Source organism: Aotus nancymaae, unplaced genomic scaffold, assembly GCF_030222135.1.
Source record: "Aotus nancymaae isolate 86718 unplaced genomic scaffold, 86718_ANA_hifiasm-v0.15.2.pri h1tg000041l, whole genome shotgun sequence".
Taxonomy (NCBI): Eukaryota; Metazoa; Chordata; class Mammalia; order Primates; family Aotidae; genus Aotus; species Aotus nancymaae.
The window spans coordinates 8447663-8508610 of NW_026988455.1; the positions used below are offsets into that span (position 1 = coordinate 8447663).

A 60948-nucleotide genomic window follows, 5' to 3' on the forward strand; every position below is an offset into this window, starting at 1 on the left:
TGAGAGATTTCTAGGCTCTGCTCACCCTTGTCCAGGTTTTGGAAAGTGTTTTCCCTCTCACATATTCAGATGGTTGGAGGGTTTTTCTGTTTGATGGTTTTTATTTTTGTTTTCGGCCTATTTTTTAACCAGGCTACTATTCGATGGCTTTTATTACTTATTTGTTTGTGAGATGGAGTCTCCCTCTGTCGCCCAGGCTGAAGCGCAGTGGCACAATCTTGGCTCACTGCAACTTCCACCTCCCAGGTTCAAGCGATTCTCATGCCTCAGCCTCCCAAGTAGCTGGGATTACAGGCATATGCCACCACGCCCAGCTAATTTTGTCCTTTTAGTAGAGACAGGGTTTCACCATGTTGGCCAGGCCGGTGTCAAACTCCCGACCTCAGGTGATCCACCCACCTTGGCCTCCCAAAGTGCTGGGATTACAGGCATGAGCCACCGCGCCCGGCCAGGTTTTTCTGTTTGTTTTCAGCCTATTTCATAACCAGGCTACTGGAGCAATCTGGGTGGACTGGCTCTTCCTCCAGCCCAGGCTGGCCTCTCTGATCCCCATGAACTTCTCCAGAGTTGGAGGAACCCGGGTCTTTGTGGGACCCTGGGACCCAGAATCACAGTGAGCCATTTCACTCTGACTGGGGAACTAGAAAACCAGGTAACTAAGCCTTCTGCTTTGGTGAAGCCTTTTTTTTTCCGAGACAGAGTCTCACTCTGTTGCCCAGGCTGGAGTGCAGTGGCGCCATGATCTGGGCTCACTGCAACCTACGCCTCCCAGGTTCAAGTGATTCTCCTGCCTCAGCCTCCCTAGTATCTGGGATTACAGTCACACACCACCACGCCTGGCTAATTTTTCCATTTTTAGTAGAGACAGGGTTTTGCCCTGTTGGCCAAGCTACCATCACGCCCAGCCAACTCCTCTCTTACGTTATGTCAGCAGGCTTGAATGGCAATCATGGGAGACAGCAAATGTATATATTGTAAACTCTGAAGAAGTGTATGATTACAACTACTATCAGAACTATGAAGCTCTAAGTGGTTTGATAAAAAGGCTAGAAAGCCGGGCATGGTGGCTCATGCCTGTAATCCTAGCACTTTGGGAGGCTGAGGTGGGCAGATCATTTGAGGTCAGGAGCTCAAGACCAGCCCAAGACGGCAAAACCCTGACGCTACTAAAAATACAAAAATCAGTTGGGCGTAGTGGCACACACCTATAATCTTAGCTACTCAGGAGGCTGAGGTGGAGGTTCCAGTAAGCCGAGGTCATGCCACTGCAATCCAGCCTGCGGGACAGAATGAGACTCTGTCTGGGGAAAAAAAAGAAAAAAGAAAAAGTTAGAGTAAAAACAAAAACAGAAAAAAAAAAAAAAGCTAGAGTAGATCCAGTGCCAAAAGCCACTAGCTCCGGGATCTTGTGTGTGTTCTACTAGACTTCTGGGCCCCACCCCTTCCTTTTGCCTCTCCCAGGCAAAACATGGAGTTAAAAATCTTTCAATGGGCCAGGCGCAGTGGCTCATACCTGTAATCTCAGCACTTTGGGAGGCCAAAATGGGTGGATCACCTGAGGTCAGAAGTTCAAGACTGGACAACATGGTGAAACCCCATCTCTATTAAAAATACAAAACATTAGCTGGGTATGGTGGCAGGTGCCTGTAATCCCAACTACTCAGGAAGCTGAGGCAGGAGAATCGCTTTAAACTGGGAGGCAGAGGTTGCAGTGAGCCAAGATGGCACCACTGTACTCCAGCCCAAGTAACAGAGCCAGACTCAGTCTAAAAAAAAAAAAAAAAATCTTTCAGTGGGGTCGGGTGCAGTATCTCACGCCTGTAATCCCAGAACTTGGGAGGCTGAGGTGGGCGGATCACAAGGTCAGAAGTTCAAGACCAGCCTGGCCAACATGGTGAAACCCCGTATCTACTAAAAATACAAAAATTAGCCGGGCATGGTGGCGCGTACCTGTAGTCCCAGCTATTCAGGAGGCAGGAGAATTGCTTGAACCCGGGAGGTAGAGGTTGCAGTGAGCCAAGATTGTGCCACTGCACTCCAGCCTGGGTGACAGAGTGAGACTCTGACTCAAAAAAAAATTTTTTTTCAATGACTATTAATACAATGAACAACCAGTCAAGGAGTACATCAATTGGAATCAACTCAATTTCACTGCTTATTAAGAATGAGTGAAATAGCATCTTTTTAATATAACCACTGGCCAGGCGTGGTGGCTCAGGCCTGTAATCCCAGCACTTTGGGAAGCTGAGGCGAGGGTAATCACTTGAGTCCAGGGTTCGAGACCAACCCTAATCACTGGGTTAAAGGCCACATGGAGAAATCTCGTGTCCGCTAAAAATACAAAAATTAGCCAGGCGTGGTGGTGGGTGCCTATAATTCCAGCTAGTTGGGAGGCTGAGGCAGGGAAAATTGCTTGAACCCGAGAGGTGGAGGTTGTAGTGAGCTAAGATTGCACCACTGCACTCCAGCCTGGGCAGCAGAGTGAGACTCCGTCTCAAAAATAAATAAATAAAAATAACCATAGAAAACATTTAGGGAGTACCTACTATGTGTTAGGCACGTTATTATGTCATAACACAACCAATGTTACTGTGTCATCATTAAAACTCATAACCTGGTGAGGGAAGGAAACATAGTCACAAAGAAACACACACTCTGAGGAAAGGCCTGGGCTTTTCTGGGATGAGACAGCCATTCCTGTATCTTAGGCTCCTCCTACTCAACGGCTGCATTTTCTCTGCTACAGACAGAAATGCAGATCCACTGTCTTCATTCTTGCATAAGCTGAGAGCCAGATGTGTCCTGCAGGTCCAGCAACCCTGATCACTGGGTTGAAGACCAGACTACACAAGGCTAAGCTGAAGCTAGATGGGTCACTAAGGGCTTCTCTTTGTCCCTTAACCAGGGAGTAAGACCCAGTGTCCCAGGGAAGATCGGGTCATATTTAGACCAAGACAGAAGATGAGAGTATGTACGGCATGCCAAGAAGAGGTGTGCAGCCAGCAGGCCTGAGCCATAACCACGGCTCCAGCACTGCAGGGAGAGGCTTCCAAGCCTGTGGGGTGAGGCGTCTGCTGCCTGCCTAACCTGTGCGGTGCTGGACTGACTGGAAGGCAGGAGACACCAGTGAGGCATGCATTGGCCACTGTCTCCAAAACAACAAAGGGCTGTCTTTAGGGCAAACCACTCACCTCTGTGCTTCACCGTCTCCATCTGTGAATGGGAGGGCTGGGTCGACTCAATGCCAACATCCGATCCTGGTTTCCTGGAGTCATCTGAAGGGCCCCTCAGAAGAACAGATTTAAGGAGGTGGCTGGAAGGTCATGAAGACAATAGCCAAGGGCACCTGACCTCCCTCCAAACTCCTGCAGAGGTTCCTATTCCCTCATCCCAACCAGAGACCAGGGAGCTGGGGGGTGATGATCAAGGAGGTGGGGAAAGGGGAATGGAATGGACCCGGAACACATGCCCCTTTCCAAGTCGCCCTGGAAAGTTGCCAAGACAGTGATCCTGTCCAGCCTTGCTCTCCTTGCTCCTGGAGCCCCTCCTCTGCCTGAGAGCAGGCATTGGGGCAGGGCCTGCCCTCCTATGGGGTCACCTGAGTGGAGGCTGGCGCAGAGGATGTGAGGTAGGGCAGGCTCTCAGCTGACTGGGGTGGCTCTGCTCCCTCCTCCTCATACCTTAGCAGGAGTCTTTATCCTCCCATTTTCCACCTTTCCCTTCCACGGTCCCCTTCTGGCACTCTCCCTACTTCCCTCCTCTGAGGGACTTAGCTTGGTTTCTCAGGGATATTTGCCTTCTGACAAAGAACTCAAGATCCAAAGGCTTTATTCCACATCTCAGGAAATGGAGTTCTGCAGGGCACATGCGGGCAGGACAGGGTGTGGTAGAACAGTGGGCATGAGGGAGGCCTGGATCCCTCCCGCCCCTGCCCCAGACCTCTGGACCCCATGCGGCCTGGACTTACCTTGTACTGCAGGCCACACAGCCTGGAACCTGGGAACCTGCCTGGGAAAGCTCCAAAATAAGTCACATCCATCCCTTAAAATCGCTGGGCATCATGGCTCATGCCTGTAATACCAGCACTTTGGGAGGCTGAGGCAGGTGGATCACTTGAGCCCAAAAGTTTGAGACCAGTCTGGCCAACATGGTGAAACCCCTGGGTCTCTACAAAAAAATACCTAAATTAGCCAGGCATGGTGGTGTGTGCCTGTGGTCCCAGCTCCTACTCTGGAGGCTGAGGTGGGAGGATTAATTGAGCCCAGGAGGCAGAGGTTGCAGTGAACCATGATCACACCACTGCACTCCAGCATAACAGAGAGACCCTGTCTCCAAAAAAAGACAAAAGAAAAGAAAAAATGGTGGCTAGGCAGCAGCACCCAAGGATGGTCCAGCCAGGGTGACAAGCACCATCTCTTTCGCTCTGGCCAGGGCATGGGGGGAGCAGGGGCTTCCCAGTGGCTCACGAGCATCTGTTCAGTACTAGCCACACTAGTGTACTTGCGGGGAGGGGGTTACATGGAAAGACAGCCTCTTCTGCCAACGGGGAGATTTCATCGTTGCTGGGAAGGGACCCCCAAACCAAAAAGAACCCTGGTGGGGGCCAGGCACCGTGGCTCACACCTGTAATCCCAGCACTTCAGGAGGCCAAGGCAGGCAAATCACCTGAGGACAGGAGTTCGAGACCAGCCTGATCAACGTGGAGAACCCCCATCTCTATTAAAAATACAAAATTAGCCAGGTGTGGTGGCACACGCCTATAATCCCAGCTACTCGGGAGGCTCAGGCAGAATCGCTTGAACCTGGGAGGCGGAGTTTACAGTGAGCCGAGATCCTGACGTTGCACTCCAGCCTGGGCAACAGAGTGAAACCCCATCTCAAAAAAACAAAAATTAGCTGGGTGTGGTGGCACATGCCTGTAGTTCCAGCTACTCGAGAGACTGAGGCAGGAGAATGGCTTGAACCCAGGAGGCAGAGGTTGCAGTGAGCCAAGATCATGCCACTGCACTCCAGCCTGGGCGACAGAGAGACACCCCATCATCTCAGGGTACAGGGGCTGGGGGAAGAACCCTGGTGGTTCCAGATGCCTAACTCCCTTTCAGAAGGGAAAGAACACTTTCACCTGCAATCGGCGATCAGGACTCAACACCTCTGGTAAGAATGATCTGCTTTCTGGAAAGAGCGCAGGACAGGGAATCAGGAAACAGCTGCTTCTGACCCCAGCCAGGAAGCCCTGAACTACTGGAGGCTCCTCAACCCAAGTTCAGTCCAAATGTGACTGTCAGAAGGCCTTTCTGCAGAGGCCGCACCCCCAGAAATGCCCCCAGTTCTGCTGAGAGCGCCCTCTAGAATGGCTGCAGGCCTCTCCTTCCCCGGCTCCTCCTCTTAGAACCAGGCCTGGGCCCTGCTCACTAAAGCGTGAAGGAGGCCCCCCAGGGAAGCCACAGGCGCAGGGGCCTTTAAATTATGGAGCAGCTGTCTTAGCCCCTCTCAGAAAGGCCCAGGCGCCCTCGCTAAATAATTCACCACCTCAGGAAGACCCAGTGGTTCCTGACACAGACGAAGTAGGTCAGACCTCGGCTTGGCCCTGGGTGGGGGCCGCAGGGCTCAGAGCAGCTTCCCCAGTGGCACAGGCAGGGGCTGAAGGCTGGGCAGTCTTGCCAGCTGGTCCAATACTGTATTGAAGCAAAGAGCACAGCTCGGGAGACGAGTAACCCCCGACTCCTCCAGGCGGGAACACAGCCTCCCTCTGAGGTCCAGGTAACTTACCTACAGTTACTTGCAGGGCCTGCTCCTGGCCAGGCTCCTCCTCCTCCTCCTCCCTCACAGAAGCTGGGCCACACATGTCGCCAGCTGACACATTCACTAGCAGTGCCATCTCAGACCCAAGCCGACCAGTGCAGGACTGGGATTCAGGAGAGGGTGAAGGTGGGGAGTGGTCACCCGAGGGGCAAGTGAGGAAGTGACCAGAGCCAGCCACAGCCACTTTAGTTTGACTCAGAGCAAGGCTGGGGCAACATCTACTGGGAGGGGGTTTCTGGGTCCCCTAATGCCCCCCTTTTCCAGCCACGGCTTTGGGTCTCAGATGGGGTGGGGTGCAGAGTAGCTCTCCTAGGAGTGGATTAAAAAAACAAACCGTTAAACCCTGAGTTCAGCGCACCAGCCCTCCAGTAAGAGCCGGAAAGGATTTCAAGCCACAACTTCATAGACAAGAAACCTGAGACCCCAAGTCACAAAAGGGAAGCCTCAGGGCCACGGCAGGCATCCTAGCACCTGGCCCAGGCCAGCCTGGGCTCTTGGCACTGCACAGCCTCCCTGACCCTCACAGCCATTTGCTCCTCCTGCTCAATCAGAGGAATCAGAGTTGCAGCCTGTAGACTACAGGGCAGATGAGGTTAACCCCTTCTGGGCAAAATTCCAGGTCCCAGTCTTCCCTCCAGCACAGCCTCGCAAAGGACAGACACCACCTGGCAGAGCCCAACAGCCCAAACCTCGGTCCTCTTGTACTACAGCGAGGCTGGAAAAGACCAAAGGCTGTGAAGGGTCAAGCTGAATGGGTCACAGCGCCCCTAGAAAAGGAAGGTCCCACTGGGGCCTTGCTCTGGGTGCAGGGAGTTTCTCCCTACCCTGATAGCCTGGAAGAAAGTGAAGCCCCAGCTGCCGGGCCCTTGGGCAAGTCACGTCCCCTAGGACTTTGCTTCTCAAGCTTATGAAAGAGGGAGGCAGAGGCAGGAGAGGCTAAGCGAGCTCCAGGGTCCTCCCCACCTTTACAGTCACAAGCCAGCTGCCAGCGGGCCAGGCCCACCTCACTTCCTTCCCCCGACTCCACATCCTCCGGCACTGCCTCCCCAATGGCAGACTGCATCCTATGGAAGGGGGAAGCAAAGGCCAGAGAGCAGTCATCTTGATTTTGTTTTATTTTGCATTTCATATATTATCCAGTTTCACATTCTCACAGGATCAGCAATGACAACAGCCACCTCGGCTCCCGACTCTGAAATGGCCAGACGGTCACAGCTGTGGCTGACAGTAAAGCACTGATATGCTCAAAACAAAAAACATTGCACAATGTTTCCTTCATTTCATTTTCTTAAACAAATGCCTGACACAAAGGCTTACTGCTAAAGAATGGAAACCCTTTTCCTCTTCATGCCTCAAACTAAACATTAAACTTATCTGACAGGGCGAACGAGGTCTCTTTAATAACTAATGGTACACACATGAAAAATCCTTTATGATGCATAAATATTTTGTTACACAGGGTACAAAAATACTTTCCACGGTCTGGTTGGTTTCGAGGTTTGGAAGAAACGCGGAGCAGCGGTGGGCGGCGTGCACTGTGGAGCGGTGAACAGGATGGGCAGAGGGGGCTGGTCCAAGACAGCAACAGAGGAGCCCAGTGTGAAATGAAAAAGCAAACCCCACCTATCTGTTGGGTGGAGGTGGGAGCTGAGCCTGGAAGCGCATGGGGCCACAGGGCTCGGGGCCTCCCTGAAGCGGGGTGGGTGCACGGGCAGGGTGAGGAGGGGCCAGGCAGGATGAACCACTGGGGGCCAGGACCTGTCGCTATGGTGACAGTGTGAGAACAAACTGTACACTCACATATACACAAGTGTAAGTGTCTTCATTCATGCCAGAAAACATGCAAAAAACACCTCGCTTCCTCGAGGGGGAGCTACAGAAGCAAGTTTGGGCGGGAGGTCAGGCCTTGCCGGGTCCCCGTGAGGCCTCTGAGCTGGATCTGGATGCCCCAGCGAGAAGGTCCCTAAATCCTCCTGGGAGGCATTGGAGAAAGGCTTGAGGGTGCAGAACAGGGCTGAGGAAGAGGAGGGAGGGGAACAGGAAGCAGTCCACTGAGTCAGGCTTAGGATTCACAGTCTCTGGAGGGCAGCAGCAGCTCTGTACAGGCCGCCCGGGGGCGGTGGGAGCTCAGGGCGCCTGTCCCGGCACCACCATAGATTCCCAGAACCAACTCCCCGGTGACCAGACCTGGAGGGAGGGAGAGAGGCAGCCATGAGCAGAGGCGCGGCACTGGAGCCAAAGCCAGGCCTTCCTTTGGTGAGGGGCTGTACAAGTGGATGGCCTGCAGTCACAGGCAGAAGGAAGCACCAGCCTGACGCACCCGTGACCAAGCTCTGGGCTCGGCTAAGCTCTCAAGACCTGGGCAGAGGGAGGAACTACAGCCCTGCAGGGAGCCGGAGTTGAGGAGGACACTTGTCCTGGGCCTCTGGGGCCAACACTTACTGAAGAACTAACAGAACTGACGGTACTTCCATCCTTGCTGGGTGGTGTCAGAGGAAGGGTACCAGCGCACCTGCAAGAGAAGCCAGTGTCAGGAAGCCAGCTGTGCACACCTTCACTCAACAGGAAACCTGGGAACCACGGCCGTCGGTGTCCTCGCTGGAGTCCTGGTTCTGTCACTGACTGTCTGGCAGACGCCAGGCCAGTTACTCACCTTTAAGCACCAGTTTCTCCATTGGGAAAGTGAGAGAGCACCGCCTGACGTGCCTCCTCTGCAGGACACCGGTTCCAGCAAGGTCACGCAGGCGTCTCATACCCCACTAAGCCCAATTCAAATGGGCCACGCTATGCTGGCAGGAGTCCTGGCAGCCGGGGGCAGTGGTGCCAGCAACCCACACTTCCCCTTTACTGACAGACCACGGAATTCCTAACGTTAGGAGGAGAATGAGCCTCATACATTTTTTGTTTGACTTCTTTGAGTCTCAATGTCCTCACCCAGCTATAGGACAGAAATTAAAAAGTCATGGTGGTTGTGAGGATCAGGTAAGACAGGATGTAAAGATACAGTAAGGCCGGATGTGGTGGCTCACGCCTATAATCACAGCACTTTGGGAGGCCAAGGTGGGAAGTTCACAAGGTTAGGAGTTCAAGACCAGTCTGACCAACACGGTGAAATTCCAACTCTACTAAAAATACAAAAAAAATGAGCCAGGTGTAGTGGTGTGCGCCTATAATCTCAACTACTCAAGAGGCTGAGGTAGGAGAATCGCTTGAACCCAGGAGGCAGAGGTTGCAGTGAGCTGAGATCGTGCCACTACACTCCATCCTAGGTGACATAGGGAGACTCCATCTCAAAAAAAAAGAAAGATACAGTAAGGGCCGGGTGCAGTGGCACACACCTGTAATCCCAACACTTCGGGAAGCTGAAGTGGGAGGATCACATGAGGCCCAGGAGTTCAAGACAAACCTGGGCAACATTAGTGAGACCCTGTCTCTATTAAACTAAACAAAACCCAAAGTCCATGTAGACCCCAAGGGGTAGGGCTCTCCAATGTTGGTCCTGATTCTTCAGAGAAGCCATGGATGAGACCCAGCAGAGGCTCCTTTGTTTTGACCTTCCCAGCCCTGCTGTGCCTGCCCTCCATCACAAGCTCCTTAAGTCTAGAAGTCTGTAACCTCAGGCAGGTGGCAGCTATCTAAGATCATCCTCACTAGTGCCTGGAAGCTGCCTAAACCCTGGCACTTGCCAGAAGGCCCCACAGAGCAGTCACCCCAAAGCTGGGTTCCCAGAAACTGGTCAAGAAAATGACACACTCCCTCCTCCCCATGGGCTGATCATCTGGAAGGGAAGTATGCTGACTGCCAAGACCGCAGGGAAGGCCGCCTGCCTCAGCCTGACCCAGGATCGCTGGGGAAAGGGTGGGGGCAGGACAACACAGGACCTTGAGTTGGGGTCTGGGAATGAGCACCCTGGGAGGGGAGCTGGAGTCCCCCCTAGGAAGGGAGGGGGCAGCACACAAGCATGTGGGAGGAAAGGAGTAGAAGCTGGGCCTGCAGACAGCTCCCCTGAGGTTGGAGCAGGCAGACCCAGTTACCCACTTGGCTGCTGGGAACTCGTGCTTCCCGGGTGAGCCATGCCAGGCCATCTCGGGGCTGATAGAAGCTTCCCAAGAACTGGTTCGTGTTCCCCACAAATTCTAGGTCCTGTTTTGTACAGGGCAAAATTCCAGACACCACCTCCTCCCAGGAGCTCAGCAGGAAGCTAGAAGCTTGGCTGGACACTAGAACTTATTCCACAAGAGACGGACACATGAGGAAACCAGCAATGCTGCTACCGAGAAGCCGGTGGTCGGTACCAGCCCCGGGAGCCCCTTAGTGGGCCCAGACCACTGCCCTTCATGTGGCCTCCAGCTGGCATCAGCCCAGGGAGTCCCTTAGTGGGCCCAGACCACGGCCCTTCATGTGGCCTCCAGCTGGCACCAGCCCAGGGAGTCCCTTAGTGGGCCCAGACCACTGCCCTTCATGTGGCCTCCAGCTGGCACCAGCCCAGGGAGTCCCTTAGTGGGCCCAGACCACTGCCCTTCATGTGGCCTCCAGCTGGCACCAGCCCAGGGAGTCCCTTAGTGGGCCCAGACCACTGCCCTTCATGTGGCCTCCAGCTGGCACCAGCCCCGGGAGCCCCTTAGTGGGCTCAGACCACTGCCCTTCATGTGGCCTCCAGCTGGCACCAGCCCCGGGAGCCCCTTAGTGGGCCTAGACCACTGCCCTTCATGTGGCCTCCAGCTGGCACCAGCCCCAGGAGCCCCTTAGTGGGCCCAGACCACTGCCCTTCATGTGGCCTCCAGCTGGCACCAGCCCAGGGAGTCCTTTAGTGGGCCCAGACCACTGCCCTTCATGTGGCCTCCAGCTGGCACCAGCCCAGGGAGCCCCTTAGTGGGCCCAGACCACTGCCCTTCATGTGGCCTTCAGCTGGCACCAGCCCCAGGAGCCCTTTAGTGGGCCCAGACCACTGCCCTTCATGTGGCCTCCAGCTGGCACCAGCCCCGGGAGCCCCTTAGTGGGCCCAGACCACTGCCCTTCATGTGGCCTCCAGCTGGCACCAGCCCAGGGAGCCCCTTAGTGGGCCCAGACCACTGCCCTTCATGTGGCCTCCAGCTGGCACCAGCCCAGGGAGCCCCTTAGTAGGCCCAGACCACTGCCCTTCATGTGGCCTCTAGCTGGCACCAGCCCCAGGAGCCCCTTAGTGGGCCCAGACCACTGCCCTTCATGTGGCCTCCAGCTGGCGCAGCCACACAGGAAGAAATGCCTGACGGGCTGGGTGTCCCGCAGGGCCAGACAAGCGGACGACAGAGCGGGAGGAGCTCAGGAGGACTGCAACCCACCCTCTTTCACCACTGGGAATCTGAGGCCTTGAATGACTGCGTAAGGCCGCCTCCAAAGAATCTGCTGGATCCTGCCTTACACTCTAGCTACAAGGTGCTGGGACTCCTGCTTCCAAAGCTGCAACTCTTCCTCCAGCCTGAGATGAGTCACATGACTCCTTAGGGAGAAAGTAGAGGAAAGCTCCCATTTATGGGCTTGGGACAGCCGTGCCACTGAAGCAGACAGAACACACTAGAGTGGCTGCTTTTCCATTTCCTTCGGTTGTCCAGCATAGGCCAGCGGCCTGGGTTCCCTAGAAGCCACATGGTCCCTTCCTAGATCTTTTCTGTCTGCTCCAGCTCAGAAGAGGAGACTCCCGGCAGGGGCCGGGCCAGCAAGACAAGGCACCCACAGTGTCCTTTCAGGGCCTCCAGCTGTGCACAGGAGGAGCCGGGGCTCCTGAGGGTCCACCCAACAGGCTTCAGTGACCAGGCTCCCAGAGGGCTGCTTCAAAACGAAGAACAGAGGACACAAACGTAGCCCTCTCTCAGACCGTGGGACTGACTAGCTGAGAAGATACACCAGAAAGCAAGCAACAGGATGAACCTACACGAGAATAAATATGAGGCCAGGCGCGATGGCTCACGCCTTAATCCCAGCACTCTGGGAGGCAGAGGTGGGGGGATCTCTTGAGCCCAGAAATTTGAGACCAATAAGGCCAACATGACGAAACCCCATCTCTACAAGAAAGACAGAAAGTAGCCGGGCATGGTAGCACACACCTGTAATCCCAGCAATTTGGGAGGCTGAGGCAGGAGGATCACGCTTGAGTCCAGGAGACAGAGATTACAAAGAGCCAAGATGACACCACTGCACTCTACCTGGGCAATGGAGGGAGACCTTGTCTAAAAAAAAAAAAAAAAACTAAAAAAGATATATAAGCAACCAAAAATATGGAAGCCTCACTCATCTGAAATTAAAACAATATTTAGCCCAGATTGGTAAGTCTACACTTTGACCTTGTCATAGTTCTAGGAATTTATCATAAAGAAAACAAAACGGAAGACGTGCCCAGAGAAGTATGCACAAGGACATCCATTGTTGTATAGCCATCAGTAGCAAACACTGTGTAAACAAACCAACTTACCATCTACAGGGAGCTGGACACATTCGTACAATGGTGTACTGGCCAGGCATCCAAAATGTAGAGCTACACTTACTAATATATACATGTATTTTAAAGTCTTAATATTTAAGGGTTTTTCTTTTTTTTTTTTTTTTTTTGAGATGGAGTCTCACTCTGTCACCCAGGCTGGAGTGCAGTGGCACTGTGTCAGCTCACCGCAACCTCTGCCTATCAGGTTCAAGCAATTCCCCTGCCTCAGCCTCCTGAGTAGCTGGGATGATAGGTGCCTGCCACCACACCTGGCTAATTTTTCTACTTTTTAGTAGAGATGGGGTTTCACCATGTTGGCCAGGCTGGTCTTGAACTCCTGACCTCAGGTGATCTGCCCACCTTGGCCTCCCAAAGTACTGGTATTACAGACGTGAGCCACTGCGCCAGGCCCTCTAATATTTAAGGTTTGAAAATATTAAATATGTATTATAATTTTTCTAAGATTCATACATATGGATTTACTTACACACCTGCTCCAAACTACCTACCAAAGTGAAGAATTAAAAGTACAAGTTTTTTGGGGATTGGATGATAAGCCAAAGGGAACTGCGTGTTTTATACCATAAATGCAGATATGCTAATATAATAAAAGCAACTGCTCATGAAGCACTTTCTGTGCGCCAGATGCTGTTCTAGGTAGATTTCACATACTAAATTCATTTAATCCTCACAAAAACCATATGAAGTAGATGCTATTATCATCTCCATTATACAGATAAGAAAATAGAGGCAAGGGAGTTTATGTAACCTTAAGGTCACTCACTGGTAAATGGCTGAACCAGTTTAAGGGGGAGAAAAGAGTCATGGAAGACCCCCATGTCCTCAGGTTGGAATGGAAAATGAAATCCAGTCTGGGAGGTCCCTGGGATACAATAGGACACCGAGAAGCCCTGCTTTCAGGCCACCGTTTTTCTATGCTAAACTCCACTGGGCTTGCCATCCACAACTGCTTTTGTGCCTCACCCTCTTTTTTTTTTTTTTTTTTTTGGAGTCAGAGTTTCGCTCTTGTTACCCAGGCTGGAGTGCAATGGCGCAATCTCGGCTCACCGCAACCTCCGCCTCCTGGGTTCAGACAATTCTCCTGCCTCAGCCTCCTGAGTAGCTAGGATTACAGGCACGCACCACCATGCCCAGCTAATTTTTTGTATCTTTAGTAGAGACGGGGTTTCACCATGTTGACCAGGATGGTCTCGATCTCTTGACCTCGTGATCCACCCACCTCGGCCTCCCAAAGTGCTGGGACTACAGGCGTGAGCCACCGCGCCCGGTCTGTGCCTCACCCTCTTAAAGGGGAAGATTCTATCAAGAGGGTTAGAAGGCCAGGCAAGGTGGCTTCATGCCAAGACAGTGCAGGACTGAACAACCTCCAGCCCCCTCCTGCAGGTCTGGTCTCTGCAGCCACACAGCTGTGGAGGCCTGGGCTCAGGCTGGGCTACCAGCAAAAGGCATGCAGCTGCAGTAGAGAATGGAGGGGGTACTCGCTTTCATCCGCTTGTCTTAAGCTGCTACCTCCTCTTGAAGTCACCTCCTTGCTCTCGGGCACAGAAAAACTCAGTCCTTCTATTGGTCCTTTAGGTTCAGAACAATCCATTTAAGATCAACAGTATCCATACTCCCTTTATTTAGACACTTTTAACCTCCATCTCTGGGGCAGCACTGTCACAGGTCAAGGAATGGGGCTGTTGGGAGGAAAAAATAAAATGTTTTCTTTTTGAGGCAGAGTTTCACTCTTATTGCCCAAGCTGGAGTGGAATGGCCTGATCTCGGCTCACCACAACCTCTGCCTCCCAGGTTCAAGCAATTCTCCTGCCTCAGCCTCCCGAGTAGCTGCGACTACAAGCGTGTGTCACCACACTCAGCTAATTTTTTTGTATTTTTAGTACAGACAGGGTTTCACCATGTTGGCCAGGATGGACTCAATCTCCTGACCTCGTGATCTGCCCACCTCAGCCGCTGAAAGTGTCGGGATTACAGGCATGAGCCACTGCACCCAGCCCGTTTTTACTATTGAGGAAATGGCTGCCCAGAGAGTTTGGGTAGCAAGCACAGAACTAATATCTCCCTGGTCTAATCTCTTCCCATTAGCCTGCCTCTTCCAAAACGCCACCAGCCTTTGGGGTGAGTGGCCTCTATCCCAGTCCCTGTCCAAGGAAGGCCAGAAAGCAGGAACTCAGGAACAAATATGCCTCCAGCCTCAGAGAAGACCTAAGGGGACCCACACAATAGTGATATTAAGTAACAATCACGATCACCTGCACTTCCACAGCACTTCCTCATCACGCTAACACACCTATCAAGTAGGCACTATTATCACCACTTTACAGAAACACAGAGACGGTGGGTAACACATCCAACATCCTACAGCTATTGAGAATCAGGATTTGGGCCAGAGTTGGACAGCCGAAGAGAGTGGATGGGGTGGGAGATAACTGGGAGGGAAGCCAACAGGAGGAAGGAGGCCCTGTGGCGTGGAGCTCAGGGCCGGAGAGCAGTGCTACCCCCAGAAGGCTGGGCAGAGGTGCCCTTTCTGATTCATTTGACGAACTCATTGTCCCTGGCTCCCAACCTCTGTCACAGCCTAGCAACTCAGAGGATGGGGCAGAACCTCTCCACCTGATCGCTCTATCCCTCTCATTTTACAGATGGGGACACGGAGGACCAGAGGTGAGGATCATGTAGCTAATTGGTGCCAAAGCTGGGATCAAAAGTGAGGAACCCTGTGATTCCTTCCAGTGCCTCCCAGGGCCTTGCAGTTAAGCCTGCCCGCTTGACCTGAAGCATCAAGTAACTGCCCAGGTCAGAGTAGACAGGATGGGCTTCCCTGCTGCCCACTCTATTCTGGCCACAGAACCCAGTTTGCAGTAAATACCCAACAATTCCCTCCAGGAGAAGGTCTTTACCACCTTCCTTATCCTCTGATCAATTTTCCAGCTATTTGTGGTGCTTGGCTGGAGAAGAGTACCAAGGTTACCTGTGATTCTGCCCTCAATACAACTGAACGGCATGAGGCCGAGGAAAGCATGAAGGGTACTCACGCTTTCCTTCCTCTTCCCCTCCTGCTCCCCAGCCAGGTCCCAGCAGCCTTGATTCTCTTCCTCAGAGCAGCACAGCACGCCCTGACCGGGCCGCTCTTCCTGGCATCAGCACTCATCACCTGGCTGGTCAGAGGCTGAGGTGGGCTTGAGATTGCCCTCCAGCCCCTTCCTATGGTTACCTGGCCCCATTCTGTCACTGCCACTGTGAGGCACCATCCCCGCTCCCTGACACACACACAGTGGGATGAGACTTCCCCTGCAGTGTGCTACAGTGACCTGCACTTGTGGCAGAGTCAGGCCAGAGGAAGTGCCTGCATGGCCAGGGGAGGGCCTAACCCCCTGCCTGCCCCTTGGGCACCCAGATCAGCACCCCACACAGAGCCCTCCCCACCCAGCTCTAACAGCCCTGACTCTCCCCAGAAGCATTTGCTCCCTGCTTCCTGCCCAGCACAGGTTCACAGTGGACGGTGTCCAGCCTTCATGGAAACAAGAGCCAATGCTCAGTGAGCTCTCTGGGTGCTCCAGGCTCTGTCCTGGCACTCACTAGTCACTTTATCTTGATGTCTAACTTTCACAATCCCCTGATGCAGATTATATGATCATTCTCATTTTCCAGATAATTAAAAGAAAAATCAAGGCACGGAATCTTTAAGAGCTTGATGAAAGGGACAGGAAGGGGCAGAGGCCAAGTGGTCTGGCTGCGGCGACCATACCCAGGTTAGGACTGGAGTCAAGGTCCCATCACCATGGGAGAACACAGTCAGTACCTGGGCAGGAGTGCTCGGGGCTGGAGAACTGGAGCTGGGCTGCCTGGCATCCTCCACGGGAATTTGTCGGTTATCTTCTCCCTCCCTGTCAGATCCTAAAGCCACGGGCAGGGACGCATAGGTCCCTGGGGTCTGGGCTTTCAAACCATCAAGGAAGACAAGAGTTCTGCTGCAGCTCTGAGACAGCAGCGGCCGAGTGGCCAGGCGGTGCAAAGTCTGGCCAGCTTAGAGTCCTCGTTCTGCACCCTCCCCAACCCTAAGGGGCTTACCTGAGCATGGAGGGCAGCGGCGGCGGCAGTGGCAGCTGGGTAGGTGAACGCAGCATGGGAGATGGCTGGGGTCAGCTCTGTGGTGTACAAAGGGTAGGGGGCCCAGGCCTCTGGGGATGCAGGGATCAGAGCAGCCCCCATCAGGTCATCTACAACAGGAGACAACGGCCTCCATCATCAGAACACTCGCCTCCCCTTCCAAACAGAGAAGGGAACCCAGCACTACGGCTGAGCCATATGCCCCACAGTGAGGCCAGGCCACCCCCAACCATCGAGGACCCCGAGACCAGGCAATGAAGCCACATTAAATTGGCCTGTCATGGTGCACATCCCGCCTGCTTCAACAAGTTGTCAGGCAGGCCTCAGTCCGTCTCAAATGAGAAATCAGAGAAGGCTTCAGGGAAGTTAGAAGCCCTGGCAGCTCTAGAAGCTCTAGGAAGGCTGTGGGGGAGGGAGGAAAACCAGGTGTCTCAAAAGATGGTGGCCACAGACATTTTAAAAAGCCTCCTGGAAAAGGGGCTTCCCTCTGTAAGAGCCTGCACGTCTGCCCTGAATGCACCTCCATGAGGCCCTGCCAGCTCGGAGTGCCACTCACAGGGGTCCCGTGCAATGAAGTGTGCTCCTAGGGCGGGGTGCATGTTGCTGGGATTTGGAGTCGCCATTAGCTTGCTCTTGGCCATCTTGGTGTTGGCTTTGGCAAACTCTAGCCTCAGGGTCTGTGGGTTCTCAGGATCGAAGCGAATACCCTACATGGGTAGAGAAGAGAAGAGAAGAGAAAGGCTTACTCTGGAGGACCCAGAGTGTTAATGGCAGTTAAGGGCCCTATAAACAAGCTCGCCTGGAAGACTTGCCCACACAGTGGCTGAGGCAGAGGAAAGGCTGCTCAGGCCTTGAGTAATGGCGTTTGGCACAGACAGTGCTGCCAAGGACTCTGCCCAGGGATGGCTGGGAGATAAGCTACATCTGCACACCCACTGCCTAAGAGGTCTGAGGGTCAGAGAAGACCCGTCCTCCACCTACTCACGTTCAACGCATTCTTGGCTGCTTCTGCTCCTGCCCGGCTGTCAAAGATCACAAAACCAACAGGCTAGTAGGAAAAAGAGAGAGCACCCTTACATCTCTCCCAGCATTCCACCTCTCCCTCCAAAACAGAATGAAACAAAGAGTATTACCTATGTGGAAACAGTATTTGCTTTGCTATGAGAAGAGAATACAGAAGGAAAAAAGCCCCCCAAACTCCAGCCCATGTTCACTGGAACAGCAGCTTGATGTGCGCCAAAAGTCCAGTCTCCCTCCCCAGGAACACCCTGTGGGAAGTGACACCAGCAGAGCTTAATTCCACTGAATTAAACATCGCCCTTTTAGTAAAAGTATTTTTTTTTAATGCATGCAGATAACTAAAAGTAAGTCTCAGTGTTTTCCACAGCAAGAAAGTGGACTGCAATGTACCAAGGGCGTGGAAAGCTCCGGGTCAATTAAGGAGCAACAGGTTGAAAACGGCTCCAACTTCATTTTCCAAGGGTCAATCTAAACCCCAAATAGCCCCTGAAGGCTGGCGGGCCTTGGCCTCCTTGTATCAAAAGCTGAAGCTCAGCTACCTGCTCTACTGTCCTCAGCCAGCAGGGCAGGCAGTGGCTTCCAGATTCCTAAGAAACAGACAGGGAGGACCAGTAGCTGGCCGCTAAAGAGGCGTTGGGACAGCAGGGAGCAAGTCTCTACTGCTGGATGCCTCTAGATTAGGGAAGGGTTAACAGGCCTCCGTTCCAAGCTCAGCAGTCAGTCTGGGCTGGGAGGAAGAAAACCCCAGGAGAGAAATTACCTGTCTTGCAGTGAGCTTGATCAGGGACCCTTCATACCCCTGCGGAGAGAGGTGGCTGTTACTGGGGAAGGTCAGAAGTGTGTGTTGTGCTAACCCAGCACTGCCACCTCATCAGCCCGCTTTCCCCAGGCATCCCCTGAATCATTCTCACATCCTTCTCCCCGTCAACATCCACCCACCCTGACCTCCACCACTGCCAAGTGTCATCCGCCGCCCTGCGTTCTGAATCACATGGTCTAGCACATGGGGTGGGCAGCATGTGGCAGCGCTCATCACTTCAGGCAGAAATTCCCATTTGCTCCACTAACTCGTAACCTGAGAGCATAGACCTTACCTTTTAAGTCTTCTCATCTCCAAACTGAAGAGGCTACACTGAATCTCAAATATTCTTTATACGATCACGTGTTTAAAGATTCTCACTGTCTCCATTTAACTGGCGAGGAAACGGATTCTCAGAAGGCAGCACGTGAATTCATAGAACCAGGAAAGAGGGCTGCAGCTGCCCCCACAGCCTCTACCACACCTTCCCGCATGATCCTGCTGCCTGGCCCCTGCCCAAGATTCACTCCCGCTGCTTCTACAGGGTCCCAGGCTCTACCCAGTGGGTGGCCAGGTCCTGACTCACCTTGAACGGCCGGAAGAGTAAGTACAGTTCTCTGGGTTTAATGTCCACAGGGAGGCCGCTAACAAACAGTGTCCGGACCTGGGGACAGAGACCAGTGATCAGGGCCAGGCTGCCCAAGACAAACAGGGATGATGACAGCTCTTCCTTCAGGCAGGCAACTGGGATTCTTCTAAAGCTTAGGGAAGAACTCAGTCTTTGCTGGGCCTCCTTAAACACCAAGGCAAATTAACAGTTTCACAGCACTGAATTTCTCAAAGCCCTTTCCCTTCTCTAGGTTCATCCCAGGGGCATCATGCAGCATCTGCCAGATGCCTCTGCACACAGACTGAGTCTGCTGATGAACAGAGGCAGAAAGAAAGCCCTGTTCAATAAGGGTACAAACCCAGCCCAGCATGACTTTTTTTTTCTTTTCGAGACAGAGTCTCACTCTGTTACCTAGGCTGGAGTGCAGTGGCGTGATATCAGCTCACTGCAACCTCTGCCTCCCAGGTCCAAGAGACTCTCCTGGCTCAGCCTCCCAAGTAGCTGGGATTACAGAGGTATGTCACCACGCCCAGCTAATCAGCATGCCTTTTCAAACCAAAGCCTCCTCTAAGAATTTGAAGAAAGCTACAGTGCCTAACCCCCTAAAAATGTACATATAAAAATTTATCTTTTTTTTTATCCATTGTATTACTGACCCGTCAGACAAAAAAGTATCTATTTTTTTAGATGATACCCATGGCCTCCTGGTAGACAGGCTCCAGTCTGGTCTGGGGAGAAGCAAAGATGTAAAGGAAACAGAGTCCTATGCCCACTATGCACTGCAGTGATTTCAAGAGAGGGCCTGGAACTTTCTCATCCATCTCCTGCTCCTACATGAGATGTGGCTCTTCAATGGCAAGGAACACCTTATACTCCTGCCTCCCTCCCTGCTCCTAGCATGGTGATGGTAGTAAATGTTGACCGAACAGGGGAATGGGTAAGGAGTCAGAACTATTATGCTGAGTTTCAAAGAACAAGCAAGATCTTGCCAGCTTCAGGCTGTGAGTTGGGATTTTTTTTTTTTTTTTTGAGATGGAGTCTTGCTCTGTCACCCGGGCTTGAGTGTAGTGGTGCAATCTCAGCTCACTGCAACCTCTGCCTCCCCAGTTCAAGTGATTCTCCCACCTCAGCCTCCCAAGTAGCTGGGATTAAAGGCATGCGCCACCATGCCCAGCTAATTTTTTGTGTTTTTAGTAGAGACAGGGTTTCACCACATAGGCCAGGCTGGTCTTGAACTCCTGATCTCAAGTGGGATCTGCCCACCTCTGCCTCCCAAAGTGCTGGGATTAAAGGTGTGAGCCACCGTGCTGGGCTGATGCTGTGAGTTTCAAGCCTTGCCCCCAACATGGTTACAAGCCAGGTCTAAATACCAGGTGTCCATTCTGTGACTGCAGTCACTGCTACTATTTAAATGCTGCTGGCACCTGAGGCTAAATTAGCAAGTCCTGATCGGCCAAAAATGGTGATGGGGGAAGGGATATTTTCCATAGCTTAGACCCATTAAAACACTTTTTGAAACTGTGGTTTCCTTAATAATGAACAATACGGCCAGGCGCAGTGGCTTCACGTTTTGGGAAGCGGAGGCCGGCGGATCGCCTGAGATCAGGAGTTCAAGATCAGCCTGGCCAGCATGGTGAAACCCCATCTCTACTAAAAATACAAAAATCAGCCAAGCGTTGTGGCAGGCGCCTGTAATCACAGCTACTCAGGAAGTTGAGGCTGGATAATCGCTTGAACCCATGAGGTGGAGGTTGCAGTGAGCCGAGATTGCACCATTGCACTCCAGCCTGGGCAACAGAGCAAGACTCTATCTCAAAAAAAGAAAAAAAATGTGAACAAGCAGAGTGTCCCTACACACTTGACTCCTGCTCTGGGTCACATCTCCTCCTGCTAAGCCAAGCACAGGTCTTCTGAACTGACCACTGCAGATTTTAGAAGTTCACACGCCTCACCCCATCACACGGCTACTCTTGAAAGCATTTAGTTGCCCTACAGTGGGCTGCATCCCCTTCTTGAGAGGTACCAAAGAACCAAAGAACTTGCTCCATGCTCTCACGATGGCCCGCTGAGCCCAGTCAACAGCCTTTCTGAGACAATGGCTTTGATCAGTGGCTTGTATTAGGAAGCTAGAGCAGTGTTAGGCAAAACTGCACTCAACACACCCAGAGAATTCAACAGGGCCAAGAATGTAAAGGAAACCAGCCAGGATAGCTGCCGGTTACTGGTGTCACCACTCCCATCCACACAAGAATGACTCCCAGCCATGGTGAGAACAAACTTCTCCCCTCACCTGAGCTTTTGCCAAGCACAGCCAGCAGAATCTCGGGCCACTTGGGACACATCTTCCCCCTTGGGACATGCCTTTCCCTCAGCAGAGGTGCGGTTATGCCAGCCTCTGTGCCCGGGCTGGGGGTGATGGCACCTCACACCTCACTGCCCTGGCAGCCCATGCTCTGCGTACACACCACTCCAATCCTGCCTTGTTGTTGGCAGCATCTGGGGATCCAGATAGCCAAGGCTCCAGGATGGGCCAAACCGAGCTCCGGGACCAGAACCCAGCAAGCCTCTCTGCTCTTTGATGTAAGGGTCTCGAACTGTGCATATAAATCCCCAAGCGGAATTGACTTGCCCAAGGTCACACAGCTTCTTCTTTAAAGACAGCAGCCCTGGAACTCAAAACCCAGGCCTCAGCCAGGCACGGTGGCTCACGGCTGTAATCCCAGCACTTTGGGAGGCCAAGGTGGGCAGATCATGAGGTAAGGAGTTCAAGACCAGCCTGGCCGACTCGGTGAAACCCTGTCTCTACTAAAAATACAAAAATTAACCAGGTGTGGTGGCCCATGCCTGCAGTCCCAGCTATTCAGGAGGCTGAGGTAGGAGAATCCCTTGAACCCACGTGGCAGAGGCTGCAGTGAGTCAAGGTCACACCATTGCATTCCAGCCTCGGCAACGGAGTGAGACTCCATCTTAAAAAAAGGCTGAGCACAGTGACTCACACCTGAAATCCCAGCACTTTGGCAGGCTGAGGCAGGTGGATCACCTGAAGTCGGGAGTTCAAGAGCAGCCTGGCCAACATGGAAAAACCCCTGTCTCTGCTAAAAATATAAAATTAGCCGGGCATATTAGTGCATGCCTATAATCCCAACTACTCAGGATGCTGAGGCAGGAGAATTGCTGGGAGGTGGAGGCAGGAGAATTGCTGGGAGGTGGAGGTTGTGGTAAGCAGAGATTATGCCATTGCATGCCAGCCTGGGCCACGAGAGCGAAATTCCATCTCCAAAAAAAAAAAAGATGCTGCACTGAGTTATTATAACGCCACTACACTCCAGCTTGGGAGACAGAGCAAGACTCCATTTCCAAAAAAAAAAAAAAGTGGGTGGGGGGCACAGCAGCTCACGCCTGTAATCCCAACACTTTGAGAAAGGCCAAGGTGGGCAGATCACCTGAAGTCAGGAGTTAAAGACCAGCCTGAACAACATGGAGAAACCCTATCTCTATCGAAAATACAAAATTAGCGGCGCATGGTGGTGCATGCCTGTAATCCCAGCTATTCAGAAGGCTGAGGCAGGAGAATTGCTTGAACCCGGGAGGTGGAGGTTGTGGTGAGCCGAGATCACACTATTGCACTCCAGCCTGGCGACAGAGGGAGACTCCGTCTCAAAAAAACAAAACAGGCTGGACGCGGTGGCTCATGGGCCGGGCGTGGTGGCTCACGCCTATAATTCCAGCACTTTGGGAGGCCAAGGCGGGTGGATCCTGAGGTCAAGAGATCAAGACCATCCTGGTCAACATGGTGAAATCCCGTCTCTACTAAAAATACAAAAAAATTAGCTGGGCATGGGGGCGCATGCCCGTAGTCCCAGCTACTTGGGAGGCTGAGGCAGGAGAATTGCTTGAACCCAGAAGGCAGAGGTTGTGGTGAGCTGAGATTGCGCCATTGCACTCCAGCCTGGGTAACAAGAGCGAAACTCCGTCTCAAAAACAAAAATACTACCCAGGTCTCCCTACTACACACTCACCCTGGCAAAGGTGACGCATACCTCTGGGTGCTGCAAAAGGACAACAGGACCTGAGCACCCACCCCTCTGGGTAGCTCAGGGTCTCTCCCCAACACCTCACCCCCAGAGGATAAGCCAAAGAGGACAGCCGCCAGTGCCCTGGATGGAGGGACCTGGATCAGTACCACTCCCCTCTCTCCTCCCCATCCTCCCCAGGAAGGCAGGACATGGTTTGGGTCAAAGACCCAGACCAGAGGAGCCCCACAGAAACCTCTGCTTCAGTTCTCCCCACGGGCCACACATTTCACCCGGGCTAATTTTAAACCCTCCCTCAAACGGCTCCTTTCTGGCCAGTTCTCCCCAGAGGTCTCTTAAACAGAAAGTTCTCAGCATAGAGTTTCCTGCTTGGGGTGGAGAGAGTGTAGGGGCTGTTTCCTCATCCCAGCTGGACTCATTTCCAGGATTCCCTCTGGGCTCCATGACCCTTTTCCCCAGGGTTCCATCTTTCAGGTTCTAAAGAATCCAAAAGGCTACCCCACAGCTCCCATCCTGTCCCTGGCCACCTCTCAGGTGGTCAAGGGAATCACGGATGAGCTGGTGGGTCCCTGTCTGCCTGAGCACAGAAGCTCTGTGGGGAGCAGTCTGGGAGGCTAAATAACAGAGAGTCTGATCCCCAAACACCTGCCTCGGTTCCTACTCGATTCCAGCCACCCCAACAGATGACATCCCCAAGCCCATCTTACAGACAGGGAAACTGAGACCCAGAAAAAACTTGGTAATTTGTCAACGGCATGCAGCTCAGTTCACAGAGGAGCAGGGCTCCTGAGACCAGGCCCCCCCCCCGACTCTGCTGTCTGTGATGGCAGAGGGGGCTGCATGGGGCAGCCTCATAAGCCTCATGGGTGAGTAAGTGCTGGCATCCGTCCAATCAGTAGTCAGTCCCTTCCTATGACACTTGTTTAGGATGACAGCCACACCAGAGTGAGCAGGGTAGAAAAAGGGGAAACTGGTAAACCAGGAGCAGGGGAAGCATGGGCTCTGCAGGCCAACCAGCCACACGTTAAGGACAAGAGGTTCCCAAGCCACCTAACACCTGCTTCCATCAGGCCCACCTAGCCCATCCCCTCCAGGGCCCCGACAACCATCCACAAAGCTGCCTGCACTGCCCCTGCGGCTAACCCCTTCCTTACCCCTTAACTAAAGGCATCCAGCCTTCAGGTCTTTCTGGCTTCCTCACTCTCTTTTCCTTCCTCTAAAGTCTCACAGTGGCCATTAGGACCCCTCACCTTATAGTTCCCAGCAGTCTGAGCTTATGCCTCACCTTGATTACAGAAAGCCCTAGAGACAGGAGCCAAGCCTCAAAACGTTTCCATCTCCCAAAAGTGCCGAATCAGGCCTCAGCACTGGAGACCTACCTCATCTCTCCACACCTCAGCCCCTGCAAAGAAGAAACTCACAGCCGGAGACCAGATGTGGTCCAACATGGCAGAATGGCAGAGGGGGCCAGGCGTGGTGGCTCACACCTGTAATCCCAGCATTTTGGGAGGCTGAGGCAAGTGGGTCACTTGAGGTCAGGAGTTTGAGACCAGCTTCTGGCCAAAATGGTGAAACCCCATCTCTACTAAAAATACAAAGTTAGCTGGGTGTGGTGGCACATTCCTGTAGTCCCAGCTACTTAGGAGGCTGAGGCAAAAGGATCGTTTGAACCTGGGAGGCGGAGGTTGCAGTGACCCAAGATCGCACCATTGCACAAAAAAAGGCAAAGAAAACAGGCCTTAGTTATACTGGAGTTTGCTTCCTAGCTTCATGTTTGGCCTGAGGAAGCCACTTCAGCTTTCTGAATCTCAGTTTCTTATTTTTATTTATTTTTCATTTCTTTCTTTTTTTTTTTTTAGATGCAATCTCACTCTGTCACCCAAGCTGGAGTGCAGTAGTGCAATCTGAGCTCACTGCAACCTCTGCCCTCTGGGTTCAAGTGATTCTCCTGCCTCAGCCTCCCAAGAAGCTGGGATTACAGGTGCACACCACCATGCCCAGATAATTTTTTTTTTTTTTTTTAGTAGAGACAGGGTTTCACCACGTTGGCCAAGCTGGTCTCGAACTCCTAACCTCAAGTGATATGCCTGCCTTGGGATCACATGTACTAGGATTATAGGCGTGAACCACCATGTCCAGCCTCTTTTTTTTTTTTTTTTTTTTTTTTTTTGGGAAATGGAGTTTCGCTGTCTCCCAGTGGCACTGTCATAGCTCATTGCAGTATCAAACTCCTAGACTCAAGAGATCTTCCTGTCTCAGCCTCCAGAGTATCTGGGTCTATAGGTATGCACCACCATGCCTGGCTAACTTTTCCATTTTTGTACAGATGAGGTCTCACTATGTTGCCTGGGTTGGTTTTGAATTCCAGGGCTCAGGCAAATCCTTCTGCCCTGGCCTCCCCCAAAGTGCTGGGATTACAGGTGTGAGCCACCATGCCTGGTCTCGGTTTCTGCACAACACAGACACCATCTACCTCCAAGACCGAAAGCTCACCTTACCTTCCCCTTATGAGAGCAATAAAATGCTCACTTCATTCTGGGCTCCTGCATTTACCTGCACAAGGGCCTCACTCATCAGGCCACTTACTAAGGTTGTCTACTGAAGCTGGATTGGGTCCAGGTCAGACTGAAGCTGGGAATGTGGGTGAGATGTCTTAAGGTGGTCACCAGATTCTTTAGTTTTTTTTCTTCCCCAGGGAAGGTAACGTCCAAAACAGAAGACACCATAGAGATCAGCTAGTTCAATCCCTTCATTTTATAGATGGGGAAACTGAAGCCAAGAACAGGGTGACAAAGCAAGGTGACGGCACCGCCAGGATCCTTCAGGAATGGCAGGGACAGAGACATGCAGTTACCTCTCCAAGGTCCACACAATTAGTCTTGTGTCTCAGGCCAGTATTGAGGACCACTCTGGTACCTACCTCAGGGAAAGAGGGCCTGACATTCTGGAAAGAGCCTGGATGCTCCAACCTGGGCAACATAGCAAGGCCCTGTCTCTAAAGTACATTAGCCAGGCATAGTGGAGGGCACAATGAAGTCTGAGCAACTCAGGAGGCTGAGGTGAGAGCATCACCCGAGCCCAGGAATTCGAGTCTGCAGCGAGCCATGATCATACCATTTGCATTCCAGCCTGGGCAACAGAGCAAGACCCTGCCGCTAAAAAAGTTTTAAAAATTAACAAAAAAAAGGTTAGATGCAGACAAGGATTCAGGCACCAACAGCTAGCTGATGACAAGAAGGAAAGATCAACCAAAGAACCCATGTCCTGCCTGGGTTTATTACAAGAACTCCACACACATACAAAATGTTTTAAAGCATCTGAAGAGTGCATGGGGTGGTTCTGACAATCTCAGGCTGCTGGAAGGCACCAAACTCATTCACTTGGGCTCTCTCCTTTCATACTCTCATTCCTTCTGCAGAAGCATCCAGCAACGCAAGGGATCATCTCCTTCCTGTCCCAAAATGTGAAGAGCAACCACAGCTCTTCCAAAAAGGTCACCCTCATAGCAAGAGAAGCTGGGAGCAATGTCAGGTCCTCATCACAGCTGGAAGGTACACCTGCAGTCAGGTGGAGCCAGTACCAGGGAGACCTGGAGAACAGATGGAGGATGATCCTGAGAACTCAGTCAAAGATGATACTTGTTGAGGAACAACTCTTCTGGTGGAACGTGCTATAAGCACTAACACAGGCAAGGAAGGTGGCTAGGGTTGTGTACCCATACAGAACACCACAGACATGGCTATGTGGCCTTCGTGACCAACAGGAGCAGACCCTGTGGGAGGTCCCAGCCAGCACCAGCCCTACCTAGGGGAACTGACCAACTTTTGGCACAACTGTGTCTCTGCCCAGCAAAGCTGTGGGGGCACCCAGAGGTGCTCTTACCTGAGGCAAGCCTTGCTGCTTGTCTTCCCTCTAGAGTCACAGGGAAAGAGTGGGTGGGAGAGGGGTCCATGGACCAAGCCTGACTCTTTTTGGGAGAGAGGACTGTGTATTCTTGAGCTCTTTCCCTGCAGCCAGTGCTAGACCTAGAGTGCCTGGGGGCTACCTAGTTTCATTTTTAATTAAAAATTAAACCAGCAACCCATTTTAATCTTTAATTTTTTTTTTTTGAGATGAGGTGCACTCTGTGGCTTCAGCTGGTCTTGAACTCCTGGGCTCAAGTATCTTCCTGCCCGAGCCTCCCAAAGCACTGGGATTATAGGCGTGAGCCATCCAGCCTGAGCCACCTCTTGACCTCTCCCCACCTCCTTGAGAGGCCCCTCAGTCTCACTCCCAGCTCCAGCATCATAACTCAGCCCTGGGGTCCCAGGCAAGGGGACAGCAGCACCCAGGTAGCACAGGAAGTAGAGCACCCCCATCCTCAGCCCTGTTTCTAGAGGCCCCTAGAATGGGAAATCCCCTCCCAGTACAAATACGTGTAGAAGGAGCTTCTTGACCATGTTGTCTTATCCCACCATGACAGAGGAGCCTGCCCAGGCCACCCGGCCCTCTCCTTTAGGAAGGTGTGAGCTGCAAACTAACATCTGAATGTTCTTCCTCCACAGCCCTCTCGAGCTCAGAGATTAAAAGGTCACTTTTTAGACAAGAGAAGTAGGAAGAAGGGGCTCTGGCAAACCCATTCCCATCTATGTGCTTGTGATGTTCTTCCTTCTGACAAACTGACATTTGTTTCAGAATCTTCAGAAAAGACCAAATTAAACAACCCTTTGGGAGCAAAGTGTTAGAGACACCTAAGACACCAGCACAGCTTCTTCCAGTCCTAGGCGCTCCGGGAACCGCGGCTTAGGTGCAGACATGGCCAAGTCCAAGAACCACACCACACACAACCAGTCCCGAAAATGGCACAGAAATGGTATCGAGAAACCCCGATCACAGAGATACGAATCTCTTAAGGGGGTGGACCCCAAGTTCCTGAGGAACATGCGCTTTGCCAAGAAGCACAAGAAGGGCCTAAAGACGATGCAGGCCAACAGTGCCGAGGCCATGAGTGCACGTGCCGAGGCCATCAGGGCCCTCATAAAGCCCAAGGAGGTTAAGCCCAAGATCCCAAAGGGTGTCAGCCGCAAGCTCCATCGACTTGCCTACATTGCCCACCCCAAGCTTGGGAAGCGTGCTCGTGCACGCATTGCCAAGGGGCTCAGGCTCTGCCGGCCAAAGGTCAAGGCCAAGGCCAAGGATCAAACCAAGGCCCAGGCTGCAGCTCCAGCTTCAGTTCCAGCTCAGGCTCCCAAAGGTACCCAGGCCCCTACAAAGGCTTCAGAGTAGATATCTTTGTCTGCCAACGTGAGGACAGAAGGACTGGTGCGACCCCCCGGGGCTGCCATCTGCATGGGGCTGGGGTCCTCCTGTGCTATTTGTACAAATAAACCTGAGGCAGGGAAAAAAAAAAAAAAAAAAGACACCAGCACAAATCCAGGCTTGTGTGGAAAAGGCTTCTGGCAGGACTCACCCTGGTTTTGTTGGTGGTTTTTTTTTTCTTTTGAGACCAAGTCTCGCTGTCACCCAGGCTGGAGTGCAGTGGCACCATCTCAGCTCACTGCAACCTCTGTCTCTGGGATTGAAGCCATTCTCCTGCCTCAGCCTCCTGAGTAGCTACGACTACAGGAGCACAACACCACACCCGGGTAATTTTTGTATTTTTAGAAGAGACGGGGTTTCACCATGTTGGCCAGGCTGGTCTCAAACTCCTGACCTCAGGTGATCCGCCTGCCTTGGGCTCCCAAAGCGCTGGGATTACAGGAGTGAGCCACCACACCTGGCCTACTCAGCCTGTTTCTATCGGCCCAGGTAGACATCTCTCTTGGCCCTGGACACTGCCACCGGCAGATCTGTCATTCAAGCTGCCACCACAAAAGACCAGTGCCCTGGACAGCAGCTGCTTAGGGTCCCTCCTCCCAGGGCACACACAGGGCCCAGCTCACATGGGGATCCTGCAGGAATAGGGAATGGGCTGATGGGGGAGAAAGTGGGGGCAAAGCAGCTGAGCAAAGCCTCTATGAAGAGCAGGACTGGGACGTGGGGTCGGCCAGGAGCCACGACCATGAGGACCCACATTCAGTCAGAGAAGTGGCTGGTGCCTGGCTGCTCACCAGAAGCGTGTCTCCCTCTGCAACAGGAGGGACAAGTCCAATGCTGAGGGCCCCATCTCTCAACTTCTCAGATACTGCGGCCATGAGAACAGGTTCCAGAAGTGCTGGCTTTTATTAGAGACAGAAAAGGGAAATGCTGCTTTCAAAAACAGTGGCAGGCCCAGGGGTATTAAAGTCTCTTATGCTTTAAGCCTGGAGGACAAACATGGCCTTAGAATAGCCACAAAAGAACTCCCAGACTCCATGAACCACCACCTAGAAAACAGATTCTCCAGATCACCTGTGGTCAGGAGTATGAGACCAGCCTGGCTAACATGGTGAAAACCTGTCTTGACTAAAAATACAAAAAATTAGCCAGGCGTGGTGGCGCACGCCTGTAATCTCAACTCAGGAGGCTGAGGCAGGAGAATCTGCTTGAACCTGGGAGGAGGAGGCTGCAGTGAGCCAAGATCATGTCATTGCGCTTCAGCCTGGGCAACAGAAGCGAAACTCTGTCTCAACAAAAAAAAAAAGAAAGAAAGAAAATAGACCCTTCTCCACAAGGATGCTGAGGCAAGAAACCACTGGAAACACTCCTCACTCCTTCCCACCCACAGACAACCCACCAACCCACCAGGAACAGTCTCCCCTCGAGGCCAACTCTGGCCTTCTGGGAACTCCTGCCTCACAGGGTTGGGACTGGAGAGAATACACACCCAGGCAAATCTCACTGCAGGCAACACAAATATCCTACAAAAGAAAACAAATGACTTTTGAAAATGGATTATTTGCAGCAACCCTTTAGCATTTCTAAAAGTTAGAATTCAATCTGGAGAGAAAGAATTGTTTCAACTGTCCCCTCACAATGTTCAAGTAACAAATGCAAGTGGCTTCAGCAGTCCCCTACCCACTGCTTTGAGCTATCTCTCCTGGTGTCATCTGGATGGAAAACACTACTTTGGGAAGGGGGTGGGAAGAGGAGGGAAACCCAAAAAGGGAAAAACAAGCCTCTTATAAGCCCCTCCCACATCCTTCCCCAACTCCCAGCCCTCAGCAGCAACCCAAATACAGAACATCTGAGCTGGAAGAAACCTTATTTTTAGACGAGGAAACCAGGGCCTAGAGGTCGAGCAAGTTGCTCGCAGTTACCAAGCATGTCAGACACAGCCTGTGTCCCCATGTGCCCGGCTCACAGTCAATGCTCTTTTGCAGACCCTGATCTCACACCAACCCACTCAGACCCAGTGGGGCCAGCCCGAGGTACCCAGGACCAAGTGGCCTTCAGTTTTTTTTTTTTGTTTTTTTTTTTATACAGGGTCTTACTGTCACTCAGGCTGGAGTGCAGTGGCGCAAACACAGCTCAATGCAGCATCGATCTCCTGGGCTCAAGGGATCCTCTCTCCTCAATCTCCTGAGTAACTGAGACCACAGGTGCACACCACAAAGCCTGGCTTTTTTTTTTTTTTTTTTTGAGATGGAGTCTTGCCCAGGTTGGAGTGCAATGGCATGCTCTCGGCTCATTGCAACCTCTGCCTCCTGGGTTCAAGCGATTCTCCTGCCTCAGCCTCCCAACTAGCTAAGATTACAGGTGACCACCACCATGCCCAACTAATTTTTGTATTTTTAGTAGAGATGGGTTTCACCATGTTGACCAGGCTGGTCTTGAAATCCTGTCCTCAAGTGATCTGTCCACCTCAGTCTCCCAAAGTGCTGGGATTACAGGCATGAACCGCTGCCCCCAGCCCCCTGGCTAATTTTTTAATTGTGTGTAGAGGTGGGGTCTTACCATGTTGCCCAAACTGATCTCAAATTCCTGGGCTCAAGTAATCCTCCTGCAATCCCAAAGTGACTCACACCTGTAATCCCAAAGTGCTGGGATTATAGGCATGAGTCACCATGCCTGGCCTGGTCTTCAGCTCATGACCAAATAGGACAGACACAGTATCTTGCAAAAACTTGGGGTAGGTGTGATGGTGGCGGTGGCAGGGGGTGGTGGGTGGTCCCACCTGATGATGCCATGGTGAGTTCTGCACGGTTACAGGTCAAGAACAAGACTGACTGACTGCCAACTCCCCACAGCTGAGTGTGAGCAGATCTAGGTGTCCCACTAGCTGTGGGGAGGTGAGGGGTGGGTGGCTGGAGAAGGGCCTAGTCATCCCTATCAGCCCAGACCATGGAGCGTCTGAGCTGCAGCCTACATTTCTAAGTTTATGACTTATTATCTAAGTTTTTAGAATTTGCTCCCGTCATCATTGTACCCAGATCCAATCTGGCACCCCCAAGGGAAAGAAAGCCCACTGATAGCCAGGATACCACACTCAAGCTCCTGCTCAGAATACACCCGTTGACCAGATTCCAAACAAAAGACAAAGAACCGAGCTGGGTGTGGTGGCTCACACCTGTAATCCCAGCACTTTGAGAGGCAGAGGCGAGTGGAACACCTGAGGTCAGGAGTTTGAGACCAGCCTGGCCAACATGGTGAAACCCCGTCTCTACTTAAAAAAAAAAAAAAAAAAAAAAATTAGCCGGGCGCCTGCCTCTAATTCCAGCTACTCGGGAGGCAGAGACAGGAGAACTGCTTGAACTTGGAGGGCAGAAGTTGCAATGAGCTGGATCACCCCATTGCTTGGGCAACAAAGTGAGAACTCGTCTCCAAAAAAAATTCAAAAAAAGACAAAGAACCTCAAAACAACGCCAGAAGCGTGGGTTGAAACCTCAGCCCTGTTACCAGCCACGGCAGGTGGTTTGGTGGCCTTCCCTCCTCAGCCTCAGCTACGCAACAGTAGACTTGCCTCGGGTCCCATCACACACCGACACTCTATGACACCAGGCATTTTAAAGGGCAGTAGGAGAGTGTGACTGAGTCTCGGATAAGACTCAGCCACTGTCCTCCATCTGTTCAGAGCTTCCATGACTCCTGCCCACAGGAAGGCAAAGAAGCGGTGTGAACAGAGAAGAGAAGGGGAGACAGCTGGAAGTCAGAAGCCAGCTCTGGACCCTAGGCCAAGCTGAGCCTGGGAGCTTGAGGGTGGTCTCTGCCGAGCCAATGCAGGGGCTGCCGAACAGAAACCTCAGGACAGTCACACCCTTGGTGTGGTCTTGGTTGCCGTGGTGGGTGGGGGTGGGAGTGTTTTTGGGAATTGGGCCCGCCTGGGTCCTGGGCTTAGGCTTGGCACCAGCAGGTCTCTCTTATGCCTCCCAGAGGAAAGAAGGCCCTCTGAGTGTGACCACTTGACGCGAGGTGGATGGAATGTGGCGACATGGCCCGCAGACCCAGGACTTATAAGGCTCTGAACAAGGACACGGGGGAAGAGAGCAAGCAGCACACAGCCAGACAGTGGATGTGAACCTAGATCCACACACTCCACAACATGTTTCCCATGCTTCCTGCAAGGAGCTCTGGGGCAGCTCAGCTGCCCAGACAAGGGCACCGCCCAGATCCCCTTCCAAGCAGCCCCCACCTAGAGGACACTCAGTCCCAGGGTTTACCAGTATCGCCACAGCCTGAACTAGTACAAAAAAGTCCCAGGTTCAGGTGGGATCCGTTGTTCTGCCTGCCCCTGTGCTAATTCCAGCCCCAACTCCCGTATTATCAGGGCTTGGCCCCATCCTGGGCTGCACCTTGTAGTTTCTTTCCTTTACACAAACTATCAGCATGCAAAGCTCATCGTCCTTTGAGCAACAGGCAGAACAGGTCCTCACTTTACAGATAGAGAAATAAGTTCAGGGATCGGGTGCCTGGCTGGTCAGTGGCAGAGCTGAGGCTCAAGTCCAAGTTGCCTGAAAAGTTTGGGGCTTTTCCCCATAATGTGCAATGTGTCCTAGACTTCCAACTGTGTGTGTGTAGGGGTTGGGGGAACAGAAACTAGGGGGAACTAAGCCAGGGTGAAAAGTTCTCTGAAAGGAGAGACAGGGCTGGGCATGTATAAGAAGGCTTCAGACCCCATTCTCCACTGTCTTGGGAACACACCTGGTCACAGCCTGTTGCACTTGACCTACACCTCATTTAGAGAACTAGCCCAAACAGGCCGTGGCTCATACCTGTAATCCCAGCACTTTGGGAGGCCAAGGCGGGTGGATCACCTGAGGTCAGAAGTTTGAGACCAGCCTGGCCAACATGGTGAAACCCCATCTCTACTAAAAATACAAAAATTAGTGAGGTGTGGTGGCGTGCGCCTGTAGTGCCACTACTGAGGAGGCTGAGGAAGGAGAATCACTTGAACCAAGGAGACAGCAGTCACAGTGAGCCAAGATTGTGTCACCGCACTCCAGCCTGGACAACAGTGCAAGATGTCTCAAGGGAAAAAAAAAAAAGAATGATTGTTTTGGCCGGGCTCGGTGGCTCACGCCTGTAATCCCAGCACTTTGGGAGGCCGAGGTGGGTGGATCATGAGGTCGAGAGCTCGAGATCAGCTTGACCAACATGGTGAAACCACATTTCTACTAAAAAAAACACAAAAAATTAGCCAGGTATGGTGGCACATACCTGTAATCCCAGCTACTCAGGAGGCTGAGGCAGAAGAATCGCTTGAACCTGGGGGGTGGAGGTTGCAGTGAGGCAAGTTCACGACACTGCACTCTTGCCTGGGCGACAGAGTGAGACTCGTCTTAAAAAAAAAAAGCGGCCGGCGGGGAACTAGACCAAACAGAACGAGCCATCCTTGCAGACCTGGGGTCAGGGCAGGCTGGCTGAAGCCTGCTTTCCATCAGGCTCCAGACAGAGCCAAGGGCCAGGACTTGGTTTTCAGAGGCAAGGTTCACTGGGCACCCCAGCATGGAAGCCTCCCAGGCCCAACCTCCTGCAGCCCTCTCCGTGCTGTGTGGCCAGCTAACACAGATCTCCTGCCTGCCTGTGTGCCTGGCAAGGGTTGCAGTTAACACCACTGCCACGCAACATCCCACAGAAGGGGACTAGACTCAAGGCTTCGGGCCAGAGGACCCCTCCACCCCTTCCTGCCAGCTCCTAAATCAATACCTCCAACCTTTAAACCACATGATGCTATGCTGGCATGAACACACAGCCCCGAGCCCATCACACCTGGCCCATCTCAACTCAGTTGATGGAGGCAAATGAAACCTGACAGGAGAGAGGTTTCTTAACATGATGCTCCTGTCAGGAGAGGGTTTCTGTTCAGAAGTAGAAGCTGCTTCCTGGAAGCTGCATTCTGGTTTGGAGCTCCCTGCCACAAACACAGTAGGACCCTCCATCCCAAGCTGTGCCTGGATACGGCCACGACTGTACATCAAGAACAAGAACCAGGCTGGGCACGGTGGCTCACACCTATAGGCCTAACACTTTGGGAGGCTGAGGTGGGAAGATCACTTGAGCCTAGGAGTTCAAGATCAGCCTGGCCAATGCGGCAAGACCTCATCTCTACAAAAAGTCAAGAATTAGCCAGACGTGGTGGTGTGCACTGGTGGTCTCAGCTATTCAGGAGGCTAAAGCTGGAGGATCGCTTGAGCCCAGGAGCTCAAGGCTACAGTAAGCCGTAATCATGCCACTATACTCCAGCCTGGGTAACAAAGCGAGATCTGTCACAGAATGAAAGAAACAAAGAATAGGGACCAGTCAGGGCAAAAGCTGGAAGGTGCACAGAGCCTTTGCGTCAACAGTTCTTCAAAAATTGTCTCAGCTCCCATGCCAGTATCCTCTCCTAACTCCCCTTCCTGCCCCCGTCTGCACTAAAAATGTAAGATAGTTGTGGAGGGGGAGGTTGGTTAACCACAGAGAAGGACTAAGCATTCCAGACTTCCACCATGGCCTGGTCCAGGTGAGGCTCTGCTTGTCCTCCCTGGAGGTTGGAGGCAGCCTTGATAGCTTGTGACAGTCGAGAGCCTCTGCTCAGTTGGCCATGAGTGACTGACAAGCAAGGCAGATGGGTCTAGGCAAATGCTCCCACTATGCCCAGCCCCTGCTGCACTCCAGAGGCCTTCTACGCTGATACAGCCACCATTGCGCCCTTCAGGAAGGGAGGGCCCAACGATCCTGTCACCTGGCTGGTGTTGGCATGTATCAGAGGTAACCGTACTCTCTCTACACCACTGAGTCACAATGCCGGAAAAAAAATAAAAATGAAAAAGAGGTAACTGTACTCTCTCCATCAAAGGGTGGAATGTGGGAAGAAGCAGAATACAAGGAGGCCATGCCGGTGCCTGGGCAGACGGTGGACGGGTTCTGGCATGTGAAGCGTCAAGGGCTGCCCACAGTTCCCACTTCATGGTGGCATGTTTGTTTTTGTTTTTTGGGACCAAGTCTCATTCTGTTGCCTTGGCTCACTGCAACTTCCACCTCCCAAGTGTAAGCAATTTTTCTGCCTCAGCCTCCTGAGTAGCTGGAATTACAGGCGTGCACTTCCACACCTGGCTAATTTTTGTATTTTTAGTAGAGACCGACTTTTATCACATTGCCCAGGCTGGTCTCAAACTCCTGGGCTCAAGTGATCCACCCATCTCAGCCTCCCAAAGTGCTGGGATTACAGGTGTGAGCCACCGAGTTTCTTTCTTTTTTCTTTTTTTTTTTTTTTGACACAGGGTCTCTTGCTCTATCGCCCAGGCTGAAGTGCAGTGGTAGGAATGTGGCTCATTGCAGCCTCGACTTCCCCGGGCTCAAGCGATCCTCCCACCTCAACCTCTTGAGTGGCTGAGACTACAGGCATGTGCCACTGTGCCAAGCTAGGCAGCATGGTTTTTGAAGTGTAGGGGACAGGTTATGCCCCACTGCCTCATGGCTTTGCCAGAAGCGTGTGGATCCTCCTGGGGCAGCCATAGGCGGATGACAGAGGAAGTGACATGACACCAGATGTCACTGCTGCCCATAACCAATGCCAAAGCACAGCCAGAACCCAGCACTGTACTTCAGTTCTGGGTCATCTTCAACCAGGAGCTCAGCACTTAGGGCAGGCAAGACTCACCCCACCTCCAGCTCGCAGGACTGTCCTGAGGCCCCGTGAGATAAAAGAGTTGAGAGCATGAGACCCAAGCAAAGGCTGCATCCATGATCCATGGCTTCCTCTACTTACAGTGCTTGCCAGTCCCACTCTGGACATGGGGAAGACAGGAAGCCAGCATGTCCAAGCCTTGAGTGGGATTTTTTTTTTTTTTCTTTTGAGACAAGGTCTCGCTCTGTCACCCAGACTGGAGTGCAGTGGCACGATCTCAGCTCACTACAACCCCTGCCTTCCAGGTTCAAGCCATTCTCCCATCTCAGCCTCCTAAATAGCTGGGACTATAGGTGTGCACCAACACACCCAGCTAATTCTTTCTATTTTTTGTAGAGATGAGGTTTTGCCATGTTGCCCAGGCTGGTCTTGAACTCCTGGGCTCAGTGAGATCACTCCTTGAACTCAAGTGATCCTCCTGCCTTGGCCTCCCAAAATGCAGGGGATCACAGGCATGAGCCAATGTGCCTGGCTGGCCTCCTTGAGTGGGATTTAGAGGCTGGTTCTCTCTGGGGCAGACTAAACAGGCTGCCCATATGTGGAAAAGGAAGGGATAAGGAGACACAAGAGAATGCCACCACCAGAATATCAGGCAAATGGCTCTTTAAAATGCTCAAAGCAGGCCAGGCATGGTGGCTCACACCTGTAATCCCAGCACTTTGGGAAGCCAAGGCGGATGGATCACAAGGTCAGGAGTTCAAGACCAGCCTGGCCAACATGGTGAAATCCCATCCCTGCTAAAAATACAAAAATTAGCTGGGCATGGTGGCGCATGCCTGTAATCCTAGCTACTCAAGAAGCTGAGGCAGAAGAACTGCTTAAACCGGGACCCGGGAGGCAGAGGTTGCAGTGAGCCGAGATCATGCCACTGCATTCCGGCCTGGACTACAGAGTGAGACTCCAGAAAAAAAAAATGCTCAAAGCAGCCGGGCACGGTGGCTCACGCCTGTAATCCCAGCACTTTGGGAGGCTGAGACGGGTGGATTACGAGGTCAAGAGATCAAGGCCATCCTGACCAACATGGTGAAACCCCATCTCTACTAAAAATACAAAAAATTAGCTGGGCATGGTGGTGCGTGCCTGTCATCCCAGCTACTCCGGAGGCTGAGGCAGGAGAATTGCCTGAACCCAGGAGGCGGAGGTTGCAGTGAGCTGAGGTCTCGCCATTGCATTCCAGCCTGGCTCCAGGGGACAGAGTGAGACTCTGTCTCAAAAAAAAAAATTAAATTAAATTAAATTAAATTTGAAAAACGCTCAAAGCAATGGGTAGTGGAGGAGTGTGTGAAAGTAGTCACCTCCAGGTACAGGAAATAAGTAAGTGGGCCATATTATAGAGAATTTAAAATAAGACCGCTTGGGCGTGGCAACTCACATCTGTAATCCCAGCACTTTGGGAGGCAAGGCAGGACAATCACTTGAGGCCTGAAGTTCAAGACCAGCCTGGGCAGCAAAGCGGTCCCCGTCTCTACAAAAAATTAGTCGGAGGTAGATGCGGTGACTCACACCTGTAATCCAGCACTTTAGGAGGTAGAGGCAGACAGATGACCTAAGGTCAGGAGTTCAAGACCAGCCCGCCAACATGGTGAAACCTCATCTCTACTAATAAATACAAAACTTAGCCACCTTGCACCTATAATCCCAGCTACTGGGGAGGCTGAGGCAGGAGAATCACTTGAACCTGAGAGGCAGAGGTTGCAGTGAGCCAAGACTGTATCACTGCACTCCAGGCTGGGCAACAAAGCGAGACTCTGTCTTGAAAAAAAAAAAAAAAAACACAAAAAGGCCAGGTACAGTGGCTCCCGCCTGTAATCCCAGCACTGTGGGAGGCTGAGGAGGGTGGATCACAAAGTCAGGAGTTCAAGACCAGCCTGGCCAAGATGGTAAAACCTCATCTCTACTAAAAATACAAAAATTAGCTGGGTGTAGTGGCAAGCGCCTATAATCCCAGCTACTCAGAAGGCTGAGACAGAAGAATCTCTTGAACCCAGGAGGCAGAGGTTGTAGTGAGCCAAGATCGCACCATTGCACTCCAGCCTGAGCAACAAGAGCAAGATACTGTCTCAAAAAAAAAAAAAAAAAGAATTTAAAAAATACGCAAGAAGTGTAAGGATACATATATAAAAAAAAAAGAGAAAAGAACTTAAAGAAAATAAAACTGGCTTGATTTATTATCTTCATGCAATGGCAATTCTAAATAATATCTGTGATAAAAGGCTCCTCCTGGCAGGGGCTGACAGCTCCCATCACCTGTCTTGGGACACCACCAGCCCAAAGGAAAATAGTCCAGAGTCAGTCTCTGGGTTTCTACTTGGCATCACCCAACAATCAGCCATTAGAAACCTTAATTGCAGATACCTTTTCTCCCCCTGCCTCCAAGTCTCACCAAAAACTCTAATGTAAAACACAATAGTAGGTCTACTGTGTGGTTAAGAGCAAACTCGGGGTTCAAATCCCAACCTCCCCACTTAACAGATACATGAAAGTTATTTAACTTCTCTGTGCCTCACTTTTCTCATTATGAAATGGTGATAGTGCAGTAAGTACTTCATAATGCTCTTACAAAGATTAAATTAAGAGTTAAAATGGGGGCCGGGCGCCGTGGCTCACGCTTGTAATCCCAGCACTTTGGGAGGCCGAGGCGGGTGGATCACGAGGTCAAGAGATCGAGACCATCCTGGTCAACATGGTGAAACCCCATCTCTACTAAAAATACAAAAAAAATTAGCCAGGCATGGTGGCGCGTGCCTGTAGTCCCAGCTACTCAGGAGGCTGAGGCAGGATAATTGCCTGAACCCAGTAGGTGGAGGTTGCGGTGAGCAGAGATCACGCCATTGCACTCCAGCCTGGGTAACAAGAGCGAAACTCCGTCTCAAAAAAAAAAAAAAAAAAAAAAGTTAAAATGGTACAGTGCATATAACAATGCCTGGCATAAATACAACATACAGGTTCATTATTAGTAGTACCGCCTCTCCCTTAGGTTACTTAGGCAGAGGGGACACATCCACAGTAACTCCCAGGGAGGAAGGGAACTGATCTCCTACTGCACATCTGCCTGGCCCTGCTTCTAGGTGAGTGCCCGGAAACAGAGAAGCCTCCCTTCCCTCAAAAAAGGCTGCAGACCAAGATGTCCCAAGCACCAAGATGTCCCAGATGCTTTCAAATGCTATTGATACCAAAGAAAAGGGAGGTGCCCAAATTGTACAGTAGATCCAGGAACTCCTTCACACTAATCTAGAGTACTTTACCCCCCACCCCCCACACCCCCCTTCCTGTTTGATCCACACAAGTCTAAGCACCTGCTCACCCACACCTCAGGGAGGGCTGATTTCTAGCCACCCAGTGGTACCAGGGCCTTGGCTGCTTCCTGACACCCCTCTGAGGACACATGATGGGCTCTCGGGTACCAGACCTGCAAGAAGCAGCCCTGTCCCAGCCACACTGGAAGGAGGTGGGAAAGCAGGGAAGGGCCAAGCCCCTCAGGTCAAACTGTAGCCCCCTTAGGTGCCATTAACCTCTGACTTTTTATAGCTTACCATTAAGCTGGCAAAAACTTTTTTAACTCTTAGAAATTTATACTCTTCCTCAACCCAATAGTATAAATACCACTCTCCCCATTCCTGGGATGCCCCCCAGTTAAAAATTACTATAACTTAATCTCTAAACTTATCAAGTTGTATATACTAAACATACAGCTTTATATATGACAATCATACCTCAAAAAAGTGGTTTTTAAAAATTACTGTAACTTAGTATTACCTTGTACAGTTAGTTGTCCCCCTCAATATCTTAGGGGGATTGGTTCCAGGATTCCCCCTTGGATATCAAAATCTCCAGATGTTCAAGTCCCTTATATAAAATGTGTATATAACCCTATGCACAGGCCAGGTGCAGCGGCTCATGCCTGTAATTTCAGCACTTTGGGAGGCCGATACGGGTGGATCACTTGAGGTCAGAAATTAAGTTCAAGACCAGCCTGCTGAAACCCTATCTTTACTAAAAATACAAAAATTAGCCGGGTGTGGTGGTGGGCACCTGTAATCCCAGCTATTCAGGGGACTGAGGCAAGAGAATCACTTGACTCTGGGAGAAGGAAGTTGCAGTGACCCGAGATCGTGCCACTACACTCCAGCCTGGTCAACAGAGACTCCGTCTCAAAAACAAAACAAGGCCGGACGTGGTAGCTCACGCCTATAATCCCAGTACTTTGGGAGGCTGATGTGCGCAGATCACCTGAGGTTACGAATTCAAGACTAGCTTGGCCAACATGGTGAAACTCCGTCTCTACTAAAAACACAAAAATTAGCCGAGTGTGATGGTGTGTGTCTGTAATATAGTCAGGAGGCTGAGGTGGGAGAATCGCTTGAACCCAGGAGGCAGAGGTTACAGTGATCGCAGATCATGTCACTGCACTCCAGCCTGGGCAACAGAGGAGACTCTATCTCAAAAAAAAAAAAAAAAAAACACATTTACCTCTCCCCAGAGACATAGTAACTACCCAGTTATCCCTAGAGAATCACTAAGACAGGACATGTTTAGGTCTGAAGTTTGGCAGCACTGACAGAATCTACCCCGGGCAGGTTCATATACTGTATTAACTCACATGATCCCCAGCTCCAGCCAAGACTTACCTGTGGTACAGCAGAGCCTCTAGATTGGAAGGGACACTCAGCTTCTCCCCTTAATTCCCTGCTGTCCTCCTTAGCTTTCAAAGGGTATCAAAGCTTTCAACACATCTTCCCAAGTGGCAGAAAAATGCCAATTTTCCTCTAATCCCACAGTCATTACTGCCCTAATCCCAGACTCTCACTATGGCTGCATTGCGTGATATATTGCTGCAATATAGCAAACTCCAGGTAGTTACCCAAACAAGCCATGTGGTTACACAAACCTACCCTCTCACTTATACATGTGACTCCCTCCTCTTGGAATGCCATTTCCACCCCCACAGGTCTAACCTCACTCCTCCTACTCACCCACATCTCAGAGAAGGCTGACCTCTAATCTCTCAGGAGCACCATGGTACCATGTGCTGATATGATATCCCTTTATTTTATCTACCATTGCATTTCACATACCACCACTTCCTGGCAAGTTCTTCTCACCTCCTAGGCTGAGAATTGTCACTTGTATCCCTAACCCCGGGTCGAGAAAGAGAACTTAATGCTTATGACATGGATAAAGCCTATGGGTAAGGCAGGCAAGCAGGCATTCAAGGCTAACCAAAGCAGTTCAAGACAAGCAGCCCTACTGATAACTTCTAGAACCACGAAAATACACTCCCTCCTTCAGCGACCTAGCAGCGCCTGGAACTGAGGTCTTGTGGTGGGCAGCAGCATTCCTTCGTTTTCTAGACTTGCTCTAGCTAATCTCCAAGAGTTGACTGGGAAGAGTCCACCTCAGTCAGCCATGGGAGAAAACCACCACTGCTAACGTTTATTCTCCAGATGGTGTGTGGCTCTTAGTGGCTGCAAAACTGACTGCCTAGGGGGCATCTAAACTACATGGAGGATTCCAGTTCCAGCCTACACCACCAATCCAAGATGGAGCTACCAGCAGAGGGCTCATGGCCCACTGTTCAAAAGACTAGGCCAGGGCTTGGGGAACACCACTTTCCCTTAGCAGACCAGACAGACACTGGGCTCCAGGGGACCCTCGGAACCCTTAGTTGTGTACCTCTGCTAAACGCGAGCCCACCATGCCCTTTTGCAAGTGCACTGACTTTGAACCACCACGGGACCGTAAGCCACCTCAACTCTCAAGGAGGAATAGCAGGGACTCCATTTTTTGAGGATCCTGCCCTCTTTCCCAGAAAAGGTACTTAGAAAATGCTAACCCTCAAATGCTTTTTTCAAGACTTTAGCCTGGCCACATGGCTCACCCTTGTCACCCAATAGCAGTGGGTCTGAGAGTCTGCTCAGTCCCAGCCTCTTCGGCAGTGTGAAGTCCCCACTGAAGTCAATCCTTTAGCAGAAATGGGGTTCTGGGTCCCCACCCAGTTTCACAGGAGACATGCTCTCCTCCAATTTCAGCCCACGGCAGGGGGCCAAGCAGAAATCCCCAACACTCCAGGAACTCTGTCACCCTCCCCAACTGTCAGGGGAGATTCTGAACAGTCAGGTAGAGTCAGGATGGGGGTAAGATCCCCAAAGTCAAGGTCCAAGGAGGGCAAGGCCTTCTGGAGCCCAAACAACCCCACCACACTCAAGCCATTAGTGAACAGATGTCAGAGTTGTATATTCTTCCCTTCCCCTTCCCCCAAAAAGTGGGGATCCAGACCTAGATTCTTATCGACTGAGGCTGGCTGTAGGCCTCTTAATTGCCGAGAGGGGGCTGTCGGCGCTGAGCCCAGCCCAGCTCAGCCCAGCCGAGGGTCAGCGGCACCACCCTGCACCAACCCCCAGCAAAAGGGGAGGCGGCAACACCAGTCCACAACGCGGGCTCTGCGGTTTCTCCCCCAGACCAAGGGGAAGGGCGCCCAGGGCAGATAACCAGCCCTTGGTTTCCTGGGCGAGAACATGCGAGGGAAGGCCAGGAAGGGTCTCAGCCCTGGAATGACGCAGCAGAGGCCAGAGGCCCTGCGAAGCCTGCCCCCTTCCACTCCAGTTCTCCTCTCCGCCAGCCTAGCTCATCGTCCCTATTCACTGATAGCTTTGAGGCTTTTATCCAGCACCCCACTCCGCGCACACATCCTCCTCACCATCCATAAGCCACCCAGCTGCTGGTGGTTCCAAGGGAGCCGCCTCACACTCCCTCCCTTTCGCACATGGCCAGTGGACGAGATGTGGTCGCCCCTTCTGGCAGGATCCACCCAGGCCAGCTTTGGGCTCCTGGCTTGGCTGCCAGGACAAACCCGAAGAGAGGAGAAGGAATTGTGTCTTCAGTCATGTCCTTCCAAACTAATTAACTTGTGGCCTCACCTCCGCCAAAGCCCAGGTTCTGGGGCTGTGAAGAAAGCCCGCCCACACCCACGACAACAGCCCGCGTGAACCGAGGTGCCGACCGGCCGGCCCCCAAGGTCACGGGGAGGGGGTCGGGGTGGAAGGGCAGTGGAATGAGGGTGCCGCCCGCGGGCCGTGCTAGTCCCGCCCAGCTCTGTGCCGCCGAGACGCGGTACCGGCCACGCGGGAGGTGCGCCTCGGAGGAGGGCGATGAGCGAGTCCGGGGTAGGGAGCGAGGGGCGCGCTGGTAGCAGGCGTGGGACGGACGCGGCGCCGCTCGCCCACCGCGGGACGCCCGGACGGCGGCCGGCGCGCGGCCCGCCTCGAGCCCAGGAGGGCGGGGAGACAATGCCCGTCCGGCGGGACAGTCCAGGCCGCACGCCCCCGCCCACGGACACGGGCCGCTCCTCCCCGGGCCTCGGGCAGCGGCGGGAAGGCGCCGGGAGCGTTGGCCGCCCCGGCCCAGCGCGGCGCGACAGGCCCCGCTCACCCTCTCCCGCGCCTGCCTCGCGTGCGCTTCACCCTGCAAGTCCCGGGGCCACAGACCCACCTCCTCCTCCAGGGCGCCGCCGGAGCCCGCGCCGGTGCCGCCGCCGTGCTCGCTATCCGGCTTCGCGTTGCTCATGGTGCGGGGGAGGGGGCGGCGGGAAGGAACGCTAGGGCGAGCGCCGCGCCGGCCCCGCGGGGAGTGGGAAGGGGCGCGGTGAGCGGTGCGCTCGCGGGTGCGGGGCGGGTGGCGGGAGGCCCGCGGGGCGGTGAGAGGGGCAGCCGCCGCGTCGGGCCGGGGTCACATCAAGTTTGGCGGGTGCGGGAGGTAGGGAGGGGGTGCAGAGGGGGGGAGGCAGTGGGAGCCGGAGAGACCGCCGCCTCCGCCTTTTCACTGCGACCGGCGAGTGCGCCCGCGGTGGCGGCGGCGGCGGCGGCTGGGGGCGGGCGCCGGGGGAGGGGGCGGGCGGCGGCGTGGGGCGGGGGCCGGAACCGGCCTCAGCTGGGGCCCGGCCAGCCCCCTCCCCCGCCCGCCGCGCGGTCTCCGGGGGAACGCGCAGCCAATCCCCGCCGCCCACCGCGGGCTCGCCCGGGCCCGGGCCGCTGCGCGGCGGCCTCCGGCGGGGCCTTTCACCTCTCGCTCGCTTGGGTCAGCGCTCTCCCTCTCTCCTTTTCCCCGGCTCCCTTCTCCACCGCAAGTTTTTAAACTTTGATGAACTCGCCCAGAGAACTTTCTTAAAGGGGCCGCGCGCTGCGGGTTCCAGCCTGCAGGAGGTGGAGCCAGTGCCCGGCACCCGGCGCCCCGTTCCCTGGGCGGCCCCGCGCTTGGTGCGAAGTTTCCGGGCCATTGACCCCCCTGGTATCCTGATCTGGGGTTTTGAGGTGTCCGACGCACTCATTCTGCCCCCAGACCCAGTCGCCCAGACCTCCTCCGCGCTCTCCTCCACCCCCAACGCAGAGCCGGAGGTCGGGTTCTGGGGATGATAGCCGGGGGGAGTGGTTGGGAGACACCTGGGCTCCGGCCCTGGCTGAGAGCTGTTCCACTGAGTGACCTTGAGAAAATCACTTCCCCTCTCTGGCCTCAGGCTCTCAGCCAAGAGGGTGGGACTTAGGATCTCAAAGTCCCCACTCCCAGTCACTATCTGAATAGGACTTAGGGTGGGGAGGCGAGTGTTGGCATCCTACTGGTCATTAGCGAGGGGTGCCTCGAATGACCAAGAAGGTTCTGTTGCCCACCTTCCCCCCAGGACACCTGGCTTTCGGGTCTTCTCGCTCCTCCCTCGACCTCAGTGCCCCTCACACCTTTCCCTACCTCCTATTCCGAGCCCGAGGGCTGGGGACCGGAGTAGCAGCCTCGAGGCTTGGGCAGGGTAGTCCCTTGGGACTACCCCCTCCCTCCCCAACAGGTCACTAGGGCGCTGCCTCTGGGTCGGTTTTCCCCTGCATTTGAAAACCACGGGGCCCTGGCCCTGCCGCCACACTAGAAACCCGCACCCACCTCGGGGCGCACTGGAAGCGACCCAGCCTGAATCCCGCAGAGCCGTGGGAGACTGGGTCCCTCCTCGATGCCCCTTGTCCTGGACTCGGGCTGCGACTCCAGGGGTCCCTGCCAGGGGCGCCGTCGACCTTAGAACCCACTGGCGAGAAGTGAGGGGAATCCTGCGGGACCCTGGCCCGGGTCGGGCGTCACCGAGTGTAATCTACCGCCCGGCGCTTAGTTTCTGTCCTGGCTTAACCCGCCAAGCTAGGTCTTAGCAGCTGGGTTTTAGTCTAGGGGAGGGGGTGTGATCAAGCCTACAGCGAGATTGGACTGAGGCCTGTGGAAGTATCTGAGGATTACCAACGTTGAATCTAGGTTCCTACAGGCGGCAGTTCCCCCTTCCTGGAGCCTGAGCCAAGTGTTGGCAACGGGACTGGTGGGAAACCAAGGTGCTCTTGGCGTTGCCACCAGCAGAAAGTGCTCCCCGGCCTGTAGGTGCTCAAGAATTATTTAATAAAGGAATGAGTATGTCACTGTGAAGACATTACCTACCTCTCTCTCTCTCTCTCTCTCTCTCTCTCTCTCTCTCTCGACTCTTGCTCTCTTACCCAGGCTGGAGGGCAATGGCACCATCTCAGCTCACTGTAACCTCCCCTTCTCGGTTCAAGCGATTCCCCTGCCTCAACTACCGGAGTAGCTGGGATTACAGGCACGCGCCACCACGCCCGGCTAATTTTTTGTATTTTTAGTAGAGATGGAGTCTCGCCATGTTGACCAGGATGGTCTCCATCTGTTGACCTCGTGATCCTCCCACTTTGGCCTCCCAAAGTGCTGAATTACAGGTGTGAGCTACCATACCCAGCCTGCATTTCTTCTTAAGTTCTTCATAATTTGTAATACTTGCTTAACCCTTATTTGATTGCCATTACTTATTTAACTTGTCTCTTGTTAGACATTTGCATTATTTCCAGTTTTCTTATCTTTTGCCTTCATGGGCAAACTTTATATGAGGATTCTTTTTTTTTCTTTTTTGAGACAGAGTTTCACTCTGTCACCCAGGCTTGAGTGCAGTGCAGCCTCCATCTCCCGGGTTCAAACAATTCTTGTTCCTTAGTCTCCTGAGTAGCCAGGATTACAGGAGCCTGCCATCACACCCAGCTAATTTTTGTATTTTTAGTAGGAACAAGCTTTCACCATGTTGGCCAGGCTGGTCTCGAACTCCTGGCCTCAAATTATCTGCCCACTTTGGCCTCCCAAACTGCTGGGATTACAGGTGTGAGTTCAGGCTTTTGTATGAGGATTTTTTTTTTTCCAGGCTCCCTCCCTCCTATATGAGGATTCTTAATGCCTCAGAAACCTTCCCATATGTGTGACCAGCCCTTAAGCACCTTGGAAGCAACATAGGGGTCATCACTATGGCCCCTGAAGTGGTAGAATCTCAAATCTTACATGGATTTGGAGATCATACAAACACAAAGCTCCCACCCAGCCCACACCTTCATGAGTAGTCATAAGTACCCACTGGCGCTGACCCGGGAACTGATGTGAAGGAGGCTGGAGAGAAGAGTTTGGGGTGGACAATTCTTCCAGACACCTGAAGGGTAGGAACTTATATCTCTGTCTCCTCAGCTATGACCCAGTAGTGCAGCCTCTAGTAATCTCTTCAGTGCCCCATGCCTCCCGCAGTGCCACTTTCCATATCACCTCTGAGCTTCTCGAATTTCATTCCTTTTGTCTAGAATCCTCCCCTCCTCACTCTCCACTCCCAGCTTCCAGACCTTCAGCAGCACCCATTCTCCTTCCCCTGTGCTCTCAGAGTACCTTCTCTGTGTCCTGTTGAGCCTGGGAATACCTTGTCTTGAAGTCTCTCCTACCAAATGGGAAGCTTTCTGACTCCAAGGAGTGGCCGTAACCCTGCTGAGTGAGTACAACTCCTTCACTTTGGCAGCCCCCTGGCCTCCAGCAAGGAGCAGATGATGGTGGGCATTTTCAGCAGTAGATGTCTGTTTGTTTATTTATTTATTGAGACGTGGTTTCACTCTTGTTGCCCAGGCTGGAGTGCAGTGGCACGATCTCAGTTCACTGTAACCTCCACCTCCCAGGTTCAAGCGATTCTCCTGCCTCAGCCTCCCAAGTACCTGGGATTACAGTCATGTGCCACCATGCCCAGCTAATTTTGTATTTTTAGTAGAGAATGGGTTTCACCATGTTGGTCAGGCTGGTCTTGAACACCCAACCTCAGGTGATCCCTCCACCTTGGCCTCCAAATTGCTGGGATTACAGGGGAGAGCCACCACACCCGGCCAGTAGTAGGTGTTTAATTAACCTTTGCTGAACCAATACTGGGCTATTCCTGGGGCTTCTGGGCTATCTGAAGCCAGTGGCCCTTTCTCTTTGATGTACTAAACATACATCATCCTTAGGGTAAGGAAAAGAGATGGCCTCACCCTGGGAAACACTATCCTGGAACTCAGCTCCTGAGGGTATGCCTGACTATTTCAGGGCATTCTGACCCCCATTCTGACCCCTACTTTCCCACCACCAGGAAAGCCTAGGCAATAAGAAGGCAGGTAGAAGCTGGGCTTGGTGGTGTGTACCTGTAGTCTCTGCCATTTGGAAGGCTGAGCTGGAAGGATTAATTGAGCCCAGACTCAAGTCTAGACAGGGCAACATAGCAAGATCCCCTCTTTGTTGAAAAGACAAAGAAGAAAGGCAGGCAGAGAGAATCACCTTGAGGCTCAAAGGCTGAGATGTGTCTGAGGTATATTTTCTTTTCCTTTTTCTTTTTCTTTTTTGAGTCAGGGTCTTGACCTGTCACCCAGGCTGGAATGGAGTGGCACGGTCTAGACTCACTGCAACCTTCACCTCCAGGTTCAAGAGATCCTCCTACCTCAGCCTCCCAAGTAGCTGGGATTACAGGAGCCCACTACCATGCCTGGCTTTTTTTTTTTTTTTTTTTTTGAGACGGAGTCTTGCTCTGTCGCCAGGCTGGAGCTCAGTGGTGCAATCTTAGCTCACTATAACCTCTGCCTCCCAGGTTCAAGCGATTCTTCCGCCTCAGCCTCCCGAGTAGCTGGGACTATAGGCACATGCCACCATGTGGCATTACTAATTTCTGTATTTTTAGTAAAGATAGAATTTCACCATGTTGGCCAGGATGGTCTCGATCTCTTGACCTCATGATCTGCCTGCCTTGGCCTCCCAAAGTACTGGGATTACAGGCCTGAGCCACCACTCCTGGCCCTGGCTAACTTTTTGGTATTTTTAGTAGAGACAGGGTTTCACCATGTTGGCCAGGCTGGTTTCGAATTCTTGACCTCAAGTGATCTGCCCGCCTCAGCCTCCCAAAGTGCTAGGATTACAGGCATGAGTTACCATGCCCAGCCATAATTTTTGTATTTTAGTAGTGATGGGGATTTGCCACATTGCCCGGGCTGGTCTCAAACCCACCTTGGCCTCCCAAAGTGCTGGCATTACAGGTGTGAGCCACCATGCCTAGCCATCTGAGGTATATTTTCTTGGTGCTTACCGGTTTTTGTTTATTTATTTTGAGAGAGAATCTTGTTCTGTTGCCCAGGCTAGAATGCAATGGAGCAATCTCAGCTCACTGCAACCTCCATCTCCCGGATTCAATCAATTCTCCTGCCTCAATCTCCTGAGTAACTGGGATTACAGGTGTGCAGCACCACGTCAAATTAATTTTGGTGTTTTTAGTAGAGACAGGGTTTCACCATGTTGGCCAGGCTGGTCTCAAACTCTTGACCTCAAGTGATTCACTTACCTCAGCTTCTCAAAGTGCTGAGATTACAGGTGTGAGCCACCATGCCTTATAGGTTTAAGCTCCACTTGAAGGCCAGGTGCGGTGGTGGACAGATCATCTCTGAGGTCAGGAGTTCGAGGCCAGCGTGACCAATATGGTGAAACCACATCTCTACTAAAAATACAAAAAATTAGCCGGGTGTGGTGGTGGGCACCTTGTAATCCCAGCTACTTAGGAGGGTGAGGCAGGAGAATTGCTTGAACCCAGGAGGCAGATGTTGCAGTGAGCTGAGGTAGTGCCATTACACTCCAGCCTGGGCAATAAGAGCAAAATTCCATCTCAAAAAAAAAAAAAAAACTCCACTTGAATGCAAGAGGTCTCTGAAGGGAAAGAGCAGGCTGCTGCCCCAAGCAGTTAATATAATCTTCCTATTGTTTGTGCTATCCCTAATTATAGGATTATGGGACCTTCACTAGCCACTGGTAGGTAGATGATATGATAGGAAAAGCATGAAATAGCCCTGTGATAGGATTCTGATTCTGTAACCTTGGGCAAGTTGTCAGCTAGTATCGGTCAGTTCATCTGTAAAATGGGAATACTCATGTACAATTGCAGGGTTGTGTTAAATAAGATAAGAGCTCATCATAAGCTCTTGGAGGTTGTGATTATTGCCCTGGGTCCACTGCTCGTTTGCAGGTCAGGGTCATAGACTGAGTAATTTCTTTTTTTTTTTTTTTTTTGTTGTTGTTGTTTGTTTGAGGCGGAGTCTCTGTCACTCAGGCTGGAGTACAGTGGCACGATCTCGGCTCAAGGCAACTTCTGCCCCCCGGATTCAAGCAATTCTTGTGCCTCAGCCTCCCAAGTAGCTGGGATTACAGGCCACCACGTCTGGCTAATTTTTGTATTTTTTTTTTTTTTTTTTTTTTTTTGAGACGGAGTTTCGCTCTTGATACCCAGTCTGGAGTGCAATGGCGCGATCTCGGCTCACCGCAACCTCCGCCTCCTGGGTTCAGGCAATTCTCCTGCCTCAGCCTCCTGAGTAGCTGGGATTACAGGCACGCGCCACCATGCCCAGCTAATTTTTTGTATTAGTAGAGACGGGGTTTCACTATGTTGACCAGGATGGTCTCGATCTCTTGACCTCGTGATCCACCCGCCTCGGCCTCCCAAAGTGCTGGGATTACAGGCTTGAGCCACCGCGCCCGGCCTAATTTTTGTATTTTTAGTACAGAGAGGGTTTTACCATGTTGGCCGCACTGGTCTCAAACTCCTTTCCTCAGGTGATCTGCCTGCCTCAACCTCCCAAAGTGCTGGGATTACAGGAGTGAGCCATCATGCCCGGCTTTTTTTTTTTTTCGAGACAGAGTCTTCTCTGTTACCCTGGCTGGAGTGCAATGGCACAATCTTGGCTCCCTACAACCTCTGCCTCCTGGGTGTAAGCGATTCTCCCATCTCAGCCTCCCCAGTAGCTGGGATTACAGGTACCCACCATCATGCCTGGCTAATTTTTGTATTTTTGTAAAGACAAAGTTTCATCGTGTTGGCCAGGCTGGTTTCGAACTCCTGACCTCAGTTGATCCACCCACCTCGGCCTTCCAAAGTGCTGGGATTACAGGCGTGAGCAACTGTACCAGGCTGACAGGTTAATTTCTGCCCCAAATCCCTGAGCTCTCCCTTTCTCCCCTTGCCCACCTTCCTCTGGACCACATTGCGAACCTGGATCCTAGCTTCCAATCTAAGACAAACAGTATTTCCAAAGTAGCTGTGCCAGAAGACCTGGATCTGTGTCCAGCTGACCATGGCAACCCGTGTGACCATAGGCAGGTAGTTTAATCTCTCTAAGGCTTTGTTTTAAGGTAAAACTAAGGACACCTTTCAGGCTCTCATGAGTGTTCCCAGGCTTCTGCAAGAATTAAATGAGATCCTGATGCTGAAAGTTCTTCAAAGCCCCAGGACAACAGAAGGGGTGATTGTAAAGTCAGCAAAGGAACAGCACAAGAACTTTACTTCAGATCCAGCCTTCCTGAGAGGCGGTGTCTCCTCCCTGCACCCCCTCTCCCAAACACATTAATTCTCCTGTGCCTACCACATAGCTGAAAATTAGTGGGGGACCACCTGAGGAAAGGGATGGTGTCTCTTCATCTTTGAATCAAATGCTGGAAGCCCAGCTCAGGTCCTGGCAGAGGAGTTCAGTAATGAACAGTGAATGACTGAAAGGCTAGGGTTACCAAGGAAATAACCCTGACGGCAGTTTTTTTGTTTTGTTTTGTTTTGTTTTTTTGAGACAGGGTCTTACTCTGTCACCCAGGCTAGAATGCAGTGGCGCGATCTTGGCTCACTGCAACCTCCTCTTCCTGGGTTTAAGCAGTTCTCCTGTATCAGCTTCCAGAGTAGCACCCACCACCATGCCTGGCTAATTTTTATTTATTTATTTATTTTTTGAGATAGGGTTACACTTTGTTGCCCAGGCTGGAGTACGGTGGTGCAATCGTGGCTCACTGCAACCTCCGCCTCCTGAGTTCAAGCAATTCTCCTGCCTCAGCCTCCCAAGTAGCTGGGATTACAGGCACTCACCACCATGCCTGGCTAATTTGTGTATTATTAGTAGAGACAGGGTTTCACCATGTTGGTCAGGCTGGTATCAAACTCCTGACCTAGTAATCCACCCGCCTCGGCCTCCCAAAGTGCTGGGATTACAGGCATAAACCACCGACCAACTGGTAGTATTTTTACACTAACACGTCAATGGCTGCTTTTCCTCTCTTCCACGATGGGAGGGAGAGTGAGATGCCAGGAACATGAATGGGGAGAGGACTCAGGATTAAAAAACAAAGAGAAGCCCCAAAGGGGTATCTGGGCAGGCCAAAGGTTTCTGCCTGAAATCTGAGCTCCCTACTCACACCTCCCTCTCAGCACCCAGTGCCTAAGAAACCACAGGACCCGTGCTCTGCTTCACTGCCAGTTCCTATGAAACCACAGCCTTTGCCGAAGGGGAAACTGAGGTTCAGCAGCCAAAATCAACTAGCTTGAAGTTATACAGCAAAGTACTGAGTTCATTTCATACTTTCTGTTTAATTTCAAAAGTAGTTATCTTAGAAATTTTCTTTCTAAGAAAAGAAAATCAAGCCTAATCAAAGACGTTTTCTTTTTTAAAAATGTTTTTATTTATTTATTTATTTATTTATTTATTAGAGATGGGGGTCTCACCATGTTGGTCAGGCTGGTCTTGAACTACGACTTCAGGTGATCCACCCACCTCGGCCTCCCAAAGTGCTGGGATTACAGGTGTGAGCCACCGCACCCGGCTCCCCCATGATCTTTTATCCCCTAGAAAGTCTGTGTGTGTATGTGTGTGCATTTTAAAAATGAGTTTTAGGTTCTGGCTGCAATTTAACGGCACTTGCTAAACTTTTACTGGTTTTGAGTCCTTCCCAGGGAACCAAAGGTCACTGAATGCCTCTCTGGCCTGCTTCCCTGCCTGAGTCTCTGGCCTCCCAGAGCCTAGGAGAGGGCCTTCTGGCCTAGACCAACGGCAGAATTGCCCAGAATGCCCGGGAGGCTGGCTCTACTGGGCTACATTTCCAAGGGGCTTAAAGTAGGAATTGTTACACTTTACTAGAGTCCAGTGGGGCAACTGACAGTCTTTCAGGGACAGGGGCTCCACATGAAATAAGGTGGGGTAGGGGGAGGCAGGAAGATGAGTTGTCTCTACCCTCACCACTGAAGGTGGCAGTGAGAGCCTATGCCCTCCTTTACTGCCTGTCTTACCATCCAGAAGAGCCTATTGCCCAGGAGGGGAAGGGTGCCCTCGTCCTCTCTAAGGCTTTGGAAATTTAAGGAGGCAGTAGGGAGAGTAAGTATGCCTAACCCAAAGGAATACTTCCCAGTGGTTTGTTAGGGCACCACAGGTGATAGAATCTATGCAAAGGGCCAGGCGCGGTGGCTCACGCCTGTAATCCCAGCACTTTGGGAGGCCAAGGCGGGTGGATCACAAGGTCAAGAGATCGAGACCATCCTGGTCAACATGGTGAAACCCCGTCTCTACTAAAAATACAAAAATTAGCTGGGCATGGTGGCACGCACCTGTAGTCCCAGCTACTCGGGAGGCTGAGGCAGGAGAATCGCTTGAACCTAGGAGGCAGAAGCTGCGGTGAGCTGAGATCGTGCCATTGCACTCCAGCCTGGGTAACAAGAGCGAAACTCCATCTCAAAAAAAAAAAAAAAAAAAAAGGAATCTATGCAAAAGGGGCTTAGGGCTGGGCACAGTGGCTCACACCTGTAATCCCAGCACTCTGGGAGGCTAATGCTAAAACAAAGCAGGAGGATTCCTTGAGGCTAAAAGTTCCAGACCAACCTGGGCAACATAGCAAAACCCTGTCTCTGTAAAGAAAAAAAAAACTAGGCTGAGGCACAAAAATCACTTGAACCCAGTAGGTGGGGATTGCAGTGAGCCAAGACCATGCCACTGCATTCCAGCCTAGCTGAGACTCCGTCTCAAAAAAAAAAGGGGGGCCAGGTGCAGTGGCTTATGCCTGTAATCCCAGCACTTTGGGAGGCTAAAGTGGGTAGATCACCTAAGGTCAGGAGTTCAAGACCAGCCTGACCAATATGGTGAAATCCCATCTCTACTAAAATTACAAGGATTAGCCAGACATGGTGGTTCACACCTGTAATCCTAGCACTTTGGGAGGCCAAGGCAGGCACATCACTTAAGGTCAGGAGTTTAAGACCAGCCTGGCCAACATGGTGAAACCCCATCTCTAGTGAAAATACGAAAATTAGCCAGGGGGGCGGGGAGGGGGCGGTGCACACCTTTAATCCAGCTACTCAGGAGGCTGAGGCAGCAGAATTGCTTGCACCCAGGAGGCAGAGGTTGCAGCAAGCTGAGATTGTACCAGCGTACTCCAGCCCGGGCGACAGAGCAAGACTCCATCTACAAAAAAAAAAAAAAAACTTAGTCTGGTGTGCTGTCTTGAACCCAGGAGGTGGGGGTTGCAGTGAGCCAAGATCGTGCCACTGTACTCCAGCCTGGGTGACACAGCAAGACTCTGTCTCAAAAAAAAAAAATTTAGTTAAACTCAAATCTCTCTCCCTATGTCTCCACCCAAGTCCTCTCTATATAACGGCCCTGGGTTCTACAGTCCCATGGAACAAACCCATGTTCCCTGTCCTAGAGCGGCCTTGGCAGACAGCCAACCCATTTCCAGCACGTGACCCTGATTCTTGTCACCTCAAACCCTGGTTGAGCCCTCTTCTGGACTGTTTGGCAACAGGGGTGGTGAAATATTTGGGGGAGGGGATTCTGCCCAGTAAGCCAGGCCTTCAGGAGTACCTTGATAATGTGGGAAATCAGCAGCTTATGTGGAAAGGCTGTGGAGATTGGTGATCCCAGGAGAGAAGAGGCTGATGGCTCCTGCACCCTGCTGGTATAAGGCTGCTAACCTACAAGGCCAGCTGTGTGCTGGGCACGTTAGGCATATCTCATCCTTGAGCTCATTTATCTCTCCTGGCTGCTCCATGAAATGATTTTCCTTATTTTACATTTCCAGTGTAGAGAGGTTAAGTAACCTAGACATGATGTACAGCCATAGCTGACAGGATTGGAATATGAACCCAGGACTCTCCCAACTCCTGGAACAAGAATGTAACGAAGGAGTTAAATTTGAATTGAGGTCTAGAGTCTAAAATGCAGTTTTTGGTTAGGCACTGTGGCTCACACCTTTAGTTCCAGCACTTTGGGAGGCCGAGGCAGGAGGATTGCCTGAAACCTGGAGTTCAGGACCCACCTGGCCTAACATAGTGAGACCCCATTGCTAAAATATATATATATAATATTAATATATATTTATTATCAATATATACATTATACATAGTATATAGTTATAATATATTTTATATATGCATTTTGTTTATTATTATTATTATTATTATTATTTTGAGACAGAGTTTCACTCTTGTTGCCCAGACTGGAGTGCAATGGCGTGATCTCAGCTCACCACAACCTCCGCCTCCCAGGTTCAAGTAATTCTCCTACCTCAGCCTCCTGAGTAGCTGGTATTACAGGCATGCACCACTATGCCCAGCTAATTTTGTATTTTTAGTAGAGATGGAGTTTCTCCATGTTGGTCAGGCTGATCTCGAACTCCCGACCTCAGGTGATCTGCCTGCCTTGACCTCCCAAAGTGCTGGGATTACAGGGGTGAGCCACCATGCCCTGCCTTATTATTTTTAAGAAAAATAAGCTGGGCACGGTGGCTCACCCCTGTAATCCCAGCACTTTGGGAGGCCGAGGCGGGTGGATCACGAGGTCAAGAGATCGAGACCATCCTGGTCAACATGGTGAAACCCCATCTCTACTAAAAATACAAAAAAATTAGCTGGGCGTGGTGGCGCATGCCTGTAATCCCAGCTACTTGGGAGGCTGAGGCAGGAGAATTGCCTGAACCCGGGAGGCGGAGGTTGCGGTGAGCCGAGATCGCATCATTGCACTCCAGCCTGGGTAACGAGCGAAACTCCGTCACAAAAAATAAATAAATAAATAAAAATGTAAAATAAAGTATGCTATAAATTCAAAGGGTTATTGTTGTTAGATAAGCAATAACAAATATTTGAGCCAGGCACAATGGCTCATGCTTATAATACCAGCACTTTGGGAGGCTGAGGCATGAGGATTGTTTGAGCCAGGAGTTTAAGGCTAGCCTGGGCAACATAGAGAGAGACCTCATCTCTACTAAAATAAAAAATTAGCAGGCCGGGTGCAGTGGCTCACGCCTGTAATCTAAGCACTCTGGAGGCCAAGGCGGGTGGATCACCTGAGGTCAGGAGTTCAAGACCAGCCTGACCAACATGGTGAAACCCCATTTTTGAAATAATAATAATAATAATAAATAATTTTTTAAAAATACAAAAATTAGCCAGGTGTTGTGGCAGGCACCTGTAATCCCAGCTGCTTGGGAGGCTGAGGCAGGAGAATCTCTTGAACCTGGGAGGTTGAGGTTGCAGTAAGCCAAGATACAGCCACTGCACTCCAGCCTGGCCAACAGTGCAAGACTCCATCTCAATTATAAAAAAAACTGTGTATAATATGACTACCAAACTGCCCTGAGCTGCTACTCTCAGCACACTGCCTCTGGGGCATCCCTGCTCTGCAGGAGTGGGCATGGAGCTGTAACATGCCGCTCAATAAAGCTGTTTGTTTCTACCACTGGTTCACCTTGAATTCTTTTCTGGGCAAAGTCTAGAACCCTCCCAAGCTAAGCCACAATTTGGGACTCATCTGCATGCCTGTTCCCAAAATCTACATGCACGGACACATAAGAGTTGTGAGTACAGCCAGAGGACTGGGTTTGAAAACCTGAGGACTTTGTGAACCCCATGGATGGATAATCCCCAAGGGCCCTTCTGCCTCCAACAGTGACCAGATGGTAGAGATGCTGCGAACTGTGGGACGGCCTGTAGGAAGGCTGTGAGAGATAGGGGAGGAATTAGCCACTTCCTGGAGTAGATGGTTGCCATCTGGGACAATGGCTGAGGGCTGGCTGACAGAAGCCCACCACCTGACCTCTTTTCTCTCTGGAGGACTTCTTTCTCAGAGTGAGTGGCAGAAAAAGCCTAGCTTGGGGAGAAGCCCCACAGGAGACCCATCCTAGGCCCTGTCTCCTGGCTGGTGGTAGTGGAGCAAGCACATCCCTTCCACTCTGTATCTCCACTGTAAGATGGGGGAGTTGGATTAGACTCACTCTTTCCAACTGCACATATTTAGGGAACACTTGCCGTGCACCAAGGACTACATCAGACCCCCCACTGATGAAGCTGCCTTGAGCATGAAGAACTACACCCAAGGCTGGGCGCGGCAGCTCAGACCTGTAATCCCAGCACTTTGGGAGACCGAGGCAGGCGGATTATGAAGTCAGGAGTTCAAGACCAGCCTGTCCAATTTGGTGAAACCCTGTCTGTAACAAAAATACAAAAAGAAAATTGCCAGGCATGGTGGCATGTGCCTGTAATCCCAGCTAATCAGGAGGCTGAGGCAGGAGAATCTCTTGAACCCAGGAGGCGGAGGTTGCAGTGAGCCGAGATTGTGCCACTGCACTCCAGCCTGGGTGACAGAGTGAGACTCTGCCAAAAAACAACAACAAAAAATTAGCTGGGCATAGTGGCAGGTACCTATAATCCCAGCTACTCCAGAGGCTGAGGCAGAGAATCACTCGAACTCAGGAGACTGAGGTTGCAGCGAGCCAAGATTGAGCCACTGTACTCCCGCCTGGGCTACAGAATGAGACTCTGTATCAAAAAAAAAAAAAAAAAGAAAGAAAAAGAAAAACACCCAAAGGGAAGGAGAGGCCGCTTGCAGTTTTCAGTTAGCCAGCCGGGAAGGGTCCTGGAACGCCACTGCGTGGGATGGAACCTGAAGATGGGCTGTCGGGGGCATTCTGGACAGAGAAAAGGACATTAGTGACAAAAGTCTGGGTATACAGGGCCTGGTATAGCTGGGGTGTCAGGTGAACAAAGAGATGCTCTCATGAGCAAAGCAAGAATTGTGTCCAGGCCTGGGTGGGAGCTAGACCAAGAGTCATCAGGGCATAACAACTTCAGGGCCTTAGTGGTGGAGGGAGGAGAGGGTCTCACAGAGCTTTGCAGGAGGGAAGTGGGAGGGGCCTGAGCAGAGGGCCCTAGGCACTGGACCCAGAGGAATGTGGAGGCAGTCACTTGGGACCAGCTAGGTGTCCAGATGTGGTAGGAAATCTCTCTCAGGCAGATGGAAATAGGAACCTGGTGCGGAAGAGAGATTAGGACAGAGAAGACTGCCCAAAGTGGATGGCAGGCAGTGGCCACCTTCTCAGAGGGGAGATGCTGGTAGATGCTGCAGGAGGAAAGTTTGAGAGGCTGCATTCTGCTTCTTTCTCCCCTCTCCAGGACTGTGGAAGGTTCACAATCTGCATTAGCATGTGAAAGTCTCAGAAAGAACCTGGGAGGGCCGGACACTGTGGCTCAAACCTGTAATCCCAGAACTTTGGGAGGATGAGGTGGGTGGATCACTTGAGGTCAGGAGTTCGAGACCATCCTGACCAACATGGTGAAACCTCGTCTCTCCTAAAAATTAAAAAAATAGCTGGATGTTTGGTGCACGCCTGTAATTCCAGCTACTCTCGAGGGTAAGGAAGGAGAATCACTTGAACCCGGGAGGTGGAGGTTGCAGCAAACTGAGATTGCATCTCAGCTACTCAGGAGCCTGTAATCCCAGCTACCTAGGAAGCTGATGCAGGAGAATCGCTTGAATCTGGTAGGCGGAGGCTGCAGTGAGCCAACATTGTCCCACTGCACTCCAGCCTGGGCGACAGCGTGAGACTCCATCTCAAAAAAACAAAAGGTGGTGGCTCACGCCTGTAATCCCAGCACTTTGGGAGGCTGAGGCGGGTGGATCACGAGGTCAAGAGATCGAGACCATCCTGGTCAACATGGTGAAACCCCGTCTCTACTAAAAATACAAAAAATTAGCTGGGCATGGTGGCGCGTGCCTATAATCCCAGCTACTCAGGAGGCTGAGGCAGGAGAATTGCCTGAACCCAGGAGGCGGAGGTTGTGGTGAGCCGAGATCGCGCCATTGCACTCCAGCCTGGGTAACAAGAGCGAAACTCCGTCTCAAAAAAAAAAAAAAAAAAAAGGTGGGATCACAATTTAGGAGTTAGCAACACTAAATCCATGGTAGGCAAAAGAAGCAAGACAAGTCCCCTTTTCCTCCTGCCCTCTCTGTGTGCACTGACCTGTCAGTCACCCTCCAGCTCTCTCAGGGTTGCTTTTGACCTGAGACACTGAAACCAGAGGAAAAGGCAGGGTCTCAGGCCTGGGGGCTTGGCGGTGCCACTGGTAGAAACGGGCAGGTTGAGAAACAGAAATAATTTTGCAGGATGATTACAGTTCATTTGTAATCAGATAGAGTTAGCACTACCAATTATTAATCAGCTATGAAGCTGGGAATGGTGGCTCATGCCTGCAACCCCAGTGGTTTGGGAGGCTGAGGCAGAAGGATCACTTGAGGCTAGGAGTTCAAGACCAGCCTGGACAACACAGTGAGACCCTGTCACTACAGAAGAATAAAATAAAAAATTAGCTGACTTTAGTGACAGCTTTTAGTCCTAGCTACTTGGGAGGCTGAGGCAGGAGGACCACTTGAGCCCAGGAGTTTGAGGTTGCAGTGACCTTTGATCATGCCACTGCACTCCAGCCTAGGCAACAGAGAAATACAGTCTCTTAAAAACAAAACAAAACAGGCTGGGTACAGTGGCTCAGTCTGTAATCCCAGTGCTTTGGGTGGCTGAGGAGGGTGGATCACAAGGTCAGGAGATCGAGACCATCCTGGCTAACATGGTGAAACCCCATCTCTACTAAAAACACAAAAAAAAATTAGCCAGGCATGGGGGTGCGTGCCTGTAGTCCCAGCTACTCGGGAGGCTGAGGCAGGAGAATTGCTTGAAGCCGTTAAACGGAAGTTGCAGTGAGCCGGGATTGAGCCACTGCACTCCAGTCTGGCGATAGAGTGAGACTCTGTCTAAAAATAATAATAAAAAAAAATTAGCCAGGTGTGGTGGTACACGCCTGTAGTCCCAGCTACTCGGGAGGGTGAGGCAGGAGAATCACTTGAACCTGGGAGGCAGAGGTTGCAGTGAGCTGAGATCGTGCCACAGCACTCTAGCCTGGGCGACAGAGTGAGACTCTGTCTCAGGAAAAAAACAAAAAAAAACCAGCTATGTGACTTGGACAATAAGTAAACATCCAAGCCTCAGTTTTCCAAATTGTAAAGTGGGGCTGTAATATATTATCTATACCTCACAGTGTGTGAAGTGTGAAGAGCAAATATAGTACTAGGTGTTCACAAAACTCGGGGCCTCAGAACTGTGTATCATAGCAACCATATACATGATTGATTGATTGACTGATTGATTGATTTTGAGACAGAGTCTTGCTCTGTTGCCCAGGCTGGAGTGCAGTGGCGTAATCTCAGCTCACTGCAACCTCCGCCTCCTGGGTTCAAGCGATTCTTCTGCCTCAGCCTCCCGAGTAGCTGGGACTACAGGCACCTGATATCACGCCCAGCTAACTTTTGTATTTTTGTAGAGACAGGGTTTCACCATGTTGGCCACGCTGGTCTGGAACTCCTGACCTAAGGTGATCCGCCCACCTCGGCTACCCAAAGTTCTGGGATTACAGGCGTGAGCCACTGAGCCTGGCCCATATACATGATATTTATGGTTAATGTTGTCATCTTTGGGTTGTTGAGGTGGGTCCTGAGGTTTCCTCGACATTCTGCAGGACTCAGGTAAGTCCACAGTTTGAGTCTGAGATCCTGCCAGCTGATGGATCTGCAGGACTAGAGGTGAGGAGAGAAGTCTGCGGCATAGCTCACAGGTGGTCTCTGGATACCTGGAGCCAGGCTAGAGAGTGGGCATCTTCTGGGGGACACGGAATGCAGAGGGACCCAGAGATGCCACCTGAGCACCTTCCCTTTCCTTCCCATCTTGCTCAACACTCACCAATGACTCTTGGTGTCAGACTTGCATAGGAAACAAGTCAGGGCTCTGGAGTTCACATCTTGCCCTGCCACGGTACATGAATGTGGTCAAGTCATTCAGTGTCTATAGTCTGCAGTTTCCCACGAGTGCTAAGGAGGTTATCATAATGTTAATTACAGAGAAGTTGAGAGGATGAAAAGCATTTACTAACCTTTACAGGCCATGTAAATACAGGACATAACTTTCCTCACAGGCATGACACAAAAAGTACCTTTTCCACGAAGCCTTTCCAGACTGCCTCACTAGAGGTGATTTCTTCTCCCACTGAGCTCGCACCGCTGCACACCTGAACCTTATAAACACCTGCTGCCCCCATCAAGAGGCACAAGAAGGCCAGGTGTGGTGGCTCACACCTGTAATCTCAGCACTTTGGGAGAACGAGGCAAGTCGATCATGAGGTCAGGAGTTTCAGAGCAGCCTGACCAACGTGGTGAAACCCTGTCTCTACTAAAAATTCAAAAATTAGCCAGGCATGGTGTTGCGTGCCTGTAATCCCAGCTACTCAGGAGGCTGAGGCAGAATTGCTTGAACCTGGGAGGCAGAGGTTGCAGTGAGCTGAGATCGTACCACTGCACTCCAACCTGGTGACAGAGCGAGACTCCATCTCAAAAAAAAGAAAAATTTCAGGCCGGGCGTGGTGGCTCACGCCTATAATCCCAGCACTTTGGGAGGCTGAGGCGGGTTGATCACGAGGTCAAGAGATCGAGACCATCCTGCTCAACAAGGTGAAACCCCGTCTCTACTAAAACTACAAAAATTAGCTGGGCATGGTGGTGCGCGCCTGTAGTCTCAGCTACTCGGGAGGCTGAGGCAGGAGAATTGCTTGAACCCAGGAGGCGGAGGTTGCAGTGAGCC

General features: G+C 51.9%; 2 protein-coding genes across 4 annotated transcripts; one reads left to right on the top strand and one right to left on the bottom strand.

Annotated features, from left to right (window-relative positions):
- Nucleotides 1-6899: 6899 nt before the first annotated feature.
- RBPMS2 (RNA binding protein, mRNA processing factor 2) lies at nucleotides 6900-43694 on the bottom strand. 3 transcript variants are annotated; one of them, XM_021666225.2, is made up of 8 exons: nucleotides 43348-43694; nucleotides 18796-18873; nucleotides 18171-18209; nucleotides 17376-17438; nucleotides 16947-17097; nucleotides 16352-16500; nucleotides 8245-8314; nucleotides 6900-7989 (listed from the first exon to the last, which is right to left on the bottom strand). In XM_021666225.2, exons 1-7 carry the CDS (start codon nucleotides 43420-43422, stop codon nucleotides 8252-8254), a joined length of 618 nt encoding a protein of 205 aa, XP_021521900.1. In that variant the 5' UTR covers nucleotides 43423-43694; the 3' UTR covers nucleotides 6900-7989; nucleotides 8245-8251. The 3 variants fall into 3 exon arrangements, with proteins under 3 accessions (XP_021521900.1, XP_012298478.2, XP_021521901.1); XM_012443055.3 differs by lacking the exon at nucleotides 43348-43694 and adding an exon at nucleotides 42777-42864; XM_021666226.2 differs by lacking the exon at nucleotides 43348-43694 and adding an exon at nucleotides 42557-42764.
- LOC105710646 (large ribosomal subunit protein eL29-like) lies at nucleotides 27648-28118 on the top strand. The gene has a single exon (XM_064361699.1). It carries the CDS (start codon nucleotides 27648-27650, stop codon nucleotides 28116-28118), a length of 471 nt encoding a protein of 156 aa, XP_064217769.1.
- Nucleotides 43695-60948: the final 17254 nt, after the last annotated feature.

Coding starts and splice junctions, on each gene's coding strand:
- LOC105710646 (XM_064361699.1), top strand. CDS start 27,648: ATGGCCAAGTCCAAGAACCACACCACACACAACCAGTCCCGAAAATGG.
- RBPMS2 (XM_021666225.2), bottom strand. CDS start 43,422: ATGAGCAACGCGAAGCCGGATAGCGAGCACGGCGGCGGCACCGGCGCG. Junction 17,439..18,170: donor TCAAGCTCACTGCAAGACAG/GTAATTTCTCTC, acceptor TTTTCCTACTAG/CCTGTTGGTTTTGTGATCTT. Junction 16,501..16,946: donor CTTCATTGCACGGGACCCCT/GTGAGTGGCACT, acceptor CTCCTGTTGTAG/ATGACCTGATGGGGGCTGCT.